The sequence below is a fragment of the Humulus lupulus genome, chromosome 1, assembly GCF_963169125.1.
Source record: "Humulus lupulus chromosome 1, drHumLupu1.1, whole genome shotgun sequence".
Lineage (NCBI taxonomy): Eukaryota > Viridiplantae > Streptophyta > Magnoliopsida > Rosales > Cannabaceae > Humulus > Humulus lupulus.
This window is the reverse complement of record NC_084793.1, coordinates 293,160,705-293,232,793: the sequence shown is the minus strand read 5'-3', so window position 1 is coordinate 293,232,793 and position 72,089 is coordinate 293,160,705. Positions and strand designations below refer to the sequence as shown.

The window sequence follows — 72,089 nt, the reverse complement described above, 5'->3', positions numbered from 1 at the left end:
TGCCAAACTCTGCCCCCCAGCGTGATCCCCGCAGAAGCCCTCATGCACCTCTTTCATGAGTTCCTTAGCTTTTTTTGGTGTAACGCACCTGAGTAGTGGAATTGAATATCCTCTTCGGTACATAATTCTATCGACCAGTATGTACCTAGCAACTCGCCTTTGTAGAGTTCTGGCTTTGTTTCTATCTGTTGGTAGCGTACCATTTGTCAGATACTCTAAGTAAGGCGCCATCCATGCATCCTCCATTCGAATCTCCATACTGGACACAGCTGCTTGTATGCTCGACTTACTCAGTCTTTCTACTGGCACAATGTTCAAAGTGTCAGCATCCTTCACGCTTGTGAGCTTGGCTAAGGCATCTGCGTTTGAATTCTGATCCCGCAGGATTTGCTGGAGGGTGTACTTCATGAACTGGGCTAGCAGGTCCTTTTTTTTATTTAAGTAGGCCACCATTTTCAAACCTCGCGCTTGGTATTCTCCCAGGACCTGATTCACCACCAGCTGTGAATCACTGTAGATATCAAGCGTCTTTATGCTCATATCCTTTCCCATTCTCAATCCAGCGAGGAGTGCTTCGTATTCCGCTTCATTATTTGATGCAGTGAAGTCGAACCTGATGGCGCAGTGAAATCGATGCCCTTCCAGCGTTATCAATATCATTCCCGCTTCAGCGTGGGATTCGTTGGATGAGCCATCTGTGAATAGCTTCCACGAAGGAGCTTTGTCTTGAGGCTCGGGCGCTTCAGGCTGTTCGCACTGCTCGCTGTCTGGGAGTTCGGTGAACTCCGCAATAAGGTCGGCCAAGACTTGTCCTTTGACTGCTGCTCGCGGTGAATAAGTTATATCGAACTGTCCCAGTTCGACTGCCCACTTTAATAATCGTCCAGCCGCTTCCGATTTTTGGAGGACTTACCAAAGGGGTTGGTCAGTTAGGACTGTAATAGGATGGGCCTGAAAGTAGGGGCGTAACTTCCTAGAGGCCAGGATCAAGCAATATGCTAACCTCTCAATTGGTGGATATCTTAATTCTACGCCAATTAGTCTCTTGCTGACATAGTAGACTGCTTTTTGTACGCCTTCCTCCTCTCGCACTAACACCGCGCTGGCAGCAACTTCAGTAATCGCCAGATAAATAAACAAAATTTCTCCTACAATTGGCTTTGATAAGATAGGAGGTTGTGCCATATGGGCTTTCAAGGCTTGGAATGCCTGCTCGCAGTCTCCTGTCCATTCAAACTTCTTATTTCCCCTAAGTAGATTGAAAAAAGGGACACACTTGTCTGTGGATTTTGAAATGAATCTACTTAGGGCTGCGATTCTTCCGGTTAAACTTTGTACATCTTTGATCTTTTCTGGCAACTTCATGTCGATCAGGGCTTTTATCTTGTCGGGGTTGGCCTCGATTCCTCTTGAATTTACAATAAACCCCAAAAACTTCCCTGATCCAACTCCAAAAGAACATTTGAGGGAATTTAAATTCATTTGGTACTTGTTTAACACACTAAAGCATTCTTGTAAATCCCTCACATGCCCTTCTGCCTTCTTGGACTCTACCAGCATGTCATCTACATATACCTCCATGTTTACACTGATCTGCTCCTTGAACATGTGGTTGACTAGCCGTTGGTAAGTCGCACCTGCGTTTTTCAGTCCGAAGGGCATTGCTTTGTAACAATATAAGCCCGTATCGGTCCGAAAGCTGGTGTGATCCTCGTCAGGGGGATGCATGCTAATCTGGTTGTAGCCTGAATATGCATCCATGAATGAGAGGATCTCGTGTCCTGCAGTTGCATCGACCAACTGGTCGATCCTTGGGAGTGGGAAGCAGTCTTTTGGGCAAGCTTTATTGAGGTCTGTAAAATCCACACAGGTCCGCCACTTGCCGTTAGGCTTGGGAACCAGCACTGGATTGGAGACCCACGATGGATAAAATGCCACTCTGATGAACCCATTCTCCTTTAGTCTTTCGACTTCTTCTTTTAAGGCCCTTGATCTATCTTTATCGAGCAGCCTTCTTTTTTGTTGCACGGGAGGAAAGGTCTTGTCTATATTTAGGACATGGCTGATTACTGCAGGATCTATCCCAGCCATGTCTTTATGGGACCAGGTGAAAACCTCCTGGTTCTTTCGCAAAAATTCCACCAGTGCGTTCTTTGTGGTAAGCTCTAAGTTTCTCCCAACCTTTACAACTCTGGTTGGGTCTTTTTCGTCGAGTTGGACCTCCTCCAGGTCCTCGATGGGTCTGACATTTTCTTCAAAATCCCCAAAGCGAGGATCCAAATCTCTATCCTCACTTTGGGCAACACCCTATTTGGTGACTTCATCACCGGATTGGGCTTGTGTATCAACTGCCATCTGCAACCTATCCGAGGTAGTGCTCTTCGGCGCTACACTCTTTGCCTTCGTGATTGAGGCGTTGTAGCACTCCCTGGCTTCCCTTTGGTTCCCCAACACGCGTCCTACCCCCGCGTCTGTTGGGAACTTCACAGCTAGGTGCCACATAGAGAAGACGACCCGTAGATCAACCAGTATGGGCCTTCCAATAACGGCGTTGTACACCGAGGGACAATCGACCACTACAAAAGTGGCGAGTAATGTCCTTGTTGCAGGCGTTGTACCCGTCGTTACTGGGAGTTTGATCAATCCGGCGGGAGCGAGTCCTTCTCCAAAGAAGCCGTATATCGTTTGGTTGCAGGGCTCCAAGTCCTTAACGGACAATTTCATCCGTTCCAGTGTAGATTTATACAGGATATTCACTGAACTTCCTGTATCGACCAGTACCCTCTTCACCATCATATTGGCCATCTGGATGTCCACGACCAGCGGATCGGAATGTGGGAACCTGACGTGTTGGGCATCGACATCAGAGAAGGTTATTTCACCCTCCTCTGACCGAGCCTTCTTTGGTGCACGGTCCTCCACAGTCATCATCTCGATGTCCTGGTCGTGGCGCAGAGTCCGAGCATATCGTTCTCTGGCCTTTCCGCTATTTCCCGCGAGGTGCGGGCCTCCACAGATGGTTAAGAGCGTTCCAGGCACGGGGGAAGGCTGTAAGGGTGGCGAGCGTTGGCGCGTGGATGCCTGCTCGTCGCCACCCGGAGCTTCTCGTTGGGTATTTCCCGAGGCCCGTACATATCTTCGCAAGTGTCCTTGTCTAATAAGGAACTCGATTTTGTCTTTCAACTGGTTGCATTCATTGGTATCATGTCCGTAGTCGTTATGATAACGACAGAACTTGGTCTTCGAAATATCCTTTCGAATGGGGCCAGGTTTTTTGTAAGGCACACTAGAGCTTGTGGCCTGGTAAACATTCCCCCGAGACTCAACGAGGGCAGTGTAGTTAGTGAACCGGGATTCATAACGATTACCCTTGGCTCGTTTGTTGTCGGAGGTGGAAGGCTCGTTATATGGCCGTTTTCCACCATTCTTGCCATTGCCGTTGCCGTTCCCATTGCCTTTTTCGTTGCCATTAGGTTTAGAACCATTGGCGGCTTTGGCGGGTTCGGCAGCCTTTTTACCCTTGTTTGAGGGCTTTCCATCATCAGCAATGGCTTCTTCGAGCTTGATGTAGCGATCAGCTCGGTCTAAAAATTCTTGGGTAGTTCTCACTCCTTCTTTTCAGAGACTTTTCCAGAGGGGAGAACAACGTTTAACCCCTGCGGTAATGGCCATCATCTTGCCTTCGTCTCCCACCGTTTTTGCTCCAGCCGTCGCTCGCATAAAGCGCTGGACGTAATCTTTTACTGACTCCCCATCCTGCTGGCGAATTTCGACTAGCTGGTTTGCTTCGGTCGGGTGCACACGACCTGTATAGAACTGTCCGTAGAACTCCCTTACGAACATTTCCCAGGAAACTATGCTTGCGGGAGGGAACTTGAAGAACCATTCCTGCGCAGCTTCAGAAAGTATTGCAGGGAAGATCCTGCACCGAGCGTCTTCGGACACTTTCTGAATGTCCATTTGAATTTCCAACTTGTTGACATGAGAGACCGAATCTCCATACCCGTCAAAGTTTGGGAGTGTAGACATTTTGAACTTGCTTGGGGTTTCGGCATTAGTGATCCTCTGTACGAAAGGAGTGTCTTTCCTCCTATCGTGGTCGATGTAGGATGTCCTTCCCCCGACCAGCTGTTGCACTGCCTGGTTGAGGGCGTCTATCTGGGCCTGTACAGCAGCAGGAATCGCTGTGGCCTCTGTTGCCGGGGGGACATTTTTGCCATGTCGCGCGCAGCGATCGTTAAGTACGTCACGCAAATCCTCGTCTCTTCTCCGCTGCTCGCTACCCCCGAGCCGGTTAAAGACATTATTTTGTCTGGGCTGCCCCCCAGCATCCTATCTATTGGGTTGGTCATCTTGAGGTACCTGGCTCTTTCCTTTACCTCTTTCTTCACTCCTTCGGCCAGCGTTCCCTTTGCCTGAGTCAGCCTCATTATATCCATGGCCATCCCTGAACCTCGACTGGCTATGGTGGGATCGACTGTTCCCTCGATGTCCATTCCTGGCTGAACCGCCCCGAGCGTTAGAGGGAGGCCTGCGCTGGTCGTGGTGTCCCCGTGCATCATCATGCCGTGGGGGACCCCGGACTGCAGAGCCTAACTCTGAATCCCTCCTGTTACCAGGGGGATACTGTCCTCTGTTCGGTAGGTTTGGCCCATCATCCCTATGGCATCTAGAACTGCGAGGCTGATGCTCGACCCTATTCTGCCTCTGTTGCGGGGGATTACCCCGAGCAGCTTGGGATGGTGGCTGCACCTCAGGGTCCAGCGGGGCATCGTCATGGGGTGCTTGAGGCTGCTCGGGCCTTTGCGGACTCGAAGGTTGGATCGGCGGGCTTGGGTTAGGACCCCTCTAGGGTGGTCCATCACCAGGTTGGTCAGGTTGCGAAGCAGGTGCGGGCCGATTCCTTGTCAGCTGCAAGGCTGCTTCGAGAGCTGCCATGGCTTCGTTCTGGCGGTGGTCCATCTCCGCCTGTCTTTCGCTTAGCTCCGCCTGCTGCCGTTCAATCTCCTGCTGTTGCCGTGCCACAACTCCGGCAGCAGTCTCCTGACTGGCTCTCAGATTAGCCAGCTCTTCTTGCAACGCACCCAGGGTACTCTTCAGCGTTGCATCATCCATCTCTTCCTCCTCAAAGTCAAGATGTGGCTCATCCTCCGCCACGCTTGCAGGAGGAGGAGGAGGTGGCGGGTTTGACGGTGCAGTGTCGGCTGCCTGTCCAGTTTTCTTTGTAGCTTTCGCCATCGGTTTTTCTCAGCAATGATATGTCAAGCTCTCAATGAAAGCACCAGAATGTTGACCCAAGATTTGGCCAACTGACACGGAGTCAGAATATGCTTGATATGAATGAATATGATGAGAAGAACGTAATGACAAAAATTAATAACAACACGATATTTTTATAGTGGTTTGGCCCCAAGGTTTGGTAATAACCTACGTCCACTTAGACTATTATTGATATAGAATCAAAGGGGTGATCAAAGAATAAGGGTTCAATGAGTTTCACTAACCTCTGAAGAACAATACAATATCACTAGGAGAATTACTATAGTCTCAAATAATTCAAAAGCCAAAAGGTCCCTTCCTTGAGCTATCTTTTGCTATTTATAGGCTCAAGGGGGATTACAAAAGATAGTTACATATATTCTCTCTTGAATAATCAGATATCCAGGAGATTGTGCGAGATAAATTCGGGATTGACAAAGATCTTCCCATAAATGTTGCTTTGTATGCGGAACTATCGACCAGACTGGTCGCAGGTAAGACTGGGCCGCACTGCTTCTAATGTGTCTTCTGGTCGATACTCTAACAGAGCGTTTCCAGGTGTCAGCCACGTGTCCAGGGATCACTTGCCACGTCATCAATGCTAATTTTTTTGGATAACAATATGATCTAGACATAACTAGATTAAAAGTATACAAGTGTATGGATTACAAACCAAACACGACCTAAATAGGTTTGGAACAAACTAGCTAAAACTGATCGACACAAGTGGGAAAAAGATAAACCTGCTTCAAGCTAAGTCGATACCAAGGCTGGAGTATTTTGTAACAAAAAGTTTCGACCTCATAACCTCATGGAACTACTCGAGGAAGAGGAAAAGTGACTATAAAAAGCAAGATATAACTAAACTACCTAGCTTACATACCACTTAAGTACTTTTGTGTAACGCCTTGGATAGCCAAGATCGTTACATTGTGTGTTTATAAAGGTGAAATACTTGCTAATCAAGTCATTTAATCAAAATGTGTTACCAAAACTATAGTTGAACTAGGGTTAAAAGATTTTGGTTTCAAAAGCTGCATTTCTTGTAAATAAACATTTTCTATTTACATGGGATCCCAAAAGTAATGAGTTAAAGATTGTCTACAAAAGATTCAAAATCCAGATACAACAATAATTAGTAACTCTAAGGCAAAACAAACAGATAGGCAATACTCGTCCTGGTCCACTCCTCAGCCATGGCGGCCGAACAGCTAACTATGTACATTCAGCCCCGCAGCTCTCCCTCTCAGGACTGATCCAACTTGCCTTTGCCTTTACCTGCACCACGTAGAACCCATGAGCCAAGGCCCAGCAAGAAAACACAATAACAAAGTACAATCAATCAACAGACAATCAGATATCTCATACTGCATAAGCATGTACTCAACAGTTTAAGAATTCATGTTAATCAAGTATTCGACATACCAAGTAAATCAATCCATATCAATAATCAATCCACACATAATAACCAGGGTTAACGCCCTTAAGCCGCACCCTCTGTTTATCCCATTGACTCCGGCCCGCTTAAACCGAGCTCAGTAAATATTAAGCTGTCCTCAGCTACCAGTGGCCGAGCCGCGCCCTGTGTGCAAAGATTATTTACGACACCCTCAGTCCGTTTATCACATGTCCCATGGCATAATACCATCTATGACATCATACAGATATAGGGAGCTCTTAGTCCCATCACAAACACATAACCGGGTGCAGTTTTCTTACCTTTAGATTTGCTAGCTTTGATCAAGCACGATCCCTCTCGAGCCCTAGCGCACACCTGGTCACAAACATAGATCAGAATCATCACCAAACCTTAAGTCCAAAACCTAGCCTTGGGACCAATCCCAAGCCCTTGGGAAGCCCTAATTCCACCAAATAGGGTGGTGGAATCAAACCCCGAACCCCTGGGCAAAAACCCTTGAAAATAACCCAAAAACCCTTTTCTGGAAGCAGGGTAGCACTACAACGCTCTTTGGAGGGTGCTACAACACTATAAACTGAACCTAAAAATGTCCCAGAAAACATGGCCTAGCGCTACAGTGCCCAAAGGCTAGCGCTAGTCACAGAACAGCAGCTCCTGCATTTTTCCTCCTTCGATTTTCCCCGAACCAAACCTTACCAAAACTCTTCCAAACTTCAACCAAACAAAAAAACAAGCCTATCAACATCCTCCACTCACCCCAAGCATCCCAAATACACATAACCCAATCACATGCATCCCTAAACATAGAGTTCACCATGGCTAGACCCAAAACTTAGAAACTCAGTAAAACCACAGAAATCACAAAGTTTAAGCTTGAGTTCCTTACCTCTGATGGATGAGCTTAGCCTAGGTTGTGTCCCACTCTTGCTTAGCCTTCTCCTCCTCAAATCTTTAGCCTTAACTGTAACGCCTTACTTCCTTAGAGCTGTTACTAAGTGAGTTTAAAAACGTGCATTCAACTCGCTAATCGAGGTTATAGGTCAAATAGTGTAATTAAGCCATAAACAGAGGAAAAACTTTTAGAAATAATTCCATTTCATTGAAAATCATAAAAGTTTAACACTTGGGATCCCAAAATACAGTTTAGAAACATTTACAACGAATAAATTGAACCAAGTCGACTAAATGACAAAATCTAGGTTTATTTACAATCATCTCCCAAAATCCACTGGCTGTAGCAGCCAGGCAAGCCAAACATGTACATGCCGCTTCATGCCTGCTACACTCATGGTTGGTTGGCTTTCTCCTTGCCCTTACCTGCACCACAGAGCATCTGTGAGCCGAAGCCCAGAAAGAAAACCCACAAACACAAATAACATATGCAAATCATACACCAATTACATAAACTGGCCATCAATAGGCTAAACACATACGACCTAGCTGTCCAAGACGCTTTACCAGGCTCTGGGTTCGCGGTCCACACCGTGAGGATATCCCAGGTATCCTTTAGGGACTTACCCTGGCAACTCGCACTCCGCGTGCTCAACGCTGCTCCCGGCCCTTTGTCGTACTCAGCCTTGCACTCAACGTGCTTAACGCCGTTTCTGTCCCTTTGCCGTTCTCGGCCCATACCGTTCCTGGCTCTTGCCGATCATTCACATAATTGCATTCATAGCATAATAAACAAGTACAGAATACTAGCAAATTCAATCAAACACATTGGGCTAAGCCCTGCATACAAGCTCTATGGGAACAAGGGTTTTCTTACCTGAGTCCCAAGCTTTCCGAGCACAGTCCTCTAACTCGAGCCTCACCAAAACCCTAGTCACAACACATTTAAAAATATTCATCCATCAAGTTCTAATCCATTAAATAACTTTGAGCCATATCTCTAACCTCCGAGACCTGGAATTCTATCAATCTGGGTGATAAAATCCATCCCGAGCCTTAACCATTGAGTTCCCAAGCCTAAACAACCTTAAAAACACAAACTGGCACTAAGAGCTGCGGCCCTACCCACAAGCGCCGCGACTAGCCTCGAAACAGAGGCTAGTACCACTCTGAAACCCACACGGGCCGCAGCGCGCATCACCAAGCGTCGCGGCGCGCCTCAAGCATCTCGGCCTCCCATGGCCGCACGCATGCACACGGGCCGCGGCATGCCCCTCCTAGGGACGCGGCCCTAGCCTCCAACCCATAAATCTTCATCATTTTTCTGCATTTTCTTCAATCCAACTCATCTAATAATCAAGCTCACAATCCAGATAATCAACACAAAGATTCTAGCCCAGTTTCAACATCAAAACCCATCAAAACCTGCTCCAAAACTCAACTAAAATACCCAAGAACAGATCAAGTTCCATTCACATGCATATCCCAAAAACACAGCAGAAATTCAAGCTTAATTCCCATGGTTAGAGCTTACCTTTGCTGAGTTTAGTCTCTGAATTTGATCCTTACTCCTCAAGCTTTTAGCTCCCAAGATTTCCCAGCCCAATTCCTTGTTTTAACTAGCTTCCACCAAAATTCTCCTTTGATATGCCTTAGAGAGTGAAAGAGATAGAGATGAGAACCTATCTTCAGCTGGAAAGGAAAGTGGGTGTCGGTTTCTACAAGCCTCTAAATGATTCTTCTCTTTGTTTTATTTAACTTAGTCTATGTGGTTACCTCAAGGCTTGGGGTACCAAACGTCCCTGAGGGTATATCTCCAAATATTTATTTTCATAACCCGATAACCCCATATAATAACTAATGCACAAACTACCCCTCGACTCGCCCCGAGTCGGATTCTCAACCCTGTTGTGACTTTCAGGCTAACCGTTCCCCAGTACTGTCTCGGATCGTGCTACATAGATATCACATTTATACGCCTAATATCCAGACGGGGTCCACATGCTCATTTAACTCAACTAGACATGCATCATTATCATATATTCACATAAATTCACATATCAACATATTAATTCATTTATTGCCCTCCAGGCCCACTAATCAAGGCCCTAAGCCCTATTAGCAAATTCGGGTCGTTACATTAACTCCCTAGAATTCCCACAGAATTTTGCTTAGGAAAACTAGCTCAACATCAATACTAGGAACTGAATACTACTCTGAACCTTACCTCAAATGAATGGATTGCCCTTGCTAAATCCTTGCTAATTCTTCAGGCCAGGCCAAGGACCTTCACCTTAAGCTTCTACTCTGACTCTCCCTGAGTTTTTGCTCCAAAAGACTTCAAGAATTAATGGAGAAGAGCCAAAACCGATGGAGAGAAAAATAGACTTCTAATTCCCTTTCTTTCCTTCCTTTCCTTTCTTTTCCTTCCTTCAGAATTCCAGCCCCTTCTACATATTACACTAAGTATAAAACCTTAATAATACCTATCCTTTATAAGCCAAATGACCACAATACCCTCCCATAATTTCCTAAGCCTTTTAATCCACCTAGGGGCATTTTGGTCATTTCACCCAATTTCCACTAATTCCTCGAGTGTCTCTAATATTTATCCCTTACTTCCCGGCACCTAACAAATCCCCAATTATTCTCCAATATCAAAATAGACTCCAATATATTCTCTAAATTCCCATTTATACCCCCAGGCTCGCCCCGAGCTGGGTATAAATCCCCGCCATGAATTTTTCGCTAAACCGCTCACTAGGATTGTCTCAAATCACAGATTACAAATATATCCACATAATAATGTGGTCACGAAAATTTATCACATATATATACAGTTATGTCCTCAATGGGCCAAAATTACGATTATGCCCTTCTAATCTAATCAGGGCCTACATGCATACTAATACACATAATCATGCATCACAGATATTCAAATAGTCATATAACATGCTTTTAAATCATTAAATCACATATAATCCAACTATGCCCTCCCGACACACTAATCAAGGCCCTTAAGCCTTATTAGTAAATTTGGGTCGTTACATTTCGAGTGCGTGGTAATAGTAAGATCCGACCTTGACACAAGACGAGATCAGTTATGGATACATCGAGCAAACTATGCATGAATGCATCGAAAATCGAGCTGAAATCCGACAGAAGTTTGTATGAATAAACAAACATAAAGGAAAAAATTTAATATAAGTTGCTCAAAATATTTCGACCTAGAAATCTGAAGCATAAATATTAAAAGCCGAGCATACAAATTAAGTATACCAAATTTAAAAGTTTGAACAAACAAAAAATAACTCTTATACGAGCTGTAAATTGGTCATAAAAAAGAAAGGTTCTAACTATTACAAATTTTTTTAAATGGGACGCAGCCCATGATCTCGCCTCTAGAAAGCAAGAGCTTCCCCCACGACGACACTCGCCTCCTTGACCTTTTCAGCCTCCTCATCAGCTTCCTCCGCCTCCAGCCGAGCTTGCCACTTAGCCAGAAGTTTGTCCTCCAGGGTGCCTAAGAAGCTCGTATCGAGATCGACATTGTTGGCCCAAATCCTGTACATGGCCATGTCAATGGCTCGATCCTTCCTCTGCTTGAACTCTTCAAGGAGGCAAGCCTTTTCACCCTCCATTATCTCGAAGGTCGCCTTTTTCTCCTCTACGAGCTTGGCATTTAGCTTTTCAAGCTCCTCGACCCTGGAACTCTTCTCCTTGAGCTCATTGATCCTCGAGTTCCTTTCTTTGAGCTCAGCCTCCAGCTTTGACTTGGCAGCCTTAAACTCGTCAGCGAGCTTGAGTTGGAGATCCTTCGACTCCTGAGCGTAGGACATGCTCGTATGAACCTCGTTGTTCATCTTGTAATTTAGCTGAGCAATTACAGCAAGAGCCTAACACACAAACAAATCAAGTTAGAACATGTTTTGAGTAAAACTCAAATAAATAAAAAAGTAAGAAAAATTACCGAGGAGATAAGCTTGGTACTCTTGTCATAAAGGACATTGGAGTCCCGAGCGTTGACCAGGAACTGCCATTGAGGAGCCCCAAGATTGCTGAAGCTTTGGCCCACTCGAGACATGACATCCGAGCCAAGAGTTGCTCCGTGAGTCCCGACAGCATTATTGATGACATACTCATCAGCATGAGTCGAAATCGACAATAAGCGCTGCTGAGTGGGAGCTGGTTTCTTCGGAGATGGTGCAGTCAGTTGGAGGGCTTGGGTAGCAGGAGGTAGGGAAGGAGAAGCTTCCACAGGAACCCCAACTTGGGAGTCAAAGGTCACAACTTGACTCGGGCCTTCGAGGCCTGGAGGAGGAGGAGTCACCTCGGTCCTTTTGGGGACCTTGGCAAGCCGATCAGCTTTCTGTGACGCTCCCGGGCGCTTGCTTTGCTTGGCCCCTGAGCGACTGTTGAACATGGTCTCGAGGTCAGAGTTGATAGTGCCTGCATAATCAAATCACATTAGAAAACGAGCTTAAAATGCTAAAGTAAATGTGAAGCAAACAATTAATGGAACACAAATAGACAAGTGACATGAAAACTAACTGGAACTCGTACTCGGCGACGAGGTAATCCCCCTATCTTCAGAGGAGGCTGGGGGAGTCCCTTCCCTATACGTGGAAGTTAACCTTGAAAGGTCCCTATAGTCATTTTTTTCGTATTGGATGGCTATCCCATCCCAAACTTCATTCAGACTATACATTGTTTGGTATTTCCCCAGCCAGCTATCTAACCTATGGACCCTATCATCTACCCAAAACCATACATGGAAGTTATCCCTATAATCCGGGAATAGGATCAGGGTGTCGGGTCTATGTTTAAGAAGGGAAGGAAACCACAAGGCCAAGCTGAGAATGACCTTACCTCTGTCACTCGAGCTCGAGGCCTCGTCGTTGGCGTCATTCCCCGAACACAGACTCCTGTGATGGCGGGCTCGGGATCGTGCTTTCGAGCTTGTTGACCTCTGCCTCGGAGGAAGCTTGTCAGTAGGGAGTGGTACATGCTCCCACATGGTGTACTTCCGGTAGGCGGTGTCATCCGTTGACTGGCCCTGCTCCAGAAGACCACAGGCTTGAAGCTTATCTTTTCAAAGAAGATAAGACAGGGAACGCCTACCATATGGCAGCTGGAGCAGAATTTCCTTGTGCTCCTTCATTTTGTCCGTTGGGGTAGGACAATGATAATTGGCTGAAGAGTCAAATACACTATAATTAGTTCGTGCCTAAACGTTAGACGAGCATGAAAGGAAAGGGGGTCATATACTTACGGATTCGTCTGAATGAATAAAACTTTGAGGGAGCTAGGCCGTTTTTCCAAAAGAGGGTTAGCTTGAAGTTGGGAGGAGGGTTGGGCATGTCCTCAAAGATCTTCTTCTCCTTGGGATAACTCGACAGGTAATAAAAGCCATCTCCTCTCCGAGCTCGTGAGGGGTTACTTTTCAGGCAGAAGAGATATAGGATCTCCTTTGGCAAAGGTCCTTCCCACTTCAGTTCATGGTACAACGACCTTAGGGCTGACAAGCCCTGTATGAATTGGTTGGGAGTTGGCAGGGCGCGAGATACAAAGTCATGCCATTCAGACTTAAGAACCCTGGAGCAACCTACCAGAGATTTGTCAATAAGATGTTCGCAGAGATGCTGGAACGTACAATGGAAGTCTACATTGACGATATGCTTGTCAAGTCTTTTGTCGCTCATCAACATCTTGACCACCTAAGACAAGCATTCTAGGTACTTAGAAAATATAACATGAAATTAAATCCCACTAAATGTTCTTTTGGCATATCTTCGGGAAAATTCTTAGGGTACTTGGTGACCAAAAGGGGGATCGAGGCTAACCCAGACAAAATCAGATCAGTACAGAATATTCAATCCCTCACTTGCATCAAATATGTTCAACGACTGACGGGAAGACTTGCAGCACTCAGCCGCTTCATCTCTCGGTCATCAGATAAATGTCATCTATTCTTTTCTACTCTAAGAAAAGCCAAAGACTTTGTATGGAATGAGTAATGTGAAAGCACTGCAACAACTTAAAGGCTACTTGACTTCACCTCCCTTATTGTCCAAACCAAAATATGGAGAACCACTCTACTTATACCTAGCTGTCTCATAAGCAGCTGTCAGTGCAGTTCTAATAAGAGAAGAAGAAGGGAAGCAACTCTCGGTATACTACGTGAGCAAGTCATTACAGTTCTAATAAGAGAAGAAGAAGGGAAGCAACTCTCGGTATACTACGTGAGCAAGTCATTACTTGATGCAGAGACACGCTATAGTCAATTAGAGAAACTCGCACTCGCTCTAGTCACCGCAGTGCGAAAGCTCCGACCATATTTCCAATGTCATCCGATTATTGTAGTTTCAAGCTACCCTCTACGAAGCGTGTCTCATAAGCCTGAGCTCTCGGGTCGAATGACAAAGCGAGCCATGGAATTAAGTGAATACGACATAGTCTTCCAACCCATAACATCAATCAAATCGCAAGTCCGGGCTAACTTTATTGCAGACTTCACAACAAACACAAAAGAGCAAGCTGACAAGGAGTTGTTATGTTTAAACGTGGAGCCAACATCCAAATGGACCCTTTCAGTCGACGATTCAAGTGATTGTAGAGGAAGTGGGCTAGGCTTAATCCTCACTTCACCTGTAGGCGACACCATTCAACAAGCAGTTCATTGCAATTTCAAAGCCACAAATAATGAAATTGAGTATGAGGTGTTGATTGCAGGAATCGAACTCACAAAAAGCATGGGAATCAAAAGAATACTCATTGATTCTGACTCTCAACTGGTTGTCAATCAACTCAATGGATCCTACCAAGCAGAGACGTGAAGATGACAACCTACTTAAACCTGGTAAAAAATTTACAATCTACATTCACTGAGTTTTCTATTGTGCAGATTCCCAGGACAGAAAATAGCAAGGAAGATGGATTAGCCAATCTCGCCTCAGCTTTACAGAGAAATTCCATAATAGCCATCCCAGTCATCTACCTACAATGGCCCATCATATGGAAGAGAACTAGCAATCAAACATCAAACTTGGCAATTGGCACATGCTAGATGATCCCCCTCATCAATTATTTGCAAAACGGAGAATTACCAGTCGACCGAAATGAATCCCATCGACTTCGAGCAAAAGCCACCAGATTCACAATAGTGGACATAAAACTTTACAAGAAATCATTCTCCGGACCCCTCCTTAGATGTGTTACACCTAACGAAGAAAAATATGTTCTTACCGATTTACATGAAGGAGAATGTGGCAACCAATCTGGGGCTCGAAGTGTAATGCCCCGAATTCTCCGATGTGATTTAATGGCGGGATTAGTAGGTCGAGAGGGCCATACTTGTTTAATTATGCCATTAAATGATATTATGCATGTATAAGTGAATTACATTATAATATAATGTTAAATGCATGCATGTGGGTCCACGTTTTAATTACAGGGGTGTGATGGTAATTTAGCCCCTTGAGGGTATAATTGTATAATTGTATGCATGTCGATGATATGTGCTGAGACCACATTATAATGTGGGTTGGTTCGAGCTATTCGGCATGAGACGGTCTTGGATTATTGATTAGCGGTTTAGTCACAACAGGTTTAAGACCGGGGCTTGGGTTGAGTCTCGGGGTGATTTTAATGATTAGAGCGTTACCGGGTATTAAAGGGTAACAGGATGTGAATTATTGGCGTTTGAGATTATTGAGAATAGCGGGAATTAGAGAGCGTTAATTATGATTAACGAGATAGGAGGAAAGTACCAAATATGCCCTTGGGAGTCTTTAGAAACTATTATTTGACCTAGGGGTAAAATGGAAATTTCACCCCTAGGATAGATATACCTGGTGTTGGCTGAAAGAAGATAGTGAAAAACAGAGCATGTTTAAGAGTTCTCCCGTACCTTTTTCTCTTCACCTTTCTTTGTGATTTTTGAACCAATTTTGAGGATTCTAGCTTGGAAAGCAAGCCCTAGGAGTTTGGGAGTGTGTTCCACCATTGAAGAGCATCATAAGCTGAGCTTTGGGTAAGTTTCAAACCATAGATTTCTCTGGTTTGTCCTGTTTTGGTTTGGTTTTGCAGCTGAGATTTCTAGGGTGAATACTTGGTTTTGTTGGGAGTTTTGGCTAGGGTTCCCATGCTTGTGATGTTTGGGGTGTGTTAGGATGGTTTTTGGGTTCATTTGGCATCAAGAATGGGATTTGGAAGCTTGGGAATCGGGTTAGAATCGAAGGAGTTGAAGAAGGTCGGTTCAGGGGAGATTTGGTCTGGAGGTAGCGTTATAGTGCCCACCTTAGGGCGCTACAGCGCTCCTCAGGAGGGTTTTTGGCATGTTGGTGGTTCTGAGTCTAGCGCTGGGGCGCTAGGGGTTGAGCGCTGTAGCGCTACCCTGTTCCTTCTAAGTCCAGTTTTGAGTGTTTTTAAGGGTTTTTGACTTGGGGTTTCAATCCTTAAGGCCCGAGATCGAATCTACTCACCGTGTGGGCATGTTTCGGGTTTCCGAGAGTGGTGCTTAGGTTAAGACCCTTTTTATGTGGATTCTCATTAATGGAGGTTATAATTGGTTGTGATTAGGTAACCGCTAAGGAACTAAAAGATTGATCGTTCTCAGGGGTCGTCCTTACTATACTTCTCGCTCGAACCTGAAGTAAGAAAACTGCACCCTGTGTATATATAACATGTGTGTTGGCTATTGAGGCATGTTGATTGATAGATGTGGACATGAATTGCATACTAAATGCTAGTGAATACTGATTACTTGTATATGGCACTGACTAGACAGGGACACTGACCTAAGAGTCAGAAACGGCATGAGCGTCCTGAACGCAAGGCCGAATGAAGATTAGATCTAATCGATATCAGTGTTGAATGGCTCTAAGGCACTAACACTGGACCGACCCTAAGGTCGATGAACTTATAAGAGCTTGTCTGGTCTAAGACCAGTTATTCAGAGCCAGGGCATATGGCCCCGGTGACTGTTTGTCACATGGCTAGGGAACGCTGTTCCAAGGTTATGACTCTATGGTCATGAGGAGGGTTATGTTGGTGACTATTCACCATACACATGTCCTGGTTAAACTTATGAAAGGTTCACTTATCAGTTAAGCCCGAGTGACCCTAACGTCACATGGCTAGAGAAGAAGGGGGGGGGGTGCGACTGTCACCTATTTGGTTGGACTAATGGTCCTGAATGATTATTACCGTTATTGTTGATACTATATCATGTTTTATTATGCTTTTCTTGCTGGGCCTTGGCTCATGGGTGCTATGTGGTGCAGGTAAAGGGAAAGAGAAGCTCACCCAGCCTTGAGTGGAGAGCTTAGGTGGTGATGTGTACATATGCGGCCGCTTGACCACCACAACCAAGGTGTTCTCAGAGGAACTAGGGGGTTTACCCTATTTTTGCCGCTTAGGTTGGCGAGATTGTAAATTTGAACAGTAATGACTATTTTGTACTGAGAACAACTGGTAAATGTTTTGATTAGCTCTGCAGGGCAGTTTGTAATGAAAATATCCATTTCCCTTCTTATTTGTTTTTCACCTTAACTTGTTAATTACACTTAGAGCACGTTTTTGACCAAAGGACTCGGGTAGCGGGTCAAATTTCTGGTCCACTGTTCACCGTAACTGTTCTGGGGTAACCAGGGCGTTACACGAAGCCTTAACAATAAAGCATATATAGTAGGTTACTATTGGCCAACAATGAGCTTTGACTCAATGAACCACGTTCGTTGTTGTGATAAGTGCCAACGATTCGCTCAAGTCTCCCACCTCCCGCCAGAAAAACTAAATCCAATCATATCTCCCTGGCCATTCATGAAATGGGGAATGGATATAGTTGGAAAGCTGCCAACCACTCTTGGACAATGAGTGTACATGATTGCATTGACGGACTACTTTACCAAATGGGTTGAAGTCGACTCCTTTCAACACGTTCGAGATTGGGAAGTGAAGAGTTTCATCTAGAAACATATTATTTGTAGGTTTGGTGTACCAAAAGAAATTGTAACCGACAATGGATCTTAGTTCATTAGTAATGACTTTTAAAGACTTCTGCAAAAGATGGGGAATTCGACTTGGCTTCTCAACTCCAAGGCATCCACAAGCCAATGTTCAAGCAGAGTCGACCAACAAGACTATCATTGGAACACTAAATTTTTTTTAGAGAAAGCTAATAGAAGATGGGCAGATGACCTTCCACGAGTCCTTTGGTTATATCGAACGACTGGAAGAACGCTGATTGGAGAAACACCCTTCTCTTTAACTTATGGGGTCGAAGTAGTAATTCTAGTCGAACAAAGCCTCCCGAAAGCTCGGTATCTACATTCAACAGAATATTGTAATGATAACTAGTTATTCCACCACCTGGACCTAATCAACGAGCGTAGAGATCAAGCACTGATGAGAATAGCAACCTACCAACAAAATATTGCTAAACACTTTAACAAAAATGCAAGAGCTAGAAGCTTCAAAGAAGGAGATTGAGTTCTGTGAAGGGTTTTCCAAAACAAACAAGAGCTCGGTGCCGACAAGCTTGGACCAACTTCGGAAGGCCCTTACCAAATAATTAAAGTTGTAGGGCGAGGAGCATACAAACTCCAAACCCAAGATGGGCGAGCCATTAGCAATATTTGGAATGCAATCCATCTAAAATAGTATCATTTCTGACGGATCTCTTTATTACTATCTTTTCACTATTTCAGTCTACTATTTTTATGTTAACCATTTTCAAAAGATACTCACTGACTTAAGCATTGAAGAGTCGACGACTACGTTCCCATCTATCGCAGGAAACTTAATAATTGATCAAACAAGTAAACCAATTCGTAAGTATTAAAAAATAATCAACCTTATTTAGAACATTACTGACTTGAGCGTTGGAGGGTCGATGGCATCGCCATCGACCGCCCTTTGTTTTTCAGGAAATACATCAAGTCAAAAGGAACTCCGCAATGCACTTGACATGGCTTGATAACAAGCAAACCAAAAGATCCCGCAAGACTCACGCCCAACACCATACAAGACCAAACAACTCGAGCTTTCAAAGTCGGCCAAAAGTAGGTACTCAACTATGTAGTCTAATTCTTAAACAAGTACTTGCAAAAGACTTAGACTAGGGGAATAAACATATAAGCCAAGTGCCAAGGTCGGCCTACTCCAAAAATAAGCATGTTATTGATTATAGTATAAATCAGAGTTTGTTTCTTGCATAAACTCGTTGTTGGTGATTGCATTGGAAGCTCCAGTCGACAATCATATACCTAAGTATCATTGAGTAAAACATAATTGTAAATGAACAAGTTCAATCGGCTTGATGTTTCAAGTAATATGTTAAGTGCCTACTCATGAAAAACATCAATTCTAAGTAGAACTTTTTCAATCAACCTGGTGTTCCAGTGAACAAACATACACTTGCTTATGGTCAAAATACAAATAAAATTCAGTCTACTGATAATAAGTTAAACCTATTTGAAGTATGCTAATGTTAAAATACAAAAAATATGAAATCAATATAATAAGGTTCAACACCCAAAATACAACATATCCTTAGACCTCCAGTAGTTACTATCATTCGCAACAAGCAAAAGTCTAAGAATCCTGGTGCAGCCCATTAGTAGGCTCAAACGCCTCTCCCTCATGATTAATGACTCCTAGCGATTCAGGCAGTGGCGGGAGGAAACAGCTATGTCGCCATCGACATCACATTCCTTATACTTGCCAGCCTTGTACTCTTTCATGATTTCTCCCCTTGTCTTCAAGATAACCGACTCCACTATCTCACCAAGTTGTTCATAATACTTCTGAGCATGCTCTAGATGCGTGTCACAATCAATCTTCATAGCCTTAAGTTCAGCGGTGACCTTTTCCAAGCTCACACCATGGTCAGACTTGTATTTCTCAAACTCTTGACGAATAGCAGTGTTCGTATCTCAAGAGACGATTCCTGCGAGAAAGTTATACATCTTTCTTCTTTAGGTATAATGCACCTTGACGAGCCTACACAACAAACAAAAGATTAGCACATTACAAAAATAGATAAGAAACAAGAGTTTGTCTACTTCACCAGAAATAGATCCAGGGTTCGAGTAGACAGATATGTCCTTCGAGAACGAAAGAGCAATAGATCCCTTGTCGACTGGCTGGAATTTGGGATGCTTCCTCTTTGAGAGAGTCAGATCTGGTCCCTTGTGTCCGGAACTCTTTCTAATCTACATGCGCTCAAGGAACTGCGCCTTGGCAACATTGGAGGATGGAACCTTGAAAGTCATCTCCATCACTTTATCTACAAACGCTCATTCCTCTTCATTCAAATGACGGGTAAATGAAAAATGGGATCCCAGTCGCTCAATAGATCGAATGAGCGTCAAATATATTGACGAGCAAGGAATAATACCTTGAGGATCCCAGTCTACAAGCTTCCGTGACGCACTAGCTTGCAATTCGTTCTCTTCTAAGATACACTCCCACTGATGCTCTGTCACTGGTATCGCAAGAATGGATTCAATCCTCTCCTTAGCTAAACTACCAGGTGCCCTAGTAAGGTTGCACTCCTGATCTACAAAAAAGAAAAGATAAGTCTCAGCATTAACTGGAACACAAAGGAAAAATGTTCAAACTACATACCAAGGACCTTCCAATGAAATGGAATATCAAGACGACCCTTCAAACCAAAGATTAAGTCTCCTTTAGCAAAGAAGAACTTTTCCTTCCACCTCTCACGAACGTTGGTGGTGAAACCAGTAACCAGATGGCCCCGGCGCCTCCGGAGATTAAACTAGTAACAACCTTAATCTGTGTCATGCTCTTGCAAGGAGTATGAATAAAGAATTTCATTCATCCCAACCTCCAAATTATGTCGCTTCGCTAAGTACTGAAGTGCTACAAGTAACCTCCACGAGTTGGTCATAAGTTGACTCAAGGCAATATCGTAAAAATCTAGCACATCTAACACCAAGTCAAGTATTGGAAACCTGAGCCCATCTACAAATGTTTTCTCATAAAAACAAATCCAATCTCCCATGTTCCAGTCAACCCTCTCATATGAATCTAGTAGCCTCAATCTGATAGATTCTGGAATTCTGAAAGAAGGCCTTATTCTTTCCATATCTTCCTCCTTAAGTATAGTACAAGGATTCAAGCTCAAGACATATTGAGGTCGCCCTACCCCATCTTCTGGAGTAGGATCAATCTCTTGTCTAGATAAACCAAACTCGCTACTTGGCACACCAGTAAGGATTGGAGACTCTGGTGGTGACATAATATGAATTAAATCCTCCATTTCGTGCCATGAATGGACACCAACAATTGCCACACTACCATTATCTGACATACCCAACCTCTTGATACTTCCAATCTACACCTCAATGATAAAGTTCAAGTTAAAGTCCTTAAACCAAATGACTTCATTTCAATCTACATAATTTCACCCAACAACCAATCTTACTAGTAAACAAATTTTGTAAAAGCTCTTTCCAGCCTACCATATTCACATTTAACAAATAGGCCCAATGCTAAAAGCCCACTACTAAAGCATGCAAACAACAAATTCCCATTTTACTTTAACATCTAAAGATCACAAGAAGAAAAAACCAAAAGTAAAATCAACATGGAACCACACTTTCACCACTCAAGAGCACCAAGAACATCAAGAACACTTCAAAGGTAAAAGTTAAAGCTAGAGAAAACTTACCTCAAAGGATTCATTTCTCTCCTTTGCTCCTCTTTTACCCAAGTGTGAAAAGTGAATATGAGAGGAGGAGTCTCATTATATAGGGTCCAAAAGTAAAAACTCAATGACATGTGGCAAGATCACATTGGTCCATCAGTCCAAGGGCGGGAAAGTTAAAATCAAAATCGAGATAGCTAAAATTCAAATTTAAGTGAGAAATAATTCGGTCACACAAAACAACTATAGAAATACTTTTTCCTACACACAATCAAAACAACAAGAGGCAAAGTCGACATCAAGTATGTCAAAAGGGAAAACGAGAACTTCCATTTATTGCTTCACATGTAGACTACCACAAAGAAAAATTTGGACTTGTGATTATCAAGTTTCAAAATTTACCATCGATACAAAGGCCACCAAAGCATCAAACACCTCAAAGTGCAGTATTTCAATCAATACAACTCGCTGAATTTGGTCCTACTTTCAATCGACACAAATAAATTAATCAATGCCCGACAGGATTCTAATTAACACTATATTTGACACTATAATGCCCTCCAGTCTACACTGTACCAACCATAAACTCACTTTGTTTCAGTTGAGTTCAAGAATGACGAGACCCATGTACTTTAGCTCACTTTCCAAATAATGCTAGTAGGAATCAAAAACTTTAAAAGCCAGGAAAAAAAGGGCTTCAGTCAACATATACTTACAATAAAATAATAAAATTTCAATACCCCACTGTCAACAATATAGTATCAATTAGATTCAAAAGTCTCTCTCATTTCTAGCAACTCATCAGCAAGGAAGTCAATTTCTTCAAACTCTTTGCTTTTCAGTCCACAATGAGCAAATAAGCCTTCAGTCGACACCACCAAAAATAAGTCTCCTATACTATTGAGATATAAAAATATATATCTTCATTATATCAAGTAACAAGGTCAAAATCTCACTTCCAGCTCTCAATCGACACCCCATTTTCAAGAAATGTATCTATTATATATATTATAAATATATAAATTCATACCTTTCTGTTGACACAAATTCAGCTACCTTCAATCCGTATTTTCTCCATTAGCTTAAACGATAAGAATATATGATTCAACGCATCTTATTTCAGTCGACAATGGGAGAATAAGCCCCCAGCCGACACCAAATTGTTAAAAGGGATAGTCGAATACCCTTTTGTATAAAAGTACTCACATATGCAAACAAAGCCCTTGCCCCGGTAAACGTTTAAAGATTGACTTAATTAAAGACTCAAAATAATGTGCTATCACCAAATGAAGTAAGGCCCAACATTGTGATGTCAACAAATGAACAAAAGTTCACACTATATATATACGATTAATTCTTCCTGCTCAAATAAATACACGTTAAAGGCACCAACAAAAGTGCACACTATATATATATACGATTAAGTGGAATGATGGTCTACATGGAGGCATGCCAGATAATTGAATAAATCTAAAGGAGGGCTCATGGCCCAACACGTCAATCACATTAACATGTGAAGCTTGTACCAAGTGAACATATCACTTAGATCTATGATAAAATGGAATGGATTTCCAAAAGCTTGATAAACTTCACATGTTTCCTTGTTCATCAAAAATGTATATGTAACATTTAAATAGTTGCATATTATAGCACTCCAAAACATAACCAAACTCTCTAAATAAAAATACTTTTAGTTAGAGAGTGGGGGATAAATTGTAGTGGCAAAAAATGGTACTAGAGGCCCACGACCCAAAGAATAAATTTTCAATCAAATAAAGCAACAACTTACAAACTTGGTAAAATGGCCCAAGACTAAATTTACTTGGGTTCGTAAGCCCAAACTGTATAGATATACAAACCCATTTAGCAAAGTCCAACCTACTTGAAAAGACAAAGTCAAAAAGTAATTTAGAACCCTTTCAAAGCAATTCACTTTACACAAAAGACTCGGTCTACACTCTCCCAACAGTAAAATGAAGGGAATCTCGGAAGACATGTCACTCTACGCGTCGTTTGACTTAGTATTACGAAGAAATGGTTGTTCAGTCTCCAAAATGAGATTCCTATTTAAGAAAGAGAACATTCTCAAAGGAGGATCACAAATTGCTCACTGAACTCTCTTAATTATCTCAATTCTTACTCTCTAAGCAATCCATTTTCAATCAATCTCTGGCCTCCCGATGACGACATTAGCTAAGTATTTTACTCTTGTTACCAGTTTACTTGTTCCGAACTATTTTACTAACTTGCTAGTCGAAGTCTCTTTGGCCGACACCACTCTGGTGTCCCAAAGACTTTACAGACCTTTTCCCTTTTGTTGTGTACAGGTAACCGGTGCCCACCTTCGATCGATTCAATTGTAGATTCGTGCGTCTACACACATCAACCCAAAAAAAAAAAAAAAAAAAACAATATATATCATAACAACTAAACATCAACCCAAAATAAATCTAAACAAAACGTGAAAGCAAAATGAAAACAACACAAAGAAAGAAAAAAGACAAAACTGTAAATATGTAAAATTTCCCTGAAACGGTAAAATTGAAAGAAAAAAAAAAGTGTTTGACCATAAAAATGTAATTATGTAGCGAAATTAAGTATTTTATGTAAAAATCTAAAAAAAAAAAAAGAGCAAATGCTATATTTAGCCAATTTTTTACAATTATACTCTAATTGTGCAAATTAATGCAAAAAGTCAACAAAATCATTTAATTTTTATTGAGAATATATAAAAAGTTAAAGAACTTTCAATTAATATAAAAGACATTAATTAGTAGAAAAAATGTAAATAAAAAAGGTAACATTTATTTTGTGCCAAGTTTGATCCATGCTATATTTTGTGTCAAATTTGTCATACATTTTGTAACACCATTGCCGTTACATTTTTATTTTTAATTAGCAATACACCACTCTTATAGTACTCATTGAAGATGCTCTTAGTGATTATTTTCTTTTACATTTTTCTTATCATAAAAAAATGTCATACAAAGTCTTCCACTATTCTAATATTTGAGAAGGAAAAAAAATGAAAAATGGATAATGGAGGATATGGTAACTCATCGGAGGTATATGTTAAGGTTAAATCCAAAAAAGAATAGTTTGTTGTGTTTATAGTCACTTTTTACCTCGAATTTTTTTGGATAAAAAAGAAAAAGAAAAGAAAGCTAAATGTTGTAAGTTGCAACTATATGTTATTTCTCCAAAATCAAATTTAAAAGTATACCATTACAAGTTTTTAGATTAGTGCAATGTTGATGGACAACAATCTTACTAATGAATTCTCACATCTATAACTTTATGGGTAAAACTGATATGGAGTTCAATATTTTTGTGAAAGGAAACACACAAACTCAAAACACATCTAAATTCCAATTAAGAATAATAATAATAAAAATAGTGATTATAGTGATAGTCTATGCAATTTCAGGTGGTGGAGGGTCTTGTTGGGTTGGGAGGTTGAAGATATGGGAGGATCCCAAACGTGTGGCATTAACATAATCTTGAGGACTATGAGCTGGTATGCCTGGCATTACCAAACCAATGATCCTAAACAATCTCATAAAGTTACCTTCTCTGTACTCTGCTCCCTTTTTTCTTGGTATAGTGAAGCTTCTTACCAGTTCCCAAAAGGCATTTACCATCATTGGCATTGCCCCTAAGGGTGAAAAATAATTCTTGTTTGGTTCTTCTTCAACTATCTGCATTACAACATATTATTCAAGCAACACTATATTAGTATGTTATGCTAACATACTAAAGTAATGATATTAATTTACTTGTTTACCTTTCCTTTGTAGTGGCGGTTGAAGTATATGCAAGTGCCAAAGTGCTTGAACAAGAGATCCTTGTCATCATAGGGCAACCTAGGAACCATGTCATTACCATAAACAAATCTAAAATACTTTATATTATGCTCTCTTAATTTTTTGGCCATGAACTCCCCAAATTGCCCATCTCCAACCCTAGGTTGCCCAAAAGTGTAAACACCCTCCAATCTATCCAACAAAAAATCATCCTCATGCAATACCAAAACAGTTGGAAAAAGAATAGCTAGGGCACCCCCAAGACTATGCCCTGTCAATATGAAATTTGCTTTCTCGTTTTTACTCAACAACTCCCTTAGTTTTTCCCTAATGGCATAGTAAGCTGTAGATGGACGGTTCTGCCCATCCAAATCAGTGTCGTTTTGGGCCTGGACCTCTTTGGGCCAGCCCAAGTTCTTTTGTAGGCCCAAAGCTTTCATGAACCCACCATGGATTTTGCCAACTTCAGAAAGTTGGTACCAAGAAATGTCGAAGTCAGAACACCAATCTTCAGCGTCGAATGGTTCAGTTCCTCTAAATGCAACGACAATTGTTTCATGGTCGGTAGTCTTGTCTCGAAGTAAGAAGGCTTGTGTTGAAGGCTTTTCTAGATATTCTGCAATATATATATATATATAAAATCATTGTACATTTTTTATATAATAAGGGAGATAATTAAAAAGCCAAATATATATATAATAGATAAATAGAGTACATATATATGTATTTTGTTTTTTTCTTTCTAAAATAAAATCTATCATTGTTTGATACAATAAGTTTAAAGTACTTCATTGAAACACAAGTTAACCATACATATATACTCACCGAAAAAATAAACAAATAAACACATATAAATGTGAAAAAGAAAGTGACTATAGCTACATTGCAACATATATAAGTTAATATATATGCATGAAATTAATTAGGTTAGTTCTTAATTACCGTTCCAAAAGTCGTAGGTTCCTAAGCACTCCATCTGAGAACATAAAGAATTGGTCATAACAATTAAGTTAATAATTATTGATTAATATACTTAAGCAAATGATAATAATCATAATAAAATTGATATGAGATAATTGTGGCATAAGTACCCAATGTTTGGGTTTTGTATGCGGCATAGACTCAATGGTTATTTTTAGTAGCAATAGTACACAAAGTTAATAAAAGTGTAATTCTACCAGTGGTTTGTTAATGAGCAGATTAGGCAGACACGTGTTACGTTTTTATTGATCCAAATCATAATTATTTTTAAAATATTATTGAACTGGACCAATCACAGAGTGACACGTATTGGTCCAGTTATCACGAAACGGAGACCTAACGGAGGAGGTTGACGGAATTACACTTTTAGTGATTTTGAGTACTATTACTACTAAAAATAAACATTGAATCTATGGCGCGTACAAAATCTAAACATTAGGTACTTATGCCGGAAATATTCCAATTGATATATATATATACACGTATAAATATATTCATTTATACCTTCCAATGATGGTTGACTATATTTTGAATGTAAGCAGTGTTTTCATAGGATGCCTTAGATGCCATCATAGAGAGTGCCCCATAATATCTAGGGTCCCCATACTTGATGTTGCCGTCTAGCTCCATTCTCTTGTCCAAATTTCCAATAAATGACACAAACGTTTCTGAGGTTTTATCTGGCTTTACCACTTTTCCTGTCCAATTTACCACTCTATCAATTCATTATTTTCTACACATATATATACATGTATATATATATATATATCTTATATACGAAAATAAATAAACATCATTAATATATTTCACAAAGTAATACTAAAAACCAAAATTCTATTGTACAAATTGGTAATTCTCAATTTTTTATTTGTTTATTTATTAATCAAAAATCAATTTATTATAGGCGTATTTAGCAAAATAGCCTTCTTTCTTATAGTCATTTTGCACAATAATATTTTATTAATAATTTTTTGCAAAAAAAATGGCACCCCTAGACACCCTATCAAAAATTTGTGACACGCTATCAAAATCTAGATTCCATTAAAGAGTTATTTTGTAAAAAATTATCAAAAAATAACAATTTTACAAAATAACATTATAAAACATATTTTCACTAATTACTTTTTATTATACTAGATAGATACAAGCAACATTCAATGCACGTTGTTTGCTTAATTTTATTTATAGAATTATTTTAATTATATTTATTAAATTTATTTCATTGTCATATTCAAATAAATAAACAATATTATATATAAAATAATGACATAAACATATTAAATAAAAAATTAAACCGAAACATTGTTTATGATTATTTTAAATATATATATAATATGATAACATTTTTAAACATACATGATGGTTTTTTGATAAAATTTAAAATTATGTATTATATATTATTATAATGATATTTATAATATTCTAATTTATGTTAATATAAGTATTTATTATCTAGTCTTATATTAAATATTACTATAATAATGATATTTTATAGTATTTGAATTTATATTAATATAATTAATAAATATCTATTTTAGTTAGTTTTAAAAGAATATTCTGTTAAATATTTAGAATATTTTATTAAAGTTAACAAAACAAATTATTAAAACAAAAAAATTTCGTTATCTAAAATATATTCACAAGTCATATTGCATCTTCTAAACAAGAGAAATACTTAGGGTAATACCATGTTATCAATATTATCATCAAGTTATATTGTGGTTTGCTTAATGAAAGATTATTGGGGTAGTATATAGATTTTTTCTCCTTTACATATATTTATGTATTTCTTGTATTCCATCATCACTAAAATAGACATTTTTTTCAAAAATTATTTTATAAAATAATATTTTTTTGATAATTATTTGGAAGACTTTTTTTTGCAAATAATTAATTATAAAAAAAGAAATTATTGTACAAATGATTTTTATGTTATTTTACCACACACTTCTTCTATTATATATATTATATAGGGTTATTTGCGGCAATAATGCTTATGTAGTTCATTTTGTTGCACTTAAATACTTATGTAAAAAATTTTGCGGCAATAATGCCTACTGTTAATGTTTTGTTGCAGCCGTTGGTCCCTGAGCCACTAGGAGTATATATGACACACGTGGCACGACCCAATTGAGTTAAATTATTAAATTTTAAAAAATAAATATACATATTTCTATTTTCTATTAAATATATAAAAAGAAAAAATAAATGAGAAAAAAAAATAATATAGGAAAAAAATTCTAGGTAGAGGTCGGGTCTGTTTTTAGGGATTTATCATGTTATCTTCTTCACAAAGTCCCCAGCCGTTGCCTCCAATCCGATCACCACCGCCCCTTGCACACCACTCCGGCGAAGCACGCCCACCGTTCCAAGCACAAGAATCCGGCCACGCAACTCCAGTCACCACTGGTCGGCTCGTTCTCCAGACGCACAGCTACGTAGCTTCGGCGTCTTCTCCGTCGCGTATCAAGAACCCAGGCGAGCGTTGCGGGTGTCTTCTTCGACCACGGTACAGCTCCGACCACATCCCCATTCGCTCTAAGGGCACGCACATCTTCGGCCTGTGCTGTTTCGATTTGAGCTTCGTCCCCCATTGATTCCGACTGAGTAGAGGTGCCAGATTTTGATTTTATTTTTCTGCATGTGTGTTGTAATTTCCGATTGGTTAGGGAGCCAATTTGTGCAGTTTTTCTTTGCTGGGTTCTTGTTTATATTTTGGGCATTATTTTTGGTCAAAAATCTGGGTTACCGAGATGAAATTTTTAGTTTATATTGTTATTAGGATTGAGTTATATTCTGGGTAAAGAATTTTTAGATTTTTTTGTTTTAGATTAGTTTTATAAATGTTATTAAGATATTAAACGAAATCAATTTTTGTTCGTGGTTAGTTTTTTTGTTTTAGATTAGAAAATAGAAATATGTATATTTATTTTTTTAAATTTAATAATTTAATCCAATTGGGTCGTGCCACGTGTATCATATATACTCCTAATGGCTCAGGGACCAACGGCTGCAACAAAACATTAACGGTAGGCATTATTGCCGCCAAATTTTTTACATAAGCATTTAAGTGCTACAAAATAAACTACATAGGCATTATTGCCGAAAATAACCCTATTATATATGTATAATTATACGACTATATAAGTAGACTATACGTGCTCTCTATCTCTATATGCATAAATATATAGGAGTTAAAGGTAAGCATAATCTGTTAATAACCGACCAAACAACTAATAATATATATGCATCAATATATAGGGATTATATTGGATTTTTGTAATTATTCTTAGTTGATAAACTAATTGGCTAGTTATGTTATTTAATTAATGTTGCTATGTATAATTACTCGATAACAATTAATTAAAGCTGACAATATACGTCACAACACGATAACACGACTAAAAAATGATACAAAATTATCGGGTTTTTGTTTAGTATAAACAGATACGGGTCAAAATAGGTTAAACCCAATTATACTCGATTAAATTTCAGGTTAAAACCAAGTTAACTCACTAAACCCGAAATTAACATATTTAACACGATTAAGTATAGATTACTAAATAGTTCATAAATATGTTAACCTAGACTTAATTTATTTAATAATATATAATTTTGTATTTTAGTGTATGATATCTTATATTTTGAATATTAGATTTATATTTTAATTTTGAGTTGATTACATAGGTCAAAATTAACCTATGTAACATATAAATATGTCTTATATATGTTAAAATGACTTGTTTGAACTTGATTATCATTTTCAATCTATCTATGTGGGTTAAATAAGTTATAAATAGGTCCAAAATATAAACGTGTCATGTAATGTTAACACGACCTGAATATGACATGTTTAAATACCGTGTTCGTGTCATAGGTTAACCTATTCATAAATGTGTCGTGTTCGAGTTACGACACACTATTTAATCGTGTCGTATTCGTGTCGTGTTGAAATTGTGTTGACCCGAAATATGACACGTTAACACAAATTGACAACACTACAATTAATATATGTGGATGACACATTCATCTTTTGTAAGGCTACTTTGGAAAAGGTGGTGGAACGTTGATTAGAAGTTTACTTAGTGGTAGGGGCAATGAAATCTTTGAATGCTTACAAAAAGTTGGTGTTCTCTAACAATAATGCTCCCCATTCTTCAAATGCCTTTTTTTTTATTTGCTTCATTGTAGGGTATTAATAATGTTGTAGATGAATTTCTTAGGTGTTATATTATTTTAAATAATATAATGTTAGATTAAATAATGTGACATAATGTGATTTGTCACACCTTGTAACATATTATTGAGAGTCACAAAAATTGAACACATGTGTGTGGCAAATGTGACATATTTTGGAGTTACAAAAAAAAAAAAAACTTGTAACTCCCAAATATTACCCAACAATGTGTAGATTTGATATTACACATTTTGATTTGAATTTCTCAAAAGCCATAAGAGATATGGCTCTCAAAGAAGTGATTTTAACTCTCATAATGTGTATGGAAGTTACAAAATCAAGTGGGAATGAATTTGGAACGTTTTGGAAAATTGGTTGTTGAAAAAATGACTTAGGCCGCTGCCTATGTTTTTCAGGCCGCGACCTAAGAGGCAGAAAACATTTTAGGCCGCGACTCATATTTTTCAGGCCGCGGCCTGAGCAGCTAACAACATTTTCCAAACTTCGGTTTTATCCAATTTTGAACGTTTCCGACAGCCAAATAACTCCCAAATCTCTATTTTAATTCCATAAACATTCAATTAATCATTGGTAACAGCCATGTGGGTTGATGGAATTTGAAATTCAAAGGGTGTCTCAAAACCCTATAAATAGGAGTCTAATACTCACTTGTAAGACACATCATTTTCCATCCACAAATCGCTTGGCTGGAAAATACACCATAGATGCTTGATAATTCCAGAGAGCTATTTCTTAGAGAAATCCCTTAGTGCTTAGAGAGTATGGGGAAATAAGCTTTTGGACAAAGGTTTTGAACCTTGTTCAAGTTGGTGATCCCCACTACTTTACACTTAGGTTGTGTGAGAGTTTGTTCTTTTTATTGATTTTATTTTCATTCTTTTGATCTTATTTACTTGTATTATTATTGTTTTGAGTTTGTAACCTTCTTCTTCTACCTCTTTATATTTACTTGTATTTTGAGCAATTGAGTTGTAATGTTTATTTAATCAATTACCTTGTCTATTGTATTTTTTTGCATAAAGTTGTATTTTGGTTTTTCCATGTTTCCATTGAGTATAAATATATATTCTCTAACAATCAAAAGCTTATTTTCTTTTTTTTCAATGGAAGGTGAGACCATCAAGATTATGAACCAAAACCTAGTGAGGTTGGATAGGTTTGATGGATCCAATTTCACTAGGTGGCAAGACAAGGTGAAATTCCTTTTGACAACACTCAAGATAGCCTACATCCTTGAGTCATCCTTGACACCTCTAGCCGAGCCATCCGACAAAGACACTCCTGAGGAGGTGGAGAAAAGAAGGAAGAGAGAAGAGGACAACCTTCTTTATAGGGGTCATATCCTTAATGCCCTATTCGATAGGCTATATGACCTCTATACCAACACCAAATTCGCGAAGGAGATTTGGGATGCCTTGGAGAGTAAGTACAAGGCAGAGGAAGAAGGTACAAGAAAGTTCTTAATTTCTCAATATTTTGAGTTTTCTTTCATTGATGGGAAAACTCTTTTACCTCAAATTCATGAGTTACAAGTGATTGTGAACAAGTTGAAAGTTCTCAAGATTGAGCTTCCCGATGCCTTTCAAGTTGGTGCAATAGTGGCAAAATTACCACCAACTTGGAGGAGTTATAGGAAAAGAATCATCCATAAGACTGAGGATTACACTTTGGAAGAGATTCAAAAACACATTAGAATTGAAGATGAATTGAGAATAAGAGACAAGGGTGTAAATGAGTCTAAAGATGAGACTTCCAAGGCCAATGCGGTTTCACACAACATCCCAAGGGCAATAACAACAAGAATGGTAGTGGGAATGATAACTCTACACAATAGAGTTATTTTACCACTTTTTATGTGCTAATTGTTGCTTAATTCTTGAGTTTTTAAATAATTTATTAAGTTTTTAAGTAATTTTGAATTTATTAGGTTTATTTCAATTTTATAGATTTTTTTGTGTTTTTATAGTTATTTTTTTGTAAAATATTGTAGTTAATTATTTGAATTATTGTTATTTAATTTGAGGTAAAAAATATGGTATTATTGAGCTTAAATGTTAAATATAAATTAAGTTATAATTAATATTTTCAAAAAATTAACTTGATTTATTTTATAGTGAAAATATTTTATTATGATTTATTTTATATTTATTTTGTAGGAAATTTATGGTATTTTTGGGCTTTAAAAAAGTGAGGAAAATAATAAATAAAAGTGGTATTTTTACAATCAAACCCAAGTCTCCAACAAGCCCAATGCCAGGCCCAAACCGTCAGAAGCCCAATTGACTCCAGCCAGCATCTCTTCAGCAAGTCCTCCCTGCCGAGACCCTCTCCAGCTCCCTGCCAGGTCTCCAGCTGTCACCTCCAAGAAGCAGCAAACCGAAGAGATCCTCTTCATTTGCATCCCTCACGCCTCCTGTTCAAAGTGCCAGCCGTGGGCCTGCGCCAACCACACGGTCCAGCTGCTCTCCTCACCAGCTTCTGGGCTGCCTGCCACCAGCTTGCCCAACGGGCCTGTTCCACTCCAGGCCGCCTAGCCCAACTCTAAGCTGCCTTCAGCAGCTCCCAACTCCACAAGCCCAGAAGCTCCATGGCCCAAACTGCCCCAAGACAGCCAAGCTGCCAACACAGCCACCAAAATGCCAAAAACCATATTTTTCTTCCCATTTTTTTTTCTTTTCACTCAAATATCAATTCACTCTTCCCTATTTTTCTTACCTAAATAAACATTCATAATTCATTTTTTTACCCTAGTTTTTCACTAATCTTCCATCCAACCAAACATTTCATCTTTCCAATACCATTACACTTACTCTATTTATCCTACCACTTCCCAACACAATTAAATTAATCAATTTATTTATTTTAATTTGATTAATTTAATCTCCATATTTTGCCTATAAATAGAGTCTTGTAAGACCATTTGGGGGGCTCTTCTTCATCTTTTCAACATCTTCTACACTTCATATTTTTCTCTATTCTTTTCACTATTTTCTCTCTACCATTTTTCATCTTTTGAAGAGCATGTCAAGTATGTTATTTTGTAATTTTTATTTCAATCTAGTTATGAGCTTCTAATCTTTTTCAAAGATTATTAAGATGATGATGAAGCAAAATGTAACTAGATAGTATTTTTTGTTGTATGTTGATTTCCCATTTGTGCAACATTAGTTATGGATTTTTCTATCAAAGATATGCATTTTTTATCTATTATTGATTGTTAAAGCATATTACACTTAGTTCTTCATTGTGCAAAAATATGATATTTTTTGATTAAATATTTTTCATTATATTGTTCACATCTAATTCTTAGAGCATAAGTATCATATTTTGCCTAAACATAATCTCTTTGATTTTTTGTAGTTTCTTTAGGTTGTAACACAACTAATGCTTAGAAATTATATCTTATATAAGTGAAAAAAAATCCTACCTTTTTTAAAGTAACTTGTGCTTGAATAGAAAATGTATTTTGAAAAAAAATATAGTGTGATTTATTTCAACTATATCTAAACTTGGGAATCAATATACTTATAAATACTATTGAACTTGCATTTTGTGGATTCTAATATCTTAATAATCTTATTTTACATATCTCATTTGAAAACCATTTTTCTATTTAATCTCAAATCTTTTTATTACTTGTCTTTTATTTTTCTAAAACAAATTCTCATCAAATATTTGGAACTAGGTTAGAATCTTCTTGCTTTGTTTGAAATAGTTTCTTTTGATGTTAGTCAACTCCCATGGGTTTGACCTCGTACTTACATGAACATTATATTCCGAAACGATTCGTGCACTTGCGAGCATATATATTAAAACACCCTCTTTTAGGTTCAACGGGTAACCCTTTAGGCCCAAAGAAAGATCATGGACAATTCAAAAACGTGAGAGGTCACTGTTTCGTTTGTGGAAAATCCGGGCACTATGCTAGAGTATGTAGGTACCGAAAGGACCCACATGAGAATGAGGTAAATACTATAGAAAAGGAAGAAGATATCCTAGCATGATTACCATGTTTATGTGCCTTGTTGAAAAATTGTTATTTTGTAATAAAGCTTCTACTCTTGAAAACTATCAATAAAATTAAAGTATTATTCTATGATAATTCTTTATTTTTCTATGAGACATTTGTGTGAGATATTAAAAAAGTTTCAAAATGAACTTGTTAAAATAATAGGTAAGAGTGTAGACCTATTATTTCATAATGTGATTATTTGTTTGAGAAATTCTCACATTACATTTGTGTTCACATTTTTATTTTAAGAAATACATAAGAAACTAAGTAAAAGTTGCTTTGAAAGAAGCATGACTTGCTTTAGCAAGTAAATAAATCAAGATAAACATTGAGGTTATATCTTGAGAGTTTATCATGTGGCTTAATGGACTCATGATGAACTTTGAGAATTATAAGTCTAGATTTATGTTAGAGGATAAATGACTTAATAGAAATGAAGAGATTTCTATTTTAAAGTGATTATCACTATGTGAGAAATGTGGGGGTGATTCTTCAAAAGTTAGTCAAATTTGTTGATAATAATTGATTAAATTGGTCATCCTATCAAATCACATTGTCTATATGTGTATAGAATGAACAAATCTAGATATGTTTGGTATCTAAAGTTATTGTTTTGTAATATTTTGATTCAAGAAGGAATCAATTTAAAACATAAAGGAGAATTTTAGAAACAAAGAGGATCCTAGAATTAATATTCAAGGAATTGTTTATCTTGGACATTGAAGTATAAAATAGTGAGGGTGTTGACTATGGTCAAAATCACTATTTTAAAGATGTAACTATTTTAATCAAACTATAGCTAGCAACAAAGTTTGAAGAAAATAATGAGAGTGTCTAAGTATGCATACATGAGAAAATGATTCAAATAATCATTTCTACATCTCAAGGGATGGGACTTAGAATCCCTAAAGAGATCCACGGTTGATGGTAATCTATCTTAATACTAGTAACCAAACTAGTATTAGGTTCAATAGGTAATAACAAGTTAATCAAGTGAATAGTAGTAGTACTCAAATATTGTCCCATATGAGATATGAGTACTAGTGTGTTACCAAAATGAGGGTTAAAACCGAAAGGTTTTTTTAATATAACTCAGTCTTAAAAAGACAAGTATTTTAGGGTAACAAAATAGTGTAAGAGTTCTACCTATATAGACCTAGGGGTGGTGCCGCCCCTCATGAGAATTGAGAGTCATTCTCAAGAAAAGTCTATGAATGGAATGTGCACATGTCCATTAACGGTGCAAAAATGAGACATTGAGGTCTCAAGTAAACATAGCAAATGTTTGTGTGTTATCACCGATTTGTTATCAAGGGATAGTGGTTCAATGCTTCGACAACCAAAATTTCAACAAACTTTGTGGTAATTACACTAAGGTAAAATTCAAGTCGAAAGACATATTACTTTATGCACCAATGCAAATGTTTCTATAGAGAGTCGTTATATAATCAAGTGGGCGAATATTATATTTTAATATAATGTTTTGATTGATTAAATAAGTGTTACAAAAATTGATTATTTAATCTAAGTGGAACAATGTTATATTATTTTAAATAATATAATGTTAGATTAAATAATGTAACATAATGTGATTTGTCACACCTTGTAACATATTATTGAGAGTCACAAAAATTGGACACATGTTTGTGGCAAATGTGACATATTTTGGAGTTAAAAAAAACAAACTTGTAACTCCCAAATATTACCCAATAATGTGTAGATTTGATATTACACATTTTGATTTGAATTTCTCAAAATCCATAAGAGATATGGCTGTTAGAGAAGTGATTTTAACTCACATAATGTGTATGGAAGTTATAAAAGCAAGTGAGAATGAATTTCGAATGTTTTGGAAAATTGGTTGCTGAAAAAACGACTTAGGCTGCTGCTTATGTTTTTCAGGCCGCAGCCCAAGAGGCAGAAAACATTTTAGCCCGCGGCCCATGTTTTTCAGGCCGCGACCTGAGCGACTGACAACATTTTCCAAACTTCGGTTTTATCCAATTTTGAACGTTTCCAACAGCCAAATAACTTCCAAATCTCTATTTTAATTCCATAAACATCCAATTAATCATTGGTAACAACCATGGGGGTTGGTGGAATTTGAAATTCAAAAAGTGTCTCAAAACTCTATGAATAGAAGTCTAATGCTCACTTGTAAGACATACCATTTTCCATCCACAAAGCACTTGGCTGGAAAATACACCATAGATGCTTGATAATTCTAGAGAGCTATTTCCTAGAGAGATCCCTTAGTGCTTAGAGAATAGGGGGAAATAAACTTTTGGACAAAGGTTTTGAACCTTGTTCAAGTTGGTGATCCCCACTACTCTACACTTTGGTTGTGTGAGAGTTTGTTCTTTTTATTGATTTTATTTTCATTCTTTTGATCTTGTTGATCTTATTTACTTGTATTATTATCGTTTTGAGTTTGTAATCTTTTTCTTCTATCTCTTTAGATTTACTTGTATTTTGAGCAATTGAGTTGTAATGTTCATTTAATCAATTACCTTGTCTATTGTATTTTTTACATAGAGTTGCATTTTGATTTTTCCATGATTCCATTGAGTATAAATATATATTCTCTAACATTAGGTACCCGACCTCTTTTTTCTTTCTAAGATAGCGACTTCAGTTATGTTTGTGATGTTAATCTTAATCATTTCGAAGGGTGGCAATGTAAGCTATACTATCACAAGTAGGAAGAGCAAGGCTAATTAAATCATAAACTCAAAGAATTTCAGTGTATGCTATGTTCAGTTTCCTTCTTCCTAAGACCCTTTATAAGGACTTAGATAAAGAGGTCAGACATTTTGGTGGTTGGGTGTTTATGATAAGACTCCTTTTCTAGCTCGTGCAAGTTGGATCCATGACAAGATGGTTTGCAACCCTTCTATAATGTTACTTTCTTTTGCTAAAAGTGTTCGAGATTTCAAGACCACTTCATTGGTGGAGGATTAATGTATCATAAGGACGAAGACTTCTCTCCTAGCTCAACAATCATTAGAGGTGGGCAAATTTAGGATTTTTATGGATGTTTATTAGAGTTACACTTAGTTTGTTAGCTTAGTTAGTTAACTCCCTTAACTGATTTAGCTTCTTGATTAGTTAAAGTGTTAACTAATTTCAGTTATGCACCAAGTTGTATTAGCTGCGTATATATAGGACAGTAGACTCATGTTGTAAAGACAATAAACTTATTTTCAATACAAACATAGTTTTCTCCTATATTTTCTCTGTTTCTTTTCTCTCGATGTTCTAGCACTAATATGGTATCAAAGCCAGGTTAAAATCTTCATCTTCTTCCAGATCTGCAATGATGGTGCACACAAATCGATTCTCCAACCCAGAAGGTGTCGATAACAACCATGCTCGTGATCCCCAATCGTCCATGACTGACGACTCCACCAATCTCCGACAATCCAATTGACCAACTCATGAAGATGTGTCCAACCCATACTTTCTAAGCTCAGGAGATCAACCCAAACTCATTCTTATCTTCTAACTTCTCACTGTTTCAAACTTTTAGTCTTGAAAAAGAGCTATTTCAATGGCTCTTGCTGCCAAGAACAAAACTGTGTTTGTCGATGGTACTTTTTCTAAACCTAATGATTCTAACCCTCTCTTTAGTTCTTGGACCAGGTGTATTAACATGATCATGTCCTGGCTTCTCCACTCGGTCTTCTCCAACATTGCTCAAAGCATCATGTTCTTTGATCTTGCCTCTGATATGTGGAATGATCTTACTGAGCATTTCAACCAAGGAAATGAACCCATAATTTTCCAATTGAAGACCAATCTTCAAGGTCTACACCAAGGAGATCACTCGGTCACATCTTACTTCACCAAACTCAAATCTATGTGGGATGAATTGAAGGAATTGGCTAGGAATTTGCATGATTTTCTCTACAAAATTCCATGCGGTTTCCCCAACGAAAGCAGAAGCTAAGGCATAATTTTCAGCTGTGGATCTATGTATTTATCATAAATGGTCTAATGCTATTTTTTTTCTCACTAAGAACCTTGTTCAAAGCTGTCACCTCTAGAACAGTTCCTAATTGGACTATTATGTCCCTTTTTTTCATCTTTCTAATTCAGCTAATAATTTTCCTGATGCCTTCTTTTGGATTCGTAGGAGTAGTAATGATGTCGTTCATAGTCTTGTTGCTTGGGTGGGATCTGTTAATCAAACTAGTGCATTACTATATGAGAATTGCTAAAGGGCACCATTGGTGCCCAATACCACAAGCAGGTGTTATACTGTTATTGGTGTAATCCAATATCGGGTCTCACTTATTTGAATTTAATAAATATTATGGGGTATCGCTAACCAATCATGAGGTGACACCTCATGTGGAGTTGGGTACCTTAATGTGTCAATTAGCAACACTCTTACTATATTTGATACATTTTTTGCAAAAGTATAATTTCAATGATGTTCAAAAAATGAGTCAAATTTGACACATGCTAAGAACATCTCACATGGAGATGCAAATCTATGATGCATTGTTAAAATATAATGTATACTTTAAAAAATAACTTCTCCAATAGTGAACTAAAAATTATGCCAAATTTAGCAAAGGCTAAAAGTTGATAGCATGGTCCAAATTTGGATCATCAATATATGTTCACTTTTTTATTTATTTATTTATTTTTTTGTCATTATTCATTATTTTATTATTATTTTAGCATATGATTTCATGTTAGTGCTTTGACTCTCATATCATCATCTTTTTTGATTTAGCAAATGATCTATAAAAATATGATTTATGATTTTATATTGAATTACTTTTAGTAACATGATTAAGATATGATATTATGTATTGAAATATTAATATTTATGCATGTTGCTTGAGTGTTTTATAAATTCTAACACTCGCTATTTAATGTGTACCAATAATAATATGTAGGGTGGGTGTTGGGTAACCTAAATTGCCTTGTAGTATCATTAATAATACATACACTTAAAAGCGGTTTATGTATTAATTATTATTCAAAATAATAATATTGATTACACTTAAATATGTGTAACAATAAATTAATACTCATGGACATGTGTGTATATTGAAGTTAATGCCCTAGAACTTAAATCGATAGCTAAGTTGATAATACTTCCACTCAGTCACTTACTTTATTTTTCACCAAAATATTCCTTTGGGAATAATATATATTCGATTCGAGGACATCCACCCACAAAGTCCTAATCACCGTAGTTAATTAAGACCAATGCTTCAAAGTCACGAAAAAAGGTTACATATATTGTTTTCTTCTGTTGTAGTGGATTCTTCTGTAGTTTTCACGTAGTTGGTTTTTTTTTTTTTTTAAATTAATATAAAAAGAAAGAAAAGAGGTAATAATTAAACATTCTTCCCCAATGAATTGTACACACTTATATATCCCAAATAAAAACAGTCACACAAAGTGGGGATTCTCTCTCTACACAATATAAATAGGACATGTGTCACAATGATGGGAAAAATTTTGTTTGGAGAATAATATAAGACACATCAATTTTTTTCTGATAGATATATAAAACCACAACTCTGATCTTTGTTTTCTTCTTTTTATTTTTTTATTATATTACTTATATGCAGAGAATAACAACATTATAAAAAAAACTGCATAATAGTTATTTTTATTTATTTTTTAATTATATCAATTATTATTTTGTCAAAAAAATTATATCAAGTCTGAATTGCTTTTTATTTTTCTTATATTCTTTTAAGAAAAGTCATGATGGGTCTTTTGAAGAAAAAAAGTAATTAAATATACAATTTGTTTAAATAAAACAATTATCTGAAATTCCTAGATTTCTAACTAAGTTCTTAAAAGCAGTTAGTGTATATTTGTTGTATATATGAATTAATTTATTTAGTTCTTTTTAAAGATTGGATCACTATTCATCTAGTAATAATAATAAATAAGATATTTGAAATGTTAATTGATATAATTATTACACAAAATTTTGATATTGAGACAATTTTTTTTGAAGAGAAGGTGTAGTAGCTACTAACCTATATGGCTATGACTAAAGGGAAAAAAATGTAATATGCAAATTTTAACAACTTTATTCTATTTTGAAAACAAAAAGTTTTATCTATATGAAAAAGTTGGGTGGTTGGAGTTTTTATCAACCCAAAAAAATATTTGATCTAAATATATATATTAATTTTTAACTTTACCCAAACAAACAAGGTTTTACTTCATTCCTCCAATGTGGAGGACACCTGTCCCATTTATATAGTTTAGACTGAGAACATTATACGACGACAATACTAGTTAAAACATAATAATACAATTCAAAACTCCCATGAAATAAATAGATTTGAATTTATATAACTCATCTATCAAATAGGTCACTCTCAGGTTAATCTGCCTAATCTGATTAATGACTCAATAACAACCATTTTATTGTATTCAATTTTTAAATATATATATATATATATATCAAATCAGTCATATTAGTGTTATATTGGTTATAAATATATCATACGTACAAACATTAAATATGTCATAAATATATCGATATACATATATATCGACACAAATCAAAATTTTGACTTCTTTGTAAATGAGTTACTTAGATCATATCGTGTTAATCCGTTTATAAATACGCTGGGTTTAGGTTTAATTTTTTGATTCAATAATTAAATAGGTTAAAATTTAGATTAAACATTGAGATATTTTTAAAAACATATTTCTTTTGTTTTTTTTTTACTTTTTTTCCGGTTTATATATTATTTTAAAAAAAATACGTACTCAAATTTTTAAAAATAAAAATTTTAAAGTTTTATAATTAAGAAAATACGAATTTTTAAGAAAAACAACTTATTGAACTAACTAAATATCAACAAAAAAAAAACCTAAAAATATCGTGAAAATAATAGAAAAAAAGAAAAAAGTCAAAGCAGTGAAAATGTAAAAATTTCTTAAAAAAATTAATTTTTTAACGATATTTTCTGTAATTTTTCCTTAAACAATTACGCTTGTAAGGTAAAAATCTGGACACAACGCAGACACCATCCACAAACACATAGGATCCCGTCATTGAGTTACATTGGTGGGCTACTTTGCTTTCACATTATGAAAATAAAAATGAAAAATTGAGAGAAAAATTAGTTGATAAAAGATGTGACAACATATTGGCCCAAAACCGGTCATTATCATGGGTGAAACAAGGTAGGACATAATTAGAGGAAATTATATTATATATATGAGATTTTTAATAGAGTGTACAAAAATATAACTTAAAAAAAAAAAAAAGTTAATATATGGTCTTTTTTTTAAGAATTTTCACTTTAATGAGTTTATTTTCCCATATTTTTGTATAAAAGTTAGTTTATGCTATAGTTTTACTCTTAATCAAATTTGGAAGGGTATGTTTGTAATTTGATTATTATTTTTTTAGGTTATTTGTTTTTTTATATTGTTTTTATATTACTATTTTATATTAAATTTTTCTTTGGTTGTTTTGCAAATTTTTTTTTGTAATATGAATTGTTTTTAAAATTATTATTTATTTATTATAAACATGTTTTTTTTTAAGATTGTACGTTTTTTTTTTCAAATCCTGGGTAGGGTAACCAGTTACTTGATTGATTTTAAAAAAAATCCTTGAGCTAAGTTAAATAACATGCACCAGGAGGGGTAACCAGTTATCCTGATATGAGTAACTTTCTTTCATAAGAGGGGTAACTAGTTACCTAAGAGGGGTGACGAGTTACTCATATTAAATATGAAAAGAAACATCAAATTTGAAGGAAAAATGGAAGAACACTTCATTAAAAAAGGAAGAAGAACGTGAAACCATAAATATACACACACGAGAACGTGAAAGTAACCAGTTACCCTAAAAAATATACCCACAAAGAATGTGAAGGTAACCAGTTACCCATTCATGTTTTCATATTTTTATTAGTTTTCTTTCCAAATTTTGGTATTCCTATAAGTGTTACAATAAAAAGAAAATGCTGAAAAAATTGATTTGAATTTTTTTTTACATATAGTGGAAAAAACTATAAAAAATTACAATAATAAAATATAATAAATAAAAAAATAGTAGAATAATTATGTAATGTTAAAATATATGTGTGAAAAAAATGAAAAAAAATAGAATGAGAAAAGAATAAGTACAAAAATGAAAAAAAAAACAAAAGAAATGATGAATGAAAAAAATAGATGAATAAATAAGAATGAAAAGAAGAAGAAGAAAAATAATGGAAAAATGAATAGAAAAAAATATATGAATAAAAAAAGTGGTAGAAAAAAATGGAAGAAGAAAAAAAAAGAAAAAAAAGCTCATAGGTGTGAAAAAAGAAAAAAAAATGGAAGGGGAAAATAATAAATAAAAAAATGAAGAAAAAATAGAATGAAAAAAAAAAAGAAAAAATATAAAAAAAAAACAATACAAATTAAAGAAAAAAATAGATAAATAAATAAAAATGAAAAAAATGGAAGAAAAAACAAATAAGGAAAAAAAAGAAAAAAAATTACCTTCAAAATCAAATAAAACATAAATATGATAAAAAAGATGTGATATTTTTATATTTTAGTTAGTTACTAATTGTGTTTCCCATACTTTAACTTTTTCTTTAATAAATTTCTCATACAAATTAAGAAAAGTATAACTCTCATATTTTTGCACATTGATAGTATAAAAACCATATTTTTTAAAAATCCCCGCATAATTAAGAAGATTTTTTTTTTTTTTGAAATATAAGAAGATATTTTTATGCATCTCAAGAGTGGAATTGAGCTGTTATTAATTAGTGAGTAAGTGACATCTAATATGAAAGAAAAATGGAAATCAATGTCAATAATTATTGATACGTGGCTTAATTAATTAGTTTGTGGTCAAAGTCTACTAATAAATGAACTTGTATATTTATCTTTCGTTTGTTAAAACTGTAATTATCCAAACCATTTTAAACTATATATGAATTAAATCATTAAACACGGGAATATTTGAAATCGATGATGATCTACATATATTAAAAAGAAAATAATATGTAATATATTGACTAACCTTGAAAGAAATTCAGAACCAGGCGACCCACGTTTTGATTAACTGAGACAAGGTTAAGCCACATCTCAAAACCAGAGCCGAACCACACCAATAGCGTAGAAGAAAACAGAAGAAACTTTTGTGCCAATATTGATACGAAGATCATCCATCTTCGCCGGAAGTTGACGTCCTCCGCCGCCGTCGCCGCCGCTCCTCCCAACGGGCAGAACTCCACAAACTTTCTTTTCTCTACGTTACTTGAGAACAAGATTCGAATGAGATCAAAAAATTTCACTTCTTCTGGCTTCAACAGCATGTAACTGCTGGAGAAGCCCTTGTCACATGCCATGGTGGCTTTCACTCTTTCTCTCTCTCACACACACTCTTTCTCTCTCTCTGTATATAAATAAAAAAGAAAACTTAGTATGTAATAAATGTTTAAATAGCTAGCTAGATCAACGGTGGAGATCAATTCTTGCACATATGGCTGAGAAGAAGATCAATTTCTTAGTGTGAAAAGGTTCGATTCGATCGTCTTAACAAAGTATTATTTTGGTTTACAAAATATTATTTTGCTACTTTTGTATTCAATAATACTTGTATAGAACTTGTATTTTAAAATCGTACATATTTGATATTCTAATTCAAATTTAATTAATAAATTTTACCAATTTAATCAAATTATTGTTAATTATGTAAGTTCTAAATTTAAATTTAATTACTTAATTATATATAACTGATGATAGTTTGATCAAAATTTAATTTATTAAATCTGAGTTTAGGATATCAAATAAGTATAAGTTTAAAATATAGAATATTATATAAGTATTATTAAAAAGAGAGAGCACAAAAATAATATTTTAAAAAATATAAATATAAAGTATCAAATGAAGAAATTTCCTGTAATATAATATACATATTTTGTTATGTCTTATGTGAATACATATAGACCATACCCAGAAACGAAAGCTATATTATAATTTTGATGAATATATATATATATTTATATATACGACAACTTCAACAAATCCTGGCCCCTCACATGCAGTCATCATCTGGATATATGCTCTTTCTCGTGCTTTGAATTATTATTTTTCATAATTATTGTTTTGAATCGATCGATTGTGCTCTAAACAAAAACAGCTACATTAGGCATAATTTTTTTTTGTTGGTATTTTGCTTTTTATTGCTATTGGTCGTTGAATTATTCTAGCTATAATTACAGATACTCGAAGTTAATTTGAGTAATTAAGTCCTAAAATATCTCATTTTCTCATAATTATATCATTAATAACAATAATAAAAGTTAAAAATTTTATGAAAAAATACGTGTTCCTCGTTTGTTAGCATTTGAATAAATTAATATAAAGGAATATAGATTCTTGACCGTCATAACTTTTTTTAAGTTATTTTGTAAAAAAAAGTTTATCTTAATTATGATAAAACTAGAAAATATAACCGTGCTCCGCGCAGTCTTTTGTAATTATTAAAACATATATATTTTAAAATATTTTTTGGGAGACTGTGGGGTGGTGATTTATTTTGACCATACTCATACAACATGTTCTTTATATAGATACGTGAAGACATTTTGACCATAATTTTTTATTTCATGATGGTGTTCAATGTTATTGTATAGCGAACCTCCTATAGATTTTTTAAAAATTCTGACAAATTTTAAAGTACTAAAAACAAAGTTCACAAAACTTGTTGTACATTTACTTTTATTTATTATTATTATACGTTTTGCGTAGTTCAAGTTCTGTCAAAATATTAAAATAGAAATAAATAAATCTATTTTTTGAACACTATATTTTGGCAGATTACTCATTTTGATTGTTTATTTTTAAAAATTAACCTGTGGATCATATATTTATTCAAAAGGTAAAATTATTTATAAAAAGTAAATTATATAAATATATATAATTTATGTTTTCTATAAGGGTTCATACCATTTTGAACATTGTATTTTAGTTGTTTACCAATTTTGACCATTAATTTTTTTTTAAATTAACTTGTGGACCTTGTGTTTTGTCAAAAATTAAAAAATAGGAATTGTAAAGATAGATTATTTGAACCACATATAATTTCGTTGATTACCCGTTTGAATATTTTATTGTTAAAAGTTAACATTATAAATAGATAGATTTTATTATTATTATTATATGTAGATATTTTTATCTATTATAATTTTTATTAAAATAAAAATGAGAAATAATTTTTAGATTGTAAAATGTTAATTATAAAATGATATAATAAAATAATTTTTTAATTAAATTAATATGTATATATATTGATATTTTCAATTGTTAAGATTTGTATTTTAGTTGTTTACCAATTTTGACCGTTAATTTTTTTTTTAAATTAACTTGTGGACCTTGTGTTTTATCAAAAATTAAAAAATAGGAATTGTAAAGATAGATTATTTGAACCACATATAATTTCGTTGATTACCCGTTTGAATATTTTATTGTTAAAAGTTAACATTATAAATAGATAGATTTTATTATTATTATTATATGTAGATATTTTTATCTATTATAATTTTTATTAAAATAAAAATGAGAAAATAATTTTTAGATTGTAAAATGTTAATTATAAAATGATATAATAAAATAATTTTTTAATTAAATTAATATGTATATATATTGATATTTTCAATTGTTAAGATATTTTAGAAAATAGAAAATGAATAAAAAATTAGATTAAATGAGAAAATAGAAAGAGTGATTTGAAGAGATTTTAGAGTGCCACATAATATCATTGAAGCTCTCATTTATATATATAGATTAATAAGGGTTCATATTTTTTTGGACTCTGTATTTTGTCTCATTAACTATTTGAATATTATATTTTGATAAATAATTTTTTGGACCCTATATTTTGTAAAATTGTTCAAATAGAACCCTAAACTCAATTTTGGTTAAATTTTTATCAACTAAAATCACAATAATTCACTAAACTAACAATTCAGAACAAAAATAAAATTATTCTGCTTAAAAAATGTATTGTTATATTCAATATTTTCTTTATTAAAATTTAGTTTATGTGTCTATATGAACAATTTTACAAAATATAAGATCCAAAAATAATTTTTTTAAAACACAAGATTCAAATAAATAATAAAAAAAACTTAGAGCCTAAAAATGTATATACCTAATTAAAAATGACTTAGTTATTATGAAATTAAAACTTTAAAGACGACTTCTCCGATTACAAAGTTAAGAATTGAATTGTAATAATTTATAAACTAGTAATAGTGTCAAAATACACTTAAATTATTTAACCAAATTATTGATATATATATATATATGTATAAAATATTCTTTTATCTCAAAATTGAATAAAAATCATTAAACTTTAAAATACTAAGAACAATAAATTGATTTCCCCATTCATTTATGTTCTCGATAAAATTTTATTACCTTCTCTCTTTTTTTTTTCTTTTTTTTTTGATTTAGTACTCTATCTCCTTTAAAACCATCCCTAAATTATTAGTTGTTAGGAGACAAATTGGTCTTTGCGTAAATTTTTTATATTGTTAATTACTTTATTTTGGTTTCTATGATGTTAAAATTATAATTTTTATAATTATAATGTTTGGAGACAGAATTGTCTTTTAATAATAAGAGATATTTGTCACAAAATTCATGGAAATAAAAACCAATATATGTTAGTGTAATGTAGAAATATATTATCTAACTTCATTTGATCTTTTTTAAAATTATCATTAAATAAATTTGTGGTGAACTATAATATATATTTTTTTATAAAAATATATATTTTATATGTGTAAATATTACATAAATATAAGAAAATTCAATTTTGATTTTTTTTAAAAATTCAATAATGTAGATTTAATAAATTAAATTAATATCACCATTAAAATTTTATTTTCATTAGAAAATATAATTAACAATTGAAGATAAATTTTATGATTATAAAAATGAAAATTATCATTGACCTTTTTTTATTTAAGCTTAGCATCAAGTGTAATTGTGAAGTTATGTTTAGTAGGAAGGAGTAGTGAGAGTAGGGTAGAAAGAAAGTTTAGGAAGGATAGAATATGATAAAAAAAAAAATAGAGCTTGTTTAGTAATAAGAGTAAAGTTAGAAAGATAGAAAAATAATTAATTATTAAAATTACTATATTATCTTTTTTAATATAAATATTTAATACTTTTTTTATAAGATAATTATAACATTTACATATTTTATTTTATTTTTTTCTTAAATCATGCCAAAAATAGACAGATTGTATTTTAGAGGTTTGGAGGGAGATCCCTCCATCTCTCTTCTTCCTTCTATCTCTCTTGCCAAACATTTTACTTCTCCCTTCATTCCCAATCATTCTCCATGCACCAAACTCTCCTCCCTACCAAACATTGTGTGAATATCTAGAAAAAGCTAAAAATAACCTTATATTATATTAAATAGACAAAAATATCCCCTCAATATTTTCTTGTAAAATCATTTTATTAAAAAAGATAGAAACACTCCCACTTAAAATTCATTAATATCTTTATTTTTTAAATATAATTTATATATTTGATTTACGAAAAATAAAATAAATAAATAAATATTTTTTTACTTTGCATTTTATTTATTTATTTAATTTTAAGGTAGTAAATCATTTTTATAAATTGTTTAAAAATATTATAAATATATTAATGTATAAAAATGACAATATAATATTTTATTTTAAAGTTTATGTTTTATTAATCAATTTTATATATTATCTTTATAAAAAATAAGGGCAATAATACATTTTAAATGAATGCATCTTTATATTTTTTTTAAAAGATTTTGACTAAAAATCTATAGAGGGAGCCGTTTTTAATTAGTTATTTTTAATTTTTTGGAAAACCTAAGCTTAATCTTGATAGTAGGCATATTCTGAATAGGTCAAACTGGTAGATTTTCTTATAAAATTCCAATTTTATAACAACTAAAAAATTAATTAACAATCTACATTTTTTATAAAAGGACTATTTTGTCTCTTGATAGTATAGGGGCACAGTATCTTTTAATTCAAAAAGTAAAAGTGAAATGATACCAACAACAAAAATAAAAGGGCAAATCAATTAATAGTGTAAAATACTAGCTAATTCATTTTATTCACGCAATTAACGTGTTAAACAATGATAGTAAATAATTAATATAAAACTGATAAGTGAGAAAATAATACAGCAATTGAAACAAGTTAGTAGGAAACTAATTAAATAAACACTTTATTAATTACATAATATTGACGGAGCCATTACCCATGAACTCCACGTTGCTATTAAAAGAACTGTGAAAATAATCCCTTTGACAATTACCTTTATACCCTATTTCAAAAATAAATAAATAAATAAAAAGATCTTTACATGTTTCCAATTTTTAAAGTAACTTATTGCTTTAGAGTGCAAGTCATGTGTAAATGTATAAAGAAAGTTCTCCCTCGTCTAAGAATTCTTTAAAAAGTTTCATTTTTTTTTTTGTATAATATTATGGAAACAAGCAACATGCCATGTACATTGTTTGATTAATTTTATTTATAAATTTTTTTAATTATATTTATAAAATTTTATCAATGTCATATAAATTTCAAATAAATATATAATATTATATATAAAAAAATGACCTAAACATATTGATTGAAAAATTAAATCAAAATATTGTTTATAATTTTTTAATAAAAATTAAGATTATATATTATATATTATTATAATGATATTTTATAATATTTACATTTATATTAATATAAGTATTAAATATCTAATTTTGTATTAAATATTATTATAATAATAATATTTTATAATATTTGAATTAATATTAATGTAATTAATAAAAAAATTAGGATTATACATTATTATCAAAATATTATTTATAACATTTAAATTTATATTAATATAATTAATAAATATTTAGTCTTGTATTATATATTATTATAGTAATGATATTTTATAATATTTGAATTTATATTAATATAATTATTATAAATATAGTTTTATATTAAATATTATTATAATAATGATATTTTATAATATTTGAATTTATATTATTATTATTAATAAACATCTATTTTATTTAGTTGGAAAAGAATATTCCGTTAAATATTTAAAATATTTTATTAAAGTTAACAAAATAAATCCTTAATACCAAAAAATTTTGTTATCTACACATTTTTTATATAGAAGAGATATATAATTTCATTATTTGGCTAAATTTTTTTAAGTTTTTTTTAGCATTCAAGATTAAAAATGTCTTTTTGGAGTTATTTGAGTAAATAAATAGATTTTTTTTTAATTTAAAAGTTTTTTTTTAAAGAAACTAGAGACTCATTTTTAAATAAAACGAAACATCTCTTTATGTATTACACACTATATTTTATGTATTTTGATCAAATTTAATGTATGTACTCTAAGCTAGACTTGATATACTTTAGCTTTTAATAAGGGAAATTTTACACTATATGCTCTATAACATAGCTAATTTTTTAAAATGCCAACATAACTTACTATCCCAAACATATGATATTTCTAATTTTCTGGACAAAAACACCCTTAATATTAAACACTCCCAGCCAAACTCTCTCATTCTCTCTGAGTCGAATTTTCTCTCTACCTCTCAGACCCCTCACATTCTCACACTCTCTCTTAGGCGAAACTCTCTCTCTCTCCTTATCACAGCCGTCGTCGCCACCATCTTCTCCGTCGTCGACAACAGTAAGGTTGTTTTTTATGTTTTTTTTTTAAAATTTGAATTGTAATGTATAAAATCGATGAAATAGGTTTGATTATAACCCTAATATATGATTTTAATCTCTATTTTGCAAAAATATAACTTTAAATGGGTTTGATTCTATGTGCATCATTTTGGAAGATTGAGTTTGAGTTCTGCAAAATTTTGGTCGGTCGATGTTCATTCGATGCTTAATCGATGGTAATTCGATGACATTCAGTGCATGTGTATATTTTTAAATAATCGAAATGTTGTGCCATCGATGCTCAATCGATGGTATTTCGATGGACCATTAAATAAATTTGATAGTTAATCGATGCTCAATTGATTGTATATCGATGCTTGCATGGTTTTTCAGTTTTCTTTTTGTATAAAATCGATGAAATTTTGATGATCTGTCGATGCTGATTTCGATGGTTTTTTAGTATTAGTTGTTATTTGTTAAATGTCCATCGATGCAATTTTGATTCTAGTTCGATGGTGTTTCGATGTTTTCTTGGTCTTAGTTTTCTTTTGATAAATCTATTAATTTCGATGCCATTTCGATGGTTGTTCGATCACATTAATTTAAATGGTGATGCATCGATGTTAAATCGATACTATGTCGATGACTTTTATATTTTATCTGCTTGAAAGATATTCGATGCATAATCGATGCTATTTTGATGGCATATCGATAAATTGTTTGTTGATTTTACTTTGTATATAATCGATACAATTTCAATGTTATTTCGATCCTGATTCAAGAGTGGCTTAGTTAGTTGTTATTTTTTAAATGTATATCGATGCAATTCCGATGCCATTTTAATGGCATATCGATAGTTTGTTTGTTGATTTGTAAAATCAGTTTCGGTATTATATCGATAGTATTTCAATCTTGTTTCGATGCATACTTGTATATGTTGATTTTTTCTTTTTGCTTTGGTGTCAAATCAATGGTAATGCAATGACATTTTGATGACAACAACAGACTGAGTTTTTTGTTTGTTTGTAAATTTAACTAACTAATTCTTTTTGTGTGTGGATATTTTGCAGATGGCACCCAAACGTATCCCACCACTTGAGATCCCCATAAAGGATCATTACATCGTTCGTATGACCTATAGGGATTTTGGGAGGTTAACTAAATTGAATAAAAGGTTTGAGGAGCATGGATTGTTGGGGAAGGTGAATGAGTCTGTTTTTGGACCATTATTCACAGCCCCTACCTTTTTTCGTTCTCTGGGGCATTGGTGCGCACACTACTTTTGCAGAAGGTGAAGTCTCCACGTGGTGATGAAGTGCACTTCTTGATGGGCCCAAACTTATGTAAGTTTGTGGTGCACAAGTTTGCCATTATGACTGGCCTGAGCTGCTCCTGTCCACCACTTCTCGCTGACATTCAACCTCACCATACGTCCTCCCACCTGCTCGATACATATTTCAATGTGGAACCCGAGAAATACATTAAGGTCAATATGTTGGAACGAGATTTTAGTATGTACGGTGTACCTGATAATTTGTACAAGCTCGGTTTGGTTTAGAGCTGTAAATACGGGCCGGGCTTTTGAGCACGGGACGAAACTGGCACGAGCCCGGGAGGCACGAGCACGACACGACACGACATGACATGAAAAAATATGGGCTTGGGCCAGGCACGGCACGAAAAAATATGGGCTTGGGCCAGGTACGGCACGACACGGGCTTAGCACGGCACGGCAAGACAAGCCCAAAGGCACGACACGAAAGTACGAACAAACTAGCCCGAAAGCATGACACGATAAAAAACCTGATATTTTGACATTAATAATCATAATAAATTTTTATTTGTCAATAATTAATAAATTAAAATTATAATATAATTCTTATTTTTCTCAAAGTTTATATTTTTATAATTATACTAATTTATTTTAAGATTTGTTAGTTAAATTTTTAGCATTTATTAGTAGGTATTAAAATTCTAATAATTATCTTTGATATAATTTTGTGTAAAATATTGTTAAAAAGTATATAAAAATATCTAAAATTATAATTTAAACAAAGAAATGTATTTGGTTTGGTGGTAAGTCCATTGATGGTTAAAGATGAGGTGGAGAGTTCAATTCTCCATCCTCACATTTTTTAGCAAAAAAAAAGTGGGCCTAAAAGTGGGCCCGAATAAGGAAAGTGGGCCGGCCCGACTTGAGCCCGAATTGAATATGGGCCCGGCCCGGCCCGAATTTATTGGAGGCACGAAAATGTGGGTTAGGCCCGGCCCGGCCGGCCCACATTTACAGCTCTAGTTTGGTTTACTTTGTGGAGGAGATATTATTGGTCGCTGAGAATGACAATGCTATTTGGTGAGATTCATTGCCGATGGTTGATGATTTAAATTATTTTGAGATGTATCCATGGGGATCCCTTTCATTCAATAAAACTTTAAAACAATTCAGTAGAGATATGAAAACGATTGGTGCTATAATACCTGGTAAGAAGGCAAAGAAGACCACTGAAGTGGAGTCTTCTAAGGGTGTTCAGGTGGAGACAAAGTACACCTGCAAGGGGTATCCATCAACCTTGCAATATTGGGCATACGAGACGATTGTTGATTTGCAGAAGGAATACGCCAAGCCCTATAGATTCAAGTTCCCTAGGATGCTACAGTGGGAGAGCACAGGCCAACCGGAGCATTTGCATGTGAATGATGTACTTGCGAGGAGATGTGTAAGTTATTTTAAATTAAAAAATTTTAAAAACTTTTTCCTTATACCAATCAACTTATGTCGTTTCTAATTTGCTTGTTTTGTTTTCATTACAATTGTCATGCATTTCTATCCTAAGGCCTCGACTAGACGAGCAAGACTTCTTTGGCACCATATATTAGATGACAGATGGGGGTGCTCCTAGGTATGCGATGTTGTAGGATATTGTAACGCCCTACTACCTTAGAGCCGTTACTGAGTGAGTTTAAAATGTGCAATTAACTCGCTCAACAAGGTTTTTAGAACAAAAGTGTGATTAAACAGAAATTAAGGCTGTAATTTTTTTTGAAAATTCCTTAATTCATTGAAAATTTCAAGTGTCTTACATTAGGGATCCTGTTGATCCCAAAAGAGGGTGTTTTAAAATTTAAACTCGCAAGTGCACGAATCGTTTCAGAATATAATGTTCATGTAAGTACGAGGTCGAACCCATGGGAGTTGACTAACATCAAAAGAAACTATTTCAAACAAAGCAATAATATTCTAACCTAGTTCCAAATATTTGATGAGATTTTGTTTTAGAAAAATAAAAGACAATTAATAAAAAGATTTAAGATTAAATAGAAAAATGGTCTTTAAAAGATATATGTAAAATAAGACTATTAAGATATTAGAATCCACAAAATGCAAGTTCAATAGTATTCATAAGTATATTGATTCCCAAGTTGTGATATAGTTGAAATAAATCACACTATATATTTTTTTCAAAATATGTTTTCTATTCAAGCACAAGTTACTCTTTCAAAAAGGTAGGATTTTTCTTCACTTATATAAGATATAATTTCTAAGCATTAGTTGTGTTACAACCTAATGAAACTACAAAAAATCAAAGAGATTATGTTTAGGCAAAATATGATACTTATGCTCTAAGAATTAGATGTGAACAATTTAAGGAAAAACATTTAATCAAAGAATATCATATTTTTGCATAATGAAGAACTAAGTGTAATATGCTTTAACACTCAATAATAGATGAAAAATGCATATCTTTGATAGAAAAATCCATAAACAATGTTACACAAATGGGAAATCAACATACAATAAAAGAAATACTATCTAGTTACATTTTGCTTCATCATCATCTTAATAACCTTTGAAAAAGATTAGAAGCTCATAACTAGATAAAAATTACAAAATAGCATACTTGACATGCTCTTCAAAAGATGAAAATGGTAGAGAGAAACTAGTGAAAAGAATAGAGAAAAATGTGTAGAAGATGTTGAAAAAAAAAGATGAAGAAGAAGAGCCCCCCAAATGGTCTTACAAGACTCTATTTATAGGCAAAATATGGAGATTAAACTAATCAAATTAAAATAAATAAATTGATTAATTTAATTGTGTTGGGAAGTGGTAGGATAAATAGAGTAAGTGTAAGAGTATTGGAAAGATGAAATGTTTGGTTGGGTAAAATATTAGTGAAAAGCTAGGGTAAAAAAAAATGAATTAGGAATGTTTATTTAGGTAAGAAAAAATAGGGAAAAGTGAATTGATATTTGAGTGAAAGATATTGGGAATGAAAATGTGATTTTTTTTTTTTTGGTCTTTTTGGTGGTTGTTTGGTGTGTTGATGGCATGAGCTTGGGTGACTTTTGGGCCAAATGAGGTGAAGGGCTGGCTGGTGATTGCTTTGGAAAGCAATAGGCGTGGGCCATTTGATGGCTGAAACAAGCATTGTTGCTGGCAGGCGAGCTGGGAGGCCCACGGTGGGAAGGTGGTGCAATCAGGAGGCGTGGTGATGTGAGGCATGTGGAGATTGAAGGCTGCTGCTGGGTTGGGCTTTGGAGGCTGGCGGGCCGGGCCTGGTGCAGAGGCAGAAGGTGCATATGTGATGGCTGGGTGCTGGTGCATATGTGATGCCTTGGAGTGTAATTGCTGCCAGGCGTTGGAATCGGGCCCAGGCTTGGGCCTGGGAGAGAAGTTGGCCGTGGGCTGTTGAGAAGAGCGTACGACTTCTTGGTGCAATGAGGAGGCGTGATGCAAGGATTGGACTGTGAGCTGCTTTAGCTTCAGGTTGATACAAATGGACAGCTGGCGGCATGATGAACCTGAAGGACACTTGCTGAAGGCAGAGGCAACTGGCGGGCCTGAGCAGTGGGCCTTGCTTGGGCCTGGAGAAATGCCACTTTCCTTGCTTTCCCTTTACAGAAATGTCATTTTTTTTTTCACCATTCTTCTTGCTTTTAAAGAGCAAATATCATACAAAAAAAATTCCCTATCAAACAAACATAAATTAAATTAAAACTAAATATTTTCAATAATTAAATATATAACAAATGTTCAATGAAAATATTAATTAAAATTTAATTTACTTAAACATTTAAGCTCAAAATTGCATCTTTTTACTCCTAACTTAACAATATTAATTTTAAATAATTAAGCCATAACATTTTACAATAATATAACAATAAAAATACACAAAAATCTATAAAATTAAAATAAACCTAATAAATTCAAAATTACTTAAAAACTTAATAAATCAATTAAAAACTCAAGAATTAAGCAACAATTAGCACATAAAAATTGGTAAAATAACTCTATTTTATAGAGTTATCAGATCCCAAAATATGGTTTATAAAATATTTACAACTCATAAAAGGTTTACAGATAATTAACCACCAAAATCACAGTTTAATACAACAATTTCTCAAAATGCTCCCAACCAAAGCAGTTGGGCAGGCCAAACATGTATGCACCGCTTCACGCTCTTCGTACTCATGGCTGGTTGACTTTTTCTTTGCCCTTACCTGCAAAACAGAGCACCCGTGAGCCGAAGCCCAGCAAGAAAACTCATGCAGCACATAACATATGCATATCATATCATCAGTATATCAATTAATCCACAGATAAACAGACAGTCCATCAAACTAAGCATATACAGCCATGCCGTCCCAGAAGCATTACCAAAGTCTGGGGTCTCAGTCCTCACCGTAAGGATATCCCATGTATCCATTGGGGTCTCACCCTAATATTATGCACTCCGCGTGCTAAGTGTTACTCTCGGCCCCACTGTCGTTCTCGGCTCCTTTGCCGTTTTTTCAACTATAATCACATATAGTATACCTAAACAACATTCAAGCATTTAATAATTCAATCAAGGGCTACGCCCTAGCAAGCAATTCAAACTAGGGTCGTGCCCTGCAACAACACTATGGGCCTATGCCCTGCTCTACGGGTACTACAATTTTCTTACCTGTATCCCGAGCTTTCCAATGCACCAAAGTCACAAGCACGATCCTCTATCCCGAGCCTCTCCGAAAACCTAGTCACAACACATATAAAACACTCTTTAATACTAAACAATCCAAAACCACTTCTCGGGACCAATCTCGTACTCTTGGGACCCCTATTTCCCTAAAACAATGCAACAGAAACATCCCCCACGCCCCCGGGCAAAAGCCCTAAAAATGAAAAATTCATTGTCTGAAAATTTCCTAGGGCCACGACACTCCCCTTTAAGGGCCGCGGCGCCCAGAAACTTTCCTGCTCCTGATACAGCTCTGCGCCGCGGCACCAAAGAACAGGGCCGCGGCGCCCCTTCGCGAACCCAGAATTCTGGGTTTTCCCCTGCGTTTTCCCTGAGCCAAAACTCCTCAAATTGAACCCAAACACATACCTAAACCCCAAAATCAATTTAAAACCCCAAATGAACCATTTAACAACCTATAAATACCAACAACAAGCTCAAACACACAATCACACCCAAAATCCATACTTTGGTTTCAGATTTCAGAAAGTTAAACCAAAGCTTTTAAAACTTAAACCAGAGCTTGAAAAATGTAAACCATGCTTCTAAATTCTTAAACCACATAAGATACGAAATTCAAACATGTTAAAAACTCTTACCTCAATCAAGAATTCAGCTTGAATTCTCTCCAATCCCAGCTTCAAGCCACTTTCCCCTTGATTACCAAACTGAGTTTCCATACAAAACCAGCCATACTATCTTTAAATTTCCACACTTACTCTCTAAAAATCAAGCTTGAAACTTAGTAAAACAGGGATAATTCTTACCTCAGAACAATCTTGATTTATGATCAACTTGATTGCCTTAAACCACCTTGATTCTCCTCCCAGGTCTCCCAACTTCAGCCCCCTTCTTCCTTTCCTCTTTTCTTCTAGTTTTCTTCCAATTTTTAGCATAAACAAGATATGCCTAAGTGTTAACACGTAAATCCTCTTTTCCCTCAGCTGAAGGTTTCTATACCCTGCCAAAAGACCATTTTACCCCTCCATGCAATTCCCTTCCTAACTAAACCTCAAGGGCATTTTGCCATTTCACCTTTCCTACAATTCTACCATCTTTCTCATCTTGATTTTGTTACTCTCAATAGTTACCAATGGTCACTCAAGTTACTCAATTACCATTAACCATTAATTCTCAAACTCAATGTATAAAATTCCCAAAATACCCCTAGGCTCATCCCGAGCTGGGTATTTAATCTCGTTGTGACTTTTAAACTAATTAGCTCCCTAGGACCATCTTGGCACGTGCATCACAATAATATCACCACTCACACATGGTAATAATCATATAATACAGTTATCACATTTATGCCCTTAATGAGCTAAAATTACCAATTTACCCCCAACAAGCAAACGGGGCCCACATGCATATTTATTCCACCTAAACATGCATTCTAATCACATATTCATTTAAATTCATATATTGACATGTTATTTAATTTATTTCCCTCCAGACATGCTAATTAAGGTCCTAAACCTTATTAGCAAATTGGGGTGTTACAGATATGATCTAGTCTGTGCTAGAGGATGGAAGACCTTACGATCTTGACGCAGAGGCTGTTGCGGTGGCTGAGATAGCGGTGGAGGATGGCATAATTGTGGAGGATGCCCTGACAGAGACTGTTCTAGATACTAGTGTAGAACCTACATCTACTCCTGCTCCTGGGGCTTATGAGGTTGTTTTGTGTGAGATGGCCATACTATCAGGTGCAGTGGACGAGGTTAAGGCCACTCTAGGTATCGTCCTTAAGAATTAAGAAGTAATATTGGAGAAGCTAGCAACACTTGGTGGTATACCTACTCTTGCACCTACTCCTGCACCTACTCTAGTAGGTCATAATAGAGTACGACATTCTCCCCACATGTTACGAGCCTCCTGTTGGAGAAGCCACACCTCCTCAGCCAATGCAGATGGTCTTAGGTACTACTAATCAATGAGTTATTACATTCTTAAAGAGATTATATACTAATTGCTCCCGTTACAGGTAAGTGCACTAGACAGAGACCAGAAAGGTACGAGGACTATACTCCAACAGCTAAGAAACCAAACTTCAAGGACCTAATTACGATCCATCCTTTAAAGGTGTTGGATCAAGATATGTTGACAACTTTTATTTGATGGGTACTCAGTGAGATTGACAACAACAGACCAAGGAAGTTTGAAGGTTGTGATGGCACCCTTGTTTGGTTCCTAAAGTTGAAGGTGACAAAAGAATGGTTGGCAGAAACTGTAAGTCTTTTATATTTGCAGTCAACACATTCATCTCATTTTAACAATACTCTATTTATTTGTAGCATCTCGACGCTGCGAATATCTTATACAGAGAACAAGAGCAGAACTTACCAATGGGATGATGACATTCTTAATTTCATGAAAAGAGATGCTAAAAAATACAAGAAGCCTTGGGGTGATTGCAACGAGATCTACTTCCATTGGTGCCTGGAAAATCATCATTGGGTCTTTTGCAAGATAAATTTGACTGGTTAGATGATCACTGTATTTGACTCAGATCATTTCAACTTTAGCCATGGTAAGTTGACTAAATTGATGGAGCCTTGGACTGGGATACTTCCGTCTTTACTCAATGCTTCTAGTATGTTTAAAGGACACCCAAGTTGAAAATAGCTAGACCGAAGATTGTCGTTCCAAACTTTGATTGGCGGCACATGTCCACTGATATTGTCCCACAGTCTAGAACCAGGTATTTAGACGTACGGACTTCAGTTTGTCATAACATTGTTCTCCTTTAATTTTTAATAAACTCACAAATGCGATTTCTTGATTTCAGAGGAGATTGCGGTGTATTTTCCATCAAGCACTTGGAGTTTATTCTTGGAGACATTCCCTTATCATATGCCATCGAGGAACACATTCAATACTTCAGGGATAAATTTTTCCTAGACATTTTTTACAAGAATGTGTACCTTTGACTTTTTCTATCTGTTAGAACATTTATTTGGATTTCTCCTTATTTTGTATATAAAAAATCACATTGATGTCATTTCGATGGCTATTCGATGGTACACAATAGTATATTTTTTGTAATTAAAATTGTTATATGATGGTATATGCTGCTGTGCTGCACTTGCGTTCTACAACCATTTTTTCTCCATTGGAAGGGTGGTGTTTCTTCTTAGGCTTACCTTGTTTCTTCTTTGGACGACCAACCAGATTTTTGTGTGCAGGTGTTCTCACTTTCATTCTCATAATGTCATGTGGAACAATCCACTCTTCCTCGTTACCAGTAAGATATATAGATTCTGTGTAAGAGGACCTCCATGTCTAAATTTTATAGTAATTTGAACACAGAGAATAAAATTTCACCCCTCTATTAAGGGATCTAGATAGTGCATGAACACATGGAATGCCAATAAGCTGAAACACGCCACATGTGCATGTCTTATTCAGGAGGTTGACTTCACCATTCAGCTCACCATCTAACACATAGAACTCATGCCTCCTTATTGTATAAGGGGTCAATAATCAAGATTTCTTAGGCATATGCACCAAATCTTTCTCGTAGGTCGGTGCAAGAGTTGTAGTTGTTATCTCGCTAGTTTCTCTCCTATCACAGAACCAGGACTGCAGTGAGAATCGAATAAATTCTACAAATGTAGTTATCGGAAAGCTCCTAGCGTCTCGGGTCTTATTATTGAAATTTTCAGCATAATTGCTTGTCATTATATTGTACCTAGTATCCAGGAAAACTAACATTTAATAGTAATGTACATTTACAAGATTTCATAAATTAAAATACAATTCACAATGACATACCTATTTCCAGGAAAGTAAGCACGGGACCACTTATCAAATCCCATGCCTTTTAGGTATTGAGCAATAGTTGAGTATTTTGATTTGATTTTTTCGGAGTGAGCGTGAAACTCAGATTTCCTAAAAGCATATGCCACATTATACATCAACACATGAGAATGATCAGTCTTGAATTTAGCAACCACATTCATACTAATGTGGTGGTAGCAAGCACCGTGATAGGTATCGGGGAAAATAGTTTCCAAAGCATGTGTAATACTTGCATGCCTGTCAGATACAAACCCCAGGTCAACTTCCCTAATCGTTTCCTTTAGCTTTGACATGAAATACTTCCAAGAATCATGATTCTCACTATCCACAATACCAAATGCAATTGGATATAGATGGTTATTTGCATTCAGCGCAATTGCACATAACATCTGCCAACCGTATTTTTTTCTTTAAAAAAATGTTGTCCATACATAACACAGGATGACATGTATGAAAACCTCTTCTACTAGCTCCAAGTGTGAAAAAGTAATATTTGAACCGTTCCTCCTTAGTGACAAAATCTATCAACGTCCCATGATTTTTCTGTTGAAGCATGAATAGGTACGATGGTAACTTCTTGTAGGATGTTTCCAGTGTCCCTCTGACATAAGAAAAAGCTTTCTCTCGGCATCTCCAAACTTTTCCATATGATAAATCAATGCCATAATCATTTTTAATATCTTCTCTTATGTTGTTTGTCATGTATGCATTTGATCAAGTCTGATATTTTTTCTTTATGTTATGACCAATAACCCAAGGTGCAGCTTGGCGATGGCCTTTATGTCGGAGGTCAAGTGAGCAAGTGTGTTTAATGGTGAAATGATTTATCTCGAACATATCAGATTTATGCATTCTCTTCCCCCTCAATATCCACCCACAATTAGGATCCTTGCAAGTGATATACCAAGCTTCAGTACTTCACTTCTTCACCACAAACTCGAAGTTTTGCTTCACTGCATACAAGTGTGCCTTCGTCTTTAGCTCTAACTTGTTCTCAAAAACCTACCCAACTTCTATTACTCCACAACGCACTTCATATAATGTGGGGATAACATAGGAGGGGCGTGGGATATCTTCAACAGTATATGCCAGAGAACTCCATCTATTTCTATTGTCTTGTGTAGTTGGACGACTACTCTCTGAGTCAGGAGTCATGCGTCCTTGGCTTTCTTAACGTCTTGGAAAGGGTCGTAAATTTAAATTATCCACTTGCTCCACAGGTAACATCGACAACCGATCCTCGAAGTTATCATTAGAACTAATGTACCCCTCAACTTTTTCATCATCATCACCCAAATGGGCAATTGGATCGTCGTTGACATAAGACTCGTACTACCCATCATCATGCGAGAGATTTGTTGGGGGAAAAAGTTACATTTTGACTAGGACCTCCTATGCATACACTTGGCCTAGGAGATGTTTGTGGAACAGTCGTGCGTGATTGATTATGATTTTCCTTATTAACACTTGCTCTAGGAGATGGATCAAGAAGAGCAATGTTCTTTGCAATCAAACTAACGCATAAAAGAACCCGATGTCTTAAGGACTTCGAATTGTCAAGAATAAGTGCACTAAGTTCTTCATCATCCGTGATTTCAATGGGATCTAAGCTAAAATCATTGCATGTAAATGACACTTCCAACTTTAAGTCAAATGATGGACCAAAAACGGGTATGTTTTAAATATTTATACTCGCAAGCGCACGAATCGTATTTATAGAATAGTTTTCGTGTAAGCACGAGATCGAACCCAAAGGAGTTGACTAAAATCGAAAAAAGAAACTATTTTAAATCAAAATTAATAAATTCTAACCTAGATCCAAAGATTGATGAAAATTTGAATAATGAAAATAAAAATAAAAGACAATAATAAAGATATTAAAGACAAATATATAAACATAAATTAAAAGTAAAAATTAAGATGGTAAAATAAGATTATTAAGGATTAGAATCCACAAAATATAAGTTCAATAATATTTATAAGTATATTGATTCCCAAGTTTTAGTGATAGTTAAAATAATTCAAACTATCATTTTCCAAATAGATTTATATTTTTAAGCACAAATTACTTCTAAAAAGATAAGGATTTTTCTTCACTTTTCAAAATTATAATTTCAAAGCATTTAGTGTAAATCAATCTAATGAAATAACAAATAAATCAATGAACATTATTTATAAGACAAAACATAATATTTTTGTTCTAAGCATGGATGTGTACAATTTAATGACACATCTTACACAAAGAATATTATGTATTTGCACTAATGAAGAACAAAGTTTAAATATGTGCTAACAATCCAAAATACATGATATTTAAGATGAAAGAAGATATTTGAAGAAGAAAATTCCATAAACTTTGTTGCACAAAATGAGAAATCAACATACAAAATAAATACTATCTAGTTACAAATTGTTTCATCATCACCTTAATAATCTTAAAAAGATTAGAAACTCATAACTAGAATAGCAAATACACACTAAAAATTACAAACATAAATAGGAAAATTTGGAGGATGAACCCCCAAAATTTCCTCTAAAAATACATAGAAAATAACCAAAAAGAAGAAGAAGATGAAGAGAATTGAGAGGTTTTGAATGTGTAGAAATTATGGTATAGTAACCTCCCCTAAAAAATGGACACCCTAAATGGTCTTCAAAACTCTCTATTTATAGCAAAAAATAAGGTATTAAAATAATCAATTCAAATGAATTAAATTGATTAAATTAATTTAATTAATTATAATATGACAAATAGAGATAAATTATAGGATGTAATAATTATGTTTTAGGGTAAAAAGTGTAGAAAATGAGGTAAAAATGTGGTATTTTTGTCATAGGAGACAAATGGTACAAAAACATTTTTTTTTTGGCTCAAGGAGGTTGCTTTGGTTCATTTGGGCGGCTGTGTTGGCAGAGTGGAAGCTGCTTTGCTGAAGGCTGAACGTGAAGGAGAAGTGGCAGCTTTGCACTGGTGTGGGCTGGCTTTTGGGTTGCTGGGCTTGGGTTGTTGATGGCATTTGGAGGCAACGTTGGGGTGATTGGCATATGCTGTGAGGGAAATGCTTCAGGAGGAAACCGTGGGGTGCTGGTGGGCCTTGGAGCTTGGGCTGGTTGAACATATTTCAAAAATGTCATTTTCCACCTCTTTTTCAGCTCAAAAATGCCACTCTTTATCTTCATTTTTATTGCTTTTCAAGAGCAAATAAATTACAATAAATTCCCTATAAAACAAACATAAATTAAATTAAAACTAAATATTTTCAATAATAAAATATACAACAAAAGTTCCATGAAAATATTAATTAAAACTTAATTTACTTAAACATTTAAGCTCAAAATTGCATCTTTTTACTCCTAACTTAACAATATTAATTTTAAATAAGTAAACTATAACATTTTACAATAATATAACTATAAAAACACACAAAAATATATAAAATCAAAATAGGACTAATAAATTCAAAACTACTTAAGAACTTAATAAATCAATTAAAAACTCAAGAATTAAGCAACAATTATCACATAAAAAGTGGTAAAATAACTCTATTTTGTAGAGTTATCATCAAACAATGACCTATCCACTTTCATCTTCGAATACAACTTCTCCAATAATTCTATGTAACCAACATCAATTGATACGTGTATTATAGTGTTCAAACTAGCTTTGAAATTCCATTTCTCTCCTTTATGTTCCCAAACACCGTTGTAAGAAACAATTAGATTAACTCTGGAACCTGAAAATTTACAAAAAAAAAAGAAGCATAAGACAATTATAAAAATAAGTCTAATCGATGATGAATCGATGCAATGTCGATGAATAATCGAGGCCTATGTAACACTATCCGTATTGAAGTGCAACATCGATAATATTTCGATGCATAATCGATTCTAATGGTCGCCATCTGTACGTGATTCCATTTCGATGGTATATCGATGCTGAACCACATCAACATATATGACATCGATTCAACATCGATATACCATCGATGTGTCAAAAATAACATCTAAATTATATGTTTGCCTCAGCATTGAAATAGCATTGATGGGACATCGGTAGGGCGTCGATGTACCATCAAAATGTTATTGATTTAGTGTCGATTTACCATCGATTTTGATTGGCAGTCCACCGATTTCCAATTCGAAACTAATATCTAACCATGACATTTCATATTCACAAGTAGATAGAATGAGATGATACTTACCCATGATTTTTTCTCTTAAAAAATGCCAAGAATGACAATTTCTTCACATGAAATGAAACTTCCAGATCTGAGCAGTCCAAATATTGCAGCTCAGTTTAGTATATTTGACTATTTCAAGTTGGGTTGCTGTGAAAATGGTCGTGAGTGATGGAGGAGAGAGAGAGAAATGTGTGAAGTGTTAAATGTGAGATTTTTAACTGAAGGAATATTTTTGTCCAAAATATGGGAGGAGTACATTAGTAGGAGAATTTTTATGATGACATGTTAAATTTTTTTATATACTATGATGCATATAGTGTAAAATTTCCCAATAATAATTAACAACCATATCCAATCAACTCAACTATATATGTATCCAATAATTAAAAAAGTGAACAGAATGTATATACCCTAACGAAACAAAATCTCAGTTCCATATATATATATATATATATATATAATTTTTTTCTACGTATAAATGATTTTGTTGTGCACCCATTATTTTAGGGTTCACGTCAATATTTAATTTATGTATAGTTGTTGGATTACAATTCATGGATGTCATTATTTTGGATTCGGTAAAACTTGATATATTGAATTTCAGCTAACAAATACTACCAATTTTTTTTTTAATTAAGTTTCTTTCTCGTAGCTTAATTATAATCTCTCTCACACACAAACAGGCCCAGTAATCATAAATATACTCCTCCGATTGTTGTTACTTCCAAATCCATGTATATATATATATATATATATATATATATATATATATAAAGGTGAGGTGCCAGAGAAATGTGACTTCATGAATGAGCAACCTCTCCTCCTATTTCTCACCTAGCTTCTAATATTGTATGAAGGTCCCATTCTTTTTGTGGGGTGTCTCATCTCATTGCTTATTTTGATCCTCAATCTTTACGCAACAGTCCAAATCCAAGTGTTATTTACCTTTTTAATTATTTCTTTTCTTTTTAGTAGTTATGTTAGGAGAAAATGCTTTTGTGTTAAACTCTAATAATAAAAAAAAGCTTTTTATGACATGTCAAACTATGTTATTATGACACGCAAAAGGGTTTGCTCGCTAGCTAATCAAGTCTGCTGAGATGGAGAGGGAGAGACAATTTGCTGAAACGTGTTTACTAATGACTGTCCTACCGTGACTGTCGTGCATTTTTCTCTTTGGGAGGAGAGATTATTAATAAAACAATAATATAATACTAGTTTCTTAGCTGGAATCCGGGCTATGAAGAAATTAGAGGGAAAAAAGAGCCAACAAGATAAGATTTAATCCGAAAAACAAGATTAATAATATGTAATCAATAAAATGAACTTTATCTAGGTAAAATAAATTATATATAAATATTAAAAAAAAGTAAGAAGAATAGTTGTAGAATTATGATAAAGGTGTCCCCAAGAGGCCACAAGGACTAATGATATATTGGAGTTACGCTCGACAAGTGTTACAGCAATTATGCATCTACTCTTCTTAATTATTATTCTAACTTTTGTGTTTCATTAATTTTTTCTTCCTCCTCCACTCCTTTTTATTTTTATCTTTGCTTTGTTCTCTCTCTCTTAAAGTTTCAATAATCATGTTAGGGCTGAGCATAAAATCCGAAAAACTGAAAAAACCGTGTACACCGATCTACCGAACACCGAAAAAACCAAAACCGTTTAAACCGAAAACTGAAAAAACCGCCGACGGTGCAAACCGCTACTGTTCGGTCGGTTTGGAAATTTTGGGTGAACCGACCAATAAAACCGAAACCGACCGAACACAATAAAATAATAATATAATATTATATAATTATTAATTATTAAAAATTTTAATAAAAAAAAAAAACTTAGGGCACTTGTAAATGCAATTATGTTCTATATATTTATGTTGTAAAAACACACAAAAATGGATTCTAACAATCCAAAATTTTTAATTTTTTAACTAAAACTTTCAAAAAAAAATAATAATAAATTTGGTTTGGTCGGTTTAACCGACCAAACTGCGGTCCAAAACGGTCGGTTTTTTTTTAAATTGGTTTGGTTCGGTCGGTTTTTGGATTGCACCAATCCGAACCGAAAACCGAATTCTGGATTTTTTTTTGTAAAAAAACCGCTCAAACCGACCGATGCTCACCCCTAAATCATGTACCTAATATATAGACTCTATTGTTGTGTCGTCATAATACGATATATGCTAAGATTTCATATTTTGATGGTTGTTTTTTCAACGTGTGATTGTTTATTAATTTTTTTTTATAATTTTTTGGACTCTGTATTTTGTCTCATTATTTGTTTGGACCTTGTGTTTTGACACATTACTTTTTGGATTCTATGTTTTGTAAAATAGTTAAAATAGAATACTGAACTCAATTTTAATGAAAAAAAAATTGAATATAACAATATAGTTTTTAAGCAGAATGATTTATTTTTGTTCAGAATTATTAGTTTGATAAATTATTTGTGATTTTAGTTGAGAAAACATTGATCAAAATCGAGTTTTTGGTTCTATTTTAACAATTTTATAAAACATAAAGTCCAAAAAGTAATTTGTCAAAACACATGGTCCAAATAGGTAATGAGACAAAACACATAGTCCAAAAAAAATATAAACCTTCTTTTTACCATAGTGCTTTATATATGGATATGTATATTTTTTTAATGATGGAACTTATAATTTTAGGGATTTTTCTATAATATTTTTATATATTATCATAAACTTATGTGATGTGTAACCAAATTTTTGTGCACGTTATATGGCATGCGTATGTACATGTTTAATTACTGATACTTTTGGATGACCTATACACTAGCACTTTTTATATTATAAGATTACATAATCAATTCAAATTTTTTTCACCATTAATTTGATGCGAACATATATGTAATGTTGATTTTAAAAAAAAGTTCAGTAATGCACATAAATATACATAAAGCTAATACAATTAATGACATAATTGGTTTCAATTCAAAGAATATTATGTACGTTGATGGGTGATTATTGTTTCGACTAATATAATTGGATACATATGATATGGGTCTAGTCAAGTTAAAGCGAGCTCGCTTTAAACGAGTGCAGCAATTGAAGATTGCTAATAATGAAGTTAAAAATAATTAGATTAATCAGAATGCAAACAAAATTAAGAATTATAATAAATTTTACTCGATAAAAAATATTTGTCCTTTTCATGAAAGAAATTGATATTTATATATTTTCTTACTTTTTATACAAAATAGTGAAACATTGATAAAATAATGATATGTATACTAAGTTTTCACAAGTTTATTTTGTTGCAAAATTATATCTAACATATGAGAATGATCTCGCTTGAACAAAAAAAGTAATAGTGTGAGAAATGTAAGATTTACTGGAAGTGAGCTTGCAGAATCGAGAAACGTGGTCTATAATTGTGACCAATGGTTAGAAGCGCTCAAATACTTAAGTAGTGTTTATTGTACTTACTGATTCACTAGTATTTGCAATAATCATCTTAATGATCAAGCTTTTTGTAACATTCACCTTCAAACTTATAAGTAGTTGAACTCACACCTGAAAAAAATAAATTAATCACACAATCGATATAAGTTCATTTAGCTGAATCATACTAACAAATTTTGTGCCATTATACATTCTCGTTATTTTAATTTAAGGCTTTTGCTCGCTACTTTATTCGAGTGCTTGCAGTCATTTACACGAGTGTTCACAGTTTTGTGTTGTTAACGAAAAAATTCAACAAATTTTTAACTAATTCTTATTGTATAAAAAGAGATTTTTTATGTACAAAATTTTGATGTATATTTTATTATTCTTTTTACTAACATTCTCACCAAAATTGAAAGTGAATCATTATTTTAAAGAATTTTATTGGCTATGCGGTTGTTGCTACGCGATGTCAATCTCATTTGGGTGACTCATCCAAGCTCTCCCATTGGGGCCACTCACAGCCCTGTTTCCCAAGTTTCTGATGGGCCATAGGCATATTAAGTGATGGGTCATCTGCCGCTGCAATAGGCCCAAGAATATTATATATATATTTATAGGGAATTTTTTTTTGGGAAAATTATGATACGGTAATTTAAAAAAAAAAGTTTGATTTATATGTAATCCAAAATAATTATTAAAATATGATTTATATGCAAGTTTTCCAAACAATTATAAATCTTTTATTATATTTTCTTTTATATTGTGATAGAATTAAATTATTTATATGAGATATATTAATTGAATATAAACACATGGGTTTTTGTAGTGGACAAAATTCGTATACTTGAAAAATAATAGTCCAACAAGCAGTCAGTCAGCCCAATAAGCTATCTAACTAGCCAAGAAGGCCCAAAGCCCATGTAAAATAGGCTCGCATATACAAAGTACCATCCAATTACCCAAAACCATACTCGGACCCGAATTCGGATACACTCAGTCAGCCAGGGACCTTGAAACAGTCAAGGCTCCCATCACGTTCGCCAAGAATCTCGGAATAAAACCACTTGGAGCGAGTCAAACGAAGGAGAAAGACGGAGGAGGACGGAACGAGAAGGAGGACAATAAATAAGACCATCAGAGGTTGAGAAAAGGCATCAAAGAATCACTGAACTTTCTTTACTCTCTAATTGAAACGAAGGCTACTCTATTTCTGAGCAATCCAGTCAAGCAAGACTAATTAGTCAGTCTGATTGGACCTGACCTAGTCGCTTGACTCCTCCGTCATCGCCACCGTCACTCTGACCATTTTACGACTCCTTCATCCATCATCATTTCGACTATTTATATCTTAATTTTATTACTTTCTATTAGCTCTCGTTACAACCCGACTGACTTGAGCGTCGGAGTCCCTTTGGCTGACACCCCACCGGTGCTCCCAATTGAACTCTCGTCTCTCTTCTTTTTGTTATTGACAGGTTGCTGGTGCCCAGCTAATCAATTGTAGGAAATCACCTCTACAATTTGGCGCCCACCGTGGGGCCCTAGCAATCAAACGATCGACAAAGAGATCAAAAAGTTCACTTGAGAGCCATGTCAGACGTGACTGAGACACCCGATCTGTCTGCTCAACTCGCTGCTCTTACTGCCCAGATGAATGAAGAACGCGAGAAAATGAGGAGGCTCGAAGCTGAAAATGCTGACCTGCTCGTACGAATGGAGGCCATGTCCTCTCAAGCCACCGAGGCTCAGCCATCCCGCTTCCGAGGCCCAGTCAGCCCTATGCAACCTCTGGGAGACCTCACTCCTATCTCTAACAGTGATGGACCGAATCAGACAGTTCCATCACCCTCGGTAAGGAATTATCAAACTCCACCCACCATGTCTAACATTCAAAATTATGTTGTCAATACAGGCGAACAGGTAACCATGACTGAACATGGACATTCATCTGCGCCCGGATCACAGCAGATTCCGGGAATCAGCCAGCCAGCTGGTGCAGCTGGACAGCAACAGATTCCAGGAGCCAGTCAGCCAGCCACTGGACCCGGACAGCAACAGATTCCAGGAGCCAGTCAGCCAGCCACTGGACCCGGACAGCAGCAGGTTCCAAGTGCTAGTCAGCCTACCATTGGAGCCAACCAGATCATCATTGGAGCTGGTCAGAATATACCTGAGCAACAGGCAATCGGATTTAATCACCCAGTCTTGAGCGAGCCAATCCGCCGAGCAACCACAAGCTCATTTCCAATCCAAGATCCTGAGTTGGCTCGAAAGTTAGCTGAGATGGAGGCGCTCATTCAACGGATTCCTGGGATGCCGGCTCCGATTAAGAAGAGTGTAGCAAGCTGTTATGCGGACTCTCCATTCGTAGACGACATTGCACTAGTGGAAATGCCAAAGAAGTTCAACTTCCCAAATATGAAGATGTTTGACGGGACGTCTGACCCGGATGATCACATCGCACAGTATAGGCAGAGGATGTTCACCGTTGCCATCCCACGTGATATGAGGGAAGCATGCATGTGTAAGGGGTTTGGTTCTAGTCTGATTGGACCAGCCCTCCAGTGGTATACTAATTTACCTAATAATTCTATTTCTACTTTTGCACAATTGACTGACACTTTTGTTGAGCAGTTTGCTAGTAGCAGGAAACTTGAAAAGTCTGCAGAAGACCTCTACATCATAGTTCAACGACGGGGTGAGACTTTACGAGAGTACGTAGGCCGCTTCAACAAAGAAAAGGTTTCTATAACCCATTGTAATCAGGACACAGCCATCTCAGCCTTCCGCAAGGGACTCCGGTACGACTCAGACCTATACAAAGAACTTACCAAGTATCCTTGCAAGACGATGGAAGACGTTCTCGCCAAAGCCTGGGCACAGATCAAGTGGGAGGAGGATGAAGTTAACTATTATCACTCTTCTCCGAGGAAAGACACTCGAAGAGACTCAAGGGCAGGCAGACGGCAGAGTGATAGACGATCCGAGCCATACCCGTATCCCAACAGATCAGAGAACAGAAGGAGGGAGTACAACCGGTCGTCCGAGACACGTCTGCGAGACGGACCAAAGATACCAGAATACAATCTTTCAATTTCACCAGCTGAAGTCGTTGGCGTACTGAAAGGACTCGGAGACAAAGTGAAATGGTCGGAAAGGATGAGGACTCCGTCTGACCAGCGAGACAAAGCAAAATGGTGTGAATTCCACAATGACCACGGTCACCGAACGGATGAGTGCATTGCCTTAAAACTCGAAGTATCCAACCTGTTAAAGCGTGGTCACCTGACTGACTTACTTACAGACAAAGGCAAAAGAACATTCCAGCAGGAGGCAGACAGGTCAGTCGTCCGAAGAGAAGTAACCCCGCCGAAACCACCTACTCATGAACGGACGGTGAACGTAATAACTGGTGGCTCTGAGGTAAGCGGAGTCACCCATTCAGCAGCCAAAAGACATGCCAGGCAGACCAACTGGGTCAAAGGAGAGTCCGGCGAGACAGAGAAGAATACCATCAACCTACCAGCTCAAACCATCAGTTTCTCAACAACAGAGTCAACCAGACTCCTCAACCCACATCATGATGCTCTTGTCATTGCACTTTACATTGCTAATTGTCTTACTAAACGTATACTTATTGATAATGGTAGTTCAGCTAACATTTTATTTTTAAGTGCTCTCAGGGAAATGGGGATAGATGAATCAAAGATTATAAAGAAGACTACAATCCTCATCGGTTTCAGTGGAGAACAAAAGAACACACTAGGAGAGATCGAGCTACCTGTCTATGCCGAAGGAGTCAATCTATGCACAAGATTCCTGGTAGTAGACTCTTCGTCTGCTTACAACGTGATACTGGGACGACCATGGATACATGAAATGGAGGCAGTCCCTTCAACATACCACCAAGTTCTAAGGTTCCCAACTAAGTGGGGAGTAAAAGAAATTAAAGGCCAACAGAAAGATTCGAGAGCGTGTTACCAGACTACCATGAAACCCAAACCCGCTCAGTTATAGCAATTACAGGAAGACAGACTGACTGACTCCCAGTTGAACCAACCAGACATGGAGGAGTTGGACGAAGTCCAGATACATCCGGACTTTCCAGATCACAAAGTCCAAATCGGATCACGATTGGATCCTAACATCAGAACTAAGCTCATTGACTTTTTATCTGCCCATTATGATTGTTTTGCTTGGTCCCATGCGGACATGACTGGAATTGACCCCGAAATAATTGTCCATAAATTGCAGGTTGATCCAGACTACCCACCAAGGAAGCAAAAAAGAAGAAAATTTGCCCCTGAAAGGAACAAAGCCATTAACGAAGAAGTTCAAAAGCTTATTGATAATGGGTTCGTGAGGGAGGTGCATTATCCCGACTGGTTGGCTAACGTAGTCATTGTGAAAAAAAAGAATGGCAAATGGCGAGTTTGCATTGACTTCACAGACCTCAACAAGGCGTGTCCAAAAGACTCGTTCCCATTACCGCACATAGACATGCTAGTAGACGCCACAGCCGGTCATGAACTCCTAAGCTTCATGGACGCATACTCAGGATACAACCAGATCCTGATGCATCCAGACGACCAGGAAAAGACAGCCTTCATGACCAACTTAGGCATATTCTGCTACAAGGTCATGCCATTCGGATTGAAGAACGCAGGAGCAACATATCAGAGACTAGTCAACAAGATGTTTGCCGGATTACTGGGGAAGACGATGGAAGTCTACATTGACGACATGCTCGTCAAATCCCTCA

General features: G+C 35.4%; 1 protein-coding gene across 1 annotated transcript; it reads right to left on the bottom strand.

Moving 5' to 3' along the window:
• Positions 1-24,447: 24,447 nt before the first annotated feature.
• On the bottom strand, positions 24,448-43,647 carry LOC133810175 (triacylglycerol lipase OBL1-like). Its single transcript, XM_062246007.1, has 5 exons — positions 43,262-43,647; positions 26,531-26,724; positions 25,988-26,021; positions 25,027-25,661; positions 24,448-24,940 (listed from the first exon to the last, which is right to left on the bottom strand). The coding sequence occupies exons 1-5, from the start codon at positions 43,587-43,589 to the stop codon at positions 24,656-24,658; spliced, it is 1,476 nt and encodes a 491-aa protein (XP_062101991.1). The 5' UTR covers positions 43,590-43,647; the 3' UTR covers positions 24,448-24,655.
• Positions 43,648-72,089: the final 28,442 nt, after the last annotated feature.

What these genes read in the sequence shown, in the direction of transcription:
- LOC133810175 (XM_062246007.1), bottom strand. Translation starts at nt 43,589, where the DNA reads ATGGCATGTGACAAGGGCTTCTCCAGCAGTTACATGCTGTTGAAGCCA. An exon ending in GGTTCTGAATTTCTTTCAAG is followed by an intron (nt 26,725 to 43,261) that starts GTTAGTCAATAT and finishes TAAATTGGACAG; the next exon opens with GAAAAGTGGTAAAGCCAGAT. An exon ending in TAGTCAACCATCATTGGAAG is followed by an intron (nt 26,022 to 26,530) that starts GTATAAATGAAT and finishes TTATGTTCTCAG; the next exon opens with ATGGAGTGCTTAGGAACCTA.